Consider the following 72,089-nt stretch of genomic DNA (forward strand, 5'->3'; position numbering starts at 1 on the left):
AAAGCTAATTAATAATTGGTAGTATAGTTGGATTTAATTGCCGCATGTGAAAACAAAGAGAAATGCCTATACAAAGTCACATCTGTATATTAGTGACATATGGTCTTTGAAAATAACTATAATTATGTATCTTTTGCTTAAGCCAGTTTATCTCCAATTTATCTCCCTCCGCTTATAAAAATTCATCAGACTTGTATTACTGTTACTCTATCTTTCCTTATGTCAAGTAAATGTACTGCTGTTTTATTATATTTTAGCTCTCGTTGTCCAGCCACCCATTCATTTTTAAAACACTTTCCCTGTATTTTATTTCCATACCTATTTTTTTGTGATCCAACACATCGCTGTGGTTTTTCTCAGCAAACCGGTGTATTTTCGCCTCTTTTTTCTTTTCTGCCATTCATTTTCCACCTCTATGAGCTAGTATCAATGGCTAACTTCCATAGTGTTCTTGCTAGTTCATTTCACTGTAGTAAGCTGTATTTAACAGAATTTCCTTTTCTCTCAGTTGTTGTAGATGTTTCGACTCCTATCTAGGAATCTTATTTAAGCAGCATGGAAGTTCATTACAGGGCAGATGTTCTTTGTTCTTCTGGCTTTCTGTTGCACATGAACTGTTTTTGAACATTTTCATTCCTTGATGACAGAGGCAAGGGGCTAATAGATAAAAACAGAAATGCTCAGATCGTTTCTTACTGTGATGCTACAACAGGAGCAAACTAAGAAGCATTATAACTCCCATCCCCCCTCTCTCACACACAGAACCAGTAAGAGTCTCACTGAGGACCAATAGCTGCTCTAACCTTCCGAGAATGTAAACCAATCAGAGACAGGGTACAGCACAGACTATTTTACATACACCCTGTATATAATCACTGGTCTCCTCCTCCAGTTCATTCATTGCTGTTTCCAGGAACGCATCAGGATGCCTGAACCCGCCAAGTCTGCGCCCAAGAAGGGCTCCAAGAAAGCCGTGACCAAGACCGCCGGCAAAGGAGGCAAGAAGAAGAGAAAGACCAGGAAGGAGAGCTACGCCATCTATGTGTACAAGGTGCTGAAGCAGGTGCACCCCGACACCGGCATCTCCTCCAAGGCCATGAGCATCATGAACTCGTTCGTCAACGACATCTTCGAGCGCATCGCCTCCGAGGCTTCCCGCCTGGCTCACTACAACAAGCGCTCTACCATCACCTCCAGGGAGATCCAGACCGCTGTGCGCCTCCTGCTGCCCGGTGAGCTGGCCAAGCACGCAGTGTCTGAGGGAACCAAGGCTGTCACCAAGTACACCAGCTCCAAGTAAACTCACTGCCGCAAACTCAACAAAGGCCCTTTTAAAGGCCACACAAATGTCAACAAGAGCAATTGTTTCCTTTGACAAAGTGGGAATATTAAGGATCTGGTTATTGTTTGTATTAAACATTGTGCTAAACTGTTTTAATAACAGATTTTAATACAGGCAGCTGGAGGCTACCCAATGCACTTCAACTGGAGCCCAAATTATACTTAGCATTATAAAGTGTTTTTCAAAATATGTGTGTGTGTGGCGAGACCATTACTATAACCACAGTCAGGGCTAATTTTAGCCCGTCTGCAGTAGCTGAAGTACCGCTGGCTCGATGGTGATTCTTTTTGTTTTGTTTTAATTGGCAAAAAAGTTTATTTGATATGTGTTTAACTGACTTTATTATTCCCCCACTAAATTAATAGATAAAGAACTTATTATCTTGATACTAACAGGTGAAATGCAGCTCAAGTACGCTTCTGGGTTCTCCCAAAGTCCAGACTTTCCTGTGTTCTTCTCAAGAACCTACTTGGCGATTACTCACATTCTTGTGAATTGAGAAATAACTATCAATGTAGTCTCAACACAGGAAATGTGTTAAAATGTTTCATGACACCTCATCAACCCGTCACTAGTAGCATGCGCCATAAAATGTAACAGTCGTAAAGCTCTTTATGCAATAAAACGGAAAATGCTTGTTCCTTTATATCCAACTGGTGAAGCATTTATCGAATGGTGCCAATCTAAACACACCTGCACCTCCAGAACATAATGTTGGATAGCATTAACAGAATACCAACATAAACAACACTCTTTAATACAAAACTAGGATAAAATGGTGATGTTTCCCCATATTGACATTACCCAGCAGCCCTTGTGGCTATTCCAGCCGCACAGGACATTACAATGACTGCCTGAGTGACTGATGGAAAAAGAAGAAATAGAGCTTGGACTGACAGACACAAAGCTACTGATTGTAAACACTTCATCATGACCTATTATGTGCGCCTACTGTTCAGAATTCATGTTTATCTGAATAAACACGTTTTCATCACCAGTTATAGAACAGTTTTCTCAAGCAGTTTGTGATTCATTTTGGAAACAGGAGCCCCTGGTGTAACACTCTACCTGGATTGAGAAACCTGTTCAAAGACTTGCTTTTATTTAGGTAGCACACATACATCCTCCTCATCTTATAATATTCTTATCTTATTTTATACTTACCCTTATTGTGTTATATCTTATTTATACTGGAAATTTTATTGTTTTATCTTCTGTCAGCGGTTGCCATGGAAGAAAATAAAATTGCTGCAAGGATTAATAAAGTAATTGTAATTCATGATTGATCTTTAGCAGAATTCAAATGAGTCATTTCAATCTAGATTAATCTAAACTAATTCCAAGATTGATGAGTGAAAATGAGCACAAAGAAGACATTATAATATGTGCCCCTTTTTCCAAACACAAAACAAAATATAAAAGATGGTCTGATGAGCAATTTAGGATGTAAGTGCAAGCCACAGTCAGGTCATGTTTTTGCCCAAAAATGAAAAAAAAAAAAAGAAGAAATCAAGGTTACATTTATTTCTTATGTTACATATTCTATAGCTGCATATAAAATTTACTGGTAATCAATTTAAATTGTCTTTCAAATTATTGAACAGATTCAAATCAATTAAACTATTTAAGATCTGGTATAGACTCAGATTAGGAACAAACTTTTTGGGGGATTATTAAAGAGATAAATTTACTGATATGAGTATCAAAAAAGTCCCAGGACAATAAAAAGACAAAAGTTTTATGAGAAAAAACATATTATGAGAATAAAGGGGGAATATTTCCAGAATAGTCACAGTTTGCAGAAATATCAAAGGCCCTGGAGCAATAGGGCAGATTAGATTATTATAATTAATTCTTTAGGAGAATAAAGTCAGGAAAAGGACAAAAATAGACAATATTACAAAAATAAAAATGTTAAGAATATAAATTATATTCTGAGATTAAAGTCCCGCTGATACTGTTTAAGGGTCTGAGTCTATCAGCAGACACATTCAACATGGCGGACGCTCTGACTCATCCGCAGCAAAGGCAGACCCTGTCCAACTTCTACTTTTATAATATCTATGTTCTGGACGTTAACAGCAATTTATTAGTCAATGTGTGCATCAAGAGGGAACATTGGTATTTGGCTGTGAGACAAAACAATGTGATTTGAGAGATTTGAAAATAAAAAATGTGTAGAAAATTGGAAGATAAAAGTTGAAAATATAAGATTTGTAAAAACAAAACAAAAACATTGCTCTTTTTTTTGGGGGGAGGGGGGGGTTCCTGTATTCCTTTCTATTTCTGTTTACAAATGTTGTTCATTGTTTGCATCAGTAATCAAACCAAATTCCCTCCGTAGCTTTAGTTGAGTCCTTCTAGCAGAGGAAGATGTTTTATCTAAACATTTCTCTGTAGCTCTGGTTGTTTGGTTAGGTTGTCATCCTGTTGGAAGCTGAACCTCCCTTTTAGACTCAATCATTTTTCTCAGCTTCTGACACTTTTACCTTCAGGATTTTCTGGTTTTACTCTGTTAACCCTCATTGGTGGAATTCTCTAATGACAGAAAGACGAACACTTGAAAATGATTCCCACAATTTTTTCCTCTGGAGGCGGAAACATTTTTTGTTAATTCAAATTCCTACAGCTGTCTTAAACACTTTAGCTCTACATGATCAGACATCTCAGTTTCTCCCCCGAATATGGCGCAACATTCTCAGTATATTTGTACCTTCCTGTACCATGTGTGTCTGAGTGTTTGGGAAATATGTTTTCCTCAGTGTCCTTCCTTAAACAGGAAAGAGATGTTTCCTGTTTTTGGCAAAATCTCCTGGTCACCAGTTAAGATCTTGTTTTGGCCTAGATTCATACGTGACCTCTGCTCTCCATTGTTTCTGTGTGCTAGGGTTCAAACGTCTACGATATTCTCTGCGTGTAGCTAATTATGTATCAGGCCTTGAAATGTTCTTACACAGTGTAAAAAATTATATAGCACCAATAACTCCCTCTGACCAGCTTCTCTGTTCATGCTGAAGAGGAGCATTCCCACAGCATGATGCTGCCACCATCCTGTTTCATAGTGGAAATGGTTTAATCAGAGGGTTGTGTACTATTTGTTAACTCTAGAATTGTTAATAAAAGATGTTTAGCTTTGAATTAAATGTACAAGCACAAAAATTATACCATTTTATCTCTTAACAATGAAACTGTTAATGAGTAAAACAGCTTGTCTTTAGCCGCAGTAGAAACAGTAAGGATGTTTGTTTCCACTCCAGGAGCAGCAGAGGTACATTTATTTGGGCTCACATTTGCTTGTGTGCAGGTCACAGACTGAGCTGCTGGAGCCTTGTTCTGGCTCAGAGACTCTCTGTCTTCTCAGAGGACTCTGCTAGAACACCGGCCTCACTCTTCTTCACCCTACTGTGTGCCAACTCACCAAAAATCCACCAAATACTTTGTCAGGAAAAAAAAATCACACTTTTTCAATGAATCCACTGATCCCTGCAATATCTAAGATTTACTAGAAAAAAACTTGGCACCAAGGATTTAGGTTTTGCAATTTTAGGAGGAAAATAGGCAAAGTAATTTCATTTTTTACATTAAAGGTAACTACAAACCTTTCATTGTCAGTGCATTTCATGTTTTTTCCAGTAAATGCAGTTTAACCTGTTTTTTAGATTTTACAATTTAATGAAGGTTCATCAAATCACAGAAAGATCAAATTAACTGATAGTGTTTCCTAAACATATCTAATGTTAGTATATTAATATAAGATAACACTAGTGCAATGTGTGGTTCCCTAAATGTAACTCTGAATTTGCATTCCTGTTTCTTCACAATATAACTTGAACATCACCTTGTTTTCCAGGGAGCAGGTGGTCTTTCTGGGGATTTATACCAGGAACGCTCTGTACTCAGTAACAATGAAGCTGTTGCAGTGAAATCACTAAATTTTCTGTTTACAAAACCGTTGTCATGGCGACCAGCTGTTCCAACCTGAAAATGTTCACATTTGAAAATGTGTCGGTTATCACAGCTGAGATTCCAGGTAACAGCCAGATTCTCAGAGGCTTTATTATTGGACTCGAAGTGAAGAGAATGGGGTCTGTGACACGCGATTAGGAAAGACTCCAATTCATAACACTGTAGCTGAAAAGGAGACATTTGGACATTTCAAATCTGTAAACAAAAAAATAGTGTGAATGTATAAATTTGGAAAAAAAAACAAAATCATAAAGAAATCTGAAACATAAGGGGTACGGAGCCCCAGAACTGACGTGGAAGAAAATAGAGATACAGCGTGTGCAAGAAATACTCATTTTTTCCCAGAAAATGAACATTTATTCTCACAAAATGCTAGTTTGTCAGTTTTACGCAATTAGCTTACAGCCACCGATAACCATGGTCCTTTTAGAGACTTGCAGTTGGTCAACAATAAAATCTATCCCAGCATCCAAGGTGTGCGTGAAATGCCTATCACTAATGAGAATTCCTTGAAACATCAAACTTCTCAGAATGTCTTTGTAGCTCATCTCCAGCATAAAATGAAACCTGACCAGGTGATCTCTCTCCATCACCTTTTGTTCCTTTGAGAAGGTCTGCTCTGTGTGGGAAGATAATGTTTTAGTATTTCTTGCATACAATATATACATTTTGTGGCTAAAAATGAGTGTTTCTTGGGAATAAATTAGTTCTTTGTGGTAGTAAATAACTAGCATTTAGTGGGAACGAATAAATATTTTATGGGAACAAATTAATATTTAGTGGGAACAAATTCATATTCAGTGTGCATGCTGTATATCTTTTTTCCTCCCATGTCAGTTCTGGGACTTCGTAATTAAACTGTTCTTTGGAAAATGTTTACACTCTATAGCAGATCTATTTAGGAAGCACTAAAAGCAGACGCTGATTGAGTGAAATCTAAAATCCATTTTTTAGTTATAAAACAAAAGCCACCAAATACTTTGACAGGAAAAAAATGACACTTTTCCCTGAATTCACTGATCCCTGCATCACCAAAGATATGCTAGAAAAAAGCTTGGCACCAAGGAATTAGGTTTTGTATTTTTAGGAGGAAAATATACAAAATAATCCGATTTTATGCATATAAGTTGTTATTATCAACGCATTTCGTGTTTTTCCAGTAAATGCAGTTTAACCTGTTTCCATCCTGTTTCTTCTTCATATAACTTGATTTCACCTTGTTTTCCAGAGAGCAGGTGTCTCCATGTTGCTGACCGAGTTTAAAGGTCTCAGTTGTCAAAAACTAAAATCACTGTGAGACTTTCTGGGGATTTATACCAACGTCTGTCAATCTAGGAGTGATCTGAACTCAGGAACAATGAAGTTCATGTGGAGAAACCACAACATTTGTTTGTTTACAAAACTGTCGTCATGGCGACCAACTGTTCCACCCTGAAGATTGTTGATATTTGAAAAGTTATCACAGCTGAGATTCCAGGTAACAGCCAATCATTAACAAGAAGACTGATGTGAAAGAAAGGGATCTGGGATCAGGTGTGTTGGCCTACAGGTTAAATAGGCAAACACACCAATAGAATTGAATAAATCATTTTAATTCTTTTTATAGAACTTTTTATTTTTTATTTTGTTATTTATGTATAAATATATATACTTTAGACAGATTTTATTTGTCATTTGGTTCACACAAGTGTAAAACAAAAATATATTTTGTTTGGAAACAGCTCACTGGACAATATCATCTTTTTAAAAGTGCAGCCTTGAAAAATATATTTATATTTTATTTTATATATGGGAACGCATTTAATGCCAAAAATGCATCTTGGTAATATGGATGGAACGAAGAAATATTTGAACTTCTTTGACAAACGTCTGTTCCCAGTGTGGATATCAGTCAGACAGCCAATCGCCTCTATATGCTGACAAATTAAGAAGAAATGAACTAAAAGCTCAATCTCTGCATTTATCAAAAAGGTGTTCAACACTGACATCTTGTGGTCTAACACAGGATGGCGTTACTGAAAAGCAATGTTTCTTGGTTTTCTACTCTGTATTTTTATGGTAAATAGAAGGTTCTGTTTATCATATCTAAAGTGACTAAAAACTGGATAAATGTTAATAAAACATTTCATATATTTCAGAAGCTCCATTCAATGAAACAGTGTAACACATTGAACAGGTTAGTAAAGAAAGGCCTTTATATTTGATGATTAATAATAATAATAACTTTATTAATCTCACATTGGAGAAATTAATTCTCTGCATCTAACCCATCCCCTTAGGGAGCAGTGGGCTGCCAGTGTGCAGCGCCCAGGGAGCAGTGAGTGCACACTGTTACCCAACAGCAATAACAAAACTAAATGCAACCTAAAATAACCATTAATCATCATGGATGATGTGTGTGAGAATGTACTATTCTTATTAGTTGTTTTTATCAGTTATTATTTATTTCTTATATTATGTGTAAATGGTGGTGACAGGGATTTTTGTTTTTTTAAGCATATGCACTGATCGATCGATGGCACTTTTTAAAAAAATTCCGTTGTTCTTGTGACAATGACAATAAAGATAAATTGAATTGAATTTATTTGTAATAAATTTAGACTCACTGCACCCCCAGCCCTGTTATCCTATGAAAATGCATAAAAATGCACGCCCTGCAATCACACTTAAAAATAAAAGTATAGCAGGTGTTTAGATCAGCATCCATTAACCTCATCAATGATGAGATTTTAGAACATCAGAATTGTATTTTAGATAGCACTAATTACATTTCTACCGGTAGAAATTAAATTTTAAGTACTTTGGACTCAAATTGGTACTATTGGAACTACATTTCAGATATCTACAAATCTTTACTTATCTTTAAGTAAATCTAAGTGGCCGTTTTAACATATTTGTATTTCAGATATCTTTAATTATATTCCTTCTATCTAAAATCATTTCAGATATCTGAAATGTTATTCTTAATTAGGAGAAATTACGTTACTTTTTCCCCATTTATGTGTATTGGGTTGGTATTTTCAGATATCTGACATTACCAGGGTTCCTGCGGGTCCTTAAAAAGTCTTAAAAGGCCTTGAATTATTCAAAATAAAATTAAGGCCTTAATTGGTATTAAAATGTCTTAAATTAGTCTTTCGTAGGTCTTAATTTTTAAAACATCATAAATAGGATAATTTTTATTACGATTTGTGTTTCTTGTGAATTTGGTCTTAAATTTTTATTTCACATTAAAAATCATTAAAAAGTCTTGAATTTAACTTGCCATATGCTATAGGAACCCTGATTACTCCTATCTGAAATAAACATTCTGGAAGTCTAAAACTGCAATTCAGATCTAATGGTCATCTAATTGCTACTGGTCAGAATTTTTATTTCAGATATCAAGAATATATATAGCATATCTGACAGTTTAAAGTTTTCTGACCTAAATTCAAGATTTATGAGGCTAGCTTCCTCTCTGTGGATTTGAAAGCACCAGTGATAATCTAATAGACACAATGGGGGAAAAAATGAAATAAACTCAGCGGGATTAGTGGTTATAGGGCATCTTGAAGGAGGAACTTAAACAGAAATTCTGTTTAATTTAAAAAGGACTAAATTTAGATGTGGTTGTGTGTTAAACTTCATGTTTCATAATGACATTAGATTTGGCAGTATGTGCCAAGATAACCATCTTTATGGTATGACAGACTTTTTAACATAGTGTAATATCAGACTGATCATTATGTCTGGGGTTTTGTCTCAACTTTTAAAAAAAACATAACAAAATCTAAAGAATTAAGTTCTCTATCTAGTTAAGTCAGAGTTATCTTAAAGATGTGTGAAACCTCAAATGGAAACTTTAGTCCACGCCCAGCTGCTGTGTGGGCTCCACTCCGGTCCGTATAAATAACGGTGAGACCGGACAATAAGCTCCCATTTTTTCTTCAGCGATGTAATAGCACTTGAGAACGAATAAGAAGAAAAGATCTCCAGTGGTGGCAGCATCCTCCTGTGCCTCTCCTGCCAGAAGGGTTACATCTTGGGGTTTGACCTCCATGCCACCTGCAAGGGCTGCCTCGGTCCACGGCATGCCGCTGTCGCCTTCAAGCCCCAGTCAACCGGCCGCTTCTGTGAGCTCCTCCCACTTGGGGACAAGCAAACGGAGGGTATGTAGCTTCACGGCGGTCGCAAAGGAGGCTTTTCCCGCGTCAGACAGCTACTCACTGGACAAACAAAGTATTTCAAGATAATAATTTAATGTCTGTTCTTTGCTTTTGTACATAACAAACCACTAATTGTTTGAAATTACTTAATTCAGAATTTTTTGGGGTTATCCATAAGTACTGAACTTTGCTGAATCGAGCCACAAAACTACTGTAAATAGCAGTTTCAGCTGACGCTCTTATAAGTGGCGTAGTAGCAGGTTGCTAGGCGACGATCCAACTGCAATCCGAGAGAGAGCAAAAAAAATCCGCAAGCAGAGCCTACGGGTTTGCGAGCGTATCTGAGACTCGAGCAGAGCGCGGTTTGTGCGCGAAGAGAAGGAGGCAAGCGAGAGGAGAAAATATCTGTGCAAGAAGCATTAAATCTGAGAGAAGAAACAAAGATTTGAGAGAGAAGAGAAAGAGAGGGTACTGAGAGAGCGCATGTTTTGAGTGTGAGCATTATAAGTTTTGAGTGCAAGAAGATGGAATTCTTTTCTCAAATTGAAATTATGGCAGGGAGAACAGTCCATGGTGGTGGTGGTGGGGGGGGGTGTCATTGATGAGGTAAATGGATGCTGATCTAAACATATACTTTCATTTTTTATGTGTGATTGCAGGGCGTGCATTTTTATGGAGATAAACTAGAACAAGCAGCCTTTTTATAGGATAACAGGACTGGGGGATGCAGTGAGTGTAAATTTATTACAAATAAAAAGTGTGCACTAACTGCTCACTGGGCGCTGCACGCTGGCAGACCATTGCTCCCTAAGGGGATGGGTTCACTGCAGAGAGTTAATTTCTCCAATGTGAGATCAATAAAGTTATTATCATGAATAATCATTAAAAATAAAGGCCTTTCTTTACTAACCTTTTCAATGTGTTTCACTGTTTGATTGAAATAAGCAACTGAAATATATGAAATGTTTTATTAACATTTATCCAGTTCTTTAGTCGCTCTACACATAATAAACAGAACCTTTTATTTACCATGAAAATACAAAGTAGAAAACCAAGAAACATTGCTTTTCAGTAACACCATCCTGTGGTAAAACATCTGTTAGACCACAAGATGTCAGTGTTGAACACCTTTTTGATAAATGCAAAGACTGAGCTTTTTGTTTTTTATTTGACAGCATATAGAGGCGATTGGCTGTCTGACTGATATCCACACTGGGAACAGACGTTTGTCAAAGAAGTTCAAATATTTCTAAAGCTCCCTCTGAAACTTTAGGTCTCATTCCATCCATATTACCAAGATGCATTTTTGGCATGATTTTACAAACTGAACTCACGTTATGTCACACAGTTAACAGCAAAATGGATACAAAGTAGGAAGATCTGTATCAGCTAAACAAGTTAAGAAAGCCAAACGCATCCAGAAACATGTTAGACAAAAGAGAAACATTATACTGCCCTGTAATCAATAAATATCCCATTAATCACTGGAAAAAACTTTTATAGTTTAGAGCGAAAACCAGGTTTGCTAAAGAAAACTCCCCCCGCCCTATTACATTAAATGTGTTCCCACATATTAACAAAATAAAAAAAAATCCATGAAAAGAAATTAAATTATTTATTCAGGGGGGTGTGTGCTGTTAATATTCCTCCCCATATTTAACCTGTAGGCCAACACACCTGATCCCAGATCCATTTCTTTCACATCAGTCTTCTTGTTACTGATTGGCTGTTACCTGGAATCTCAGCTGTGATAACTGCTAAATTTTCACATATCAACATCTTCAGGGTGGAACACCTGGTTGCCACGACCACGGTTTTTGTAAACAAAATTATTTTTGTGGTTTCTCCACATGAACTTCATTGTTCCTGAGTTCAGATCGCTCCTAGATCGACAGACGTTGGTATAAATCCCCAGAAAGTCTCACAGTGATTTTAGTTTTTGACAACTGAGGCCTTTAAACTCGGTCAGCAACATGGAGACACCTGCTCTCTGGAAAACAAGGTGATGTTCAAGTTATATGAAGAAGAAACAGGATGGAAACAGGTTAAACTGCATTTACTGGAAAAACATGAAATGCGTTGATAATAACAGCTTATTATATGCATAAAATCTGATTATTTTGCATATGTTCCTCCTAAAATTATAAAACTTCATTCCTTGGTGCCAAGCTTTTTTTAGCAAATCTTTGGTGATGCAGGCATCAGTGAATTCAGGGAAAAGTGTCATTTTTTTCCTGTCAAAGTATTTGGTGGCTTTTCTTTTACAACTAAAAAGGGGTTTTAGATTTCACTCAATCAGCGTCTTCTTTTAGTGCTTCCTAATTAGATCTGCTATAGAGAGTAAACCAGGGGTGATCAGTCCAGTCCTCAGGTGCTACCATTCCATAACTTAGATGCATCTTTTCTCTAATGCACCTGAATCAAAAGGCTCAATCCCCTCATTTAGCTCAGCAGAGGCATAGTAACGAGCCACTCGTCTGATTCAGGTGTGTTAAAAATGGGGAGCATCAAAAAGTTGCAGGATAGTAGCTGTTGAGGACCAGACTTGAGCACCCATGGTGTAAACATTTGTCCAAAGATGACCAGATGCGTCTCCGTTGGACCCAGCAGCCATTTGGATAAATCACTCTGCAGGAAAATAAAGGCTATATGTTGTCACCAGGTTGGACAACAAAGAGTTGTGGAAAATTGCAACATCAGCAGCTTAACCGCTGGAGAAGATCAGTCTGTGTCTGTAGAGTTTGTCAGAGAGAACCCTGAGAGAAAGAGGAGCTCTACTAGAAGAGCACCAGAAGAGAGAGCAGGCAGCACCGACACCAATAGAGAGTTGGTCAGCATGATTGCTGTGACTAGCAGCACCAGTATCAGCCTCAGCAAGTCAGAGGAAGAGCTGAGACACAGTAGGGTGAAGAAGAATGAGGCCGGTGTTATAGCAGAGTCCTCTGAGAAGAGACAGAGAGTCTCTGAGCCAGAACAAGGCTCCAGCAGCTCAGTCTGTGACCTGCACACAAGCAAATGTGAGCCCAAACATCCTTACTGTTTCTACTGAGGCTAAAGACAAGCTGTTTTACTTGTTGACAGTTTTATTGTTAAGGGATAAAATGGTATAAGTTTTGCGCTTAATTCAAAGCTAAACAGCTTTGATTAGCAATGCTAGAGTTAACAAATAGCACACAACCCCCTGATTAAACCGTTTCCACTATGAAACAGGATGGTGGCAGCATCATGCTGTGGGAATGCTCCTCTTCAGCAGGAACAGGGAAGCAGGTCAGAGGGAGTTTTTGGTGCTATATTATTTTTTACACTGTGTAAACATATTTCAATAATACATATTGAAATAATACATAGAGAATATCGTGGACGTTTGAACCCTAGCACACAGAAACAATGGAAAGCAGAGGTCACGTATGAATCTATGCCAAAAAAAGATCTTAACTGGTGACCTGCACGTAGGATTTTGAGCCAAGAGATTTTGGCAAAAACAGTAAACATCTCTTTCCTGTTCACTGCATGAAAAGTGAGATTTTCATCCCCGTAAACTCCCGCAGATCTCCCTGATTTTCGTCAGTTTCCGACAATAGGGGGTTTTCATGTGACGTCGCGCTCACGTGACTACTCAGCGCGTCCGCCATATTGAGTGGCAGCCTTAGGCAGTATTGACAGTGAAAAATGGTGAAATCGTGTGTAATTGTTGGTTGCACGGCCCGTGGAGGTGGAGATCAACGCTCTTTCTATCGCATACCAGCCGTAATCGTGAATCAATGTGAAAAAACAAAACAGCTATCTGAACAACGCCGTCACCTATGGCTGACACGGATATCCAGGTCCGATTTGGACGCTGTTAAGCTGGAACACGCCAGAGTCTGCAGTGCTCACTTTGTCACAGGTAATTAACTGTCAAGCATTTAAAACATGTAAGAATATATTAATAATAGGGCTTAGGCGTCATGACGTATTACTTTCCATGGCCGCAATGTTGACTGCCTCCGCCGCCGCTACTCAGACTACTGCCTATGACTACCGCGTACTGGACTCCCTCTTTCAGCCGTGTTTTAATTTGATTAATTTCACCTTAACTTGATTTCAACCAGCGGGAAAAGGCTCAAATATGTGAGAAACCCGGAGGGTTTAGGGAGGTTTGGCAGTTAACGTTACTAACCAAACCTTTGAAACACATAGCAGCTAGTTAAAAGTACATTACATGCCTGAGTGGTTGTTAGCACTAACGGTTAGCACTGTTTGCTGGCTTTATGAGCTGCAGCTCCTGAACCCATCCATTCGTAAACTGCACATGAGACTCCAAGGACTTGTAGCTTTGGAACTGTTTGCGTACCGCCAGCTGTTAGCCACCTAGCATAGCGAGCGGATTGTTTACATTTTTACCATCTTATTAAAACTCACCCGTCCACGTATGATGGCGATTTCCTTCATGTACATCACTTCGACATCTCGTACCCAACCAGATTTGAACTGGTTGTGAGCCTCTAGACCCTTGTACGCTCTCATTTCCTCAAGAGTGTGCAGAGGGTTTTCACTGAACACCGGGTAATGAACTATGTCGCCGTGCTCTACATTTGGCCAATCATCTGGATTAGTTCTAAACAAGGCACCGTGGAGGGCATAGGGGTCCATATGGTCGATCACCGAACATTTCCTCAGATATGTTCCATGATCTGGTGGCTCTAGCGTGCTGGCGTACTTATCCATTCGCGACATGATATATTTAATATACGATAATATGCCACCCAAGATGGCAGACCGGGAGCTGGCCAGTGACGTCACTGAAAACCCCCTATTTGCAACCCGTGCTTGTCCGCGTTTGTCGTGCCACAAATTGTCGGAAACGGACTCTGACGTATGTGGAGAGCGATCAGCTGTACTAATGGCCCTAATTAGCATATGAATGCAGCAAACCAGCGCGGCTGGCCAGGTATGGCTTGAATAACCTACTCAGTATTGGCTGAAACCACTATTCTCAAACAAATGAAATCGCTAGTGATTGGCAGCAAAACCACACGTGGCCACGCCAGGCTTTAATTTTCTTACTGAGTATTGGACAGAACCACTTCTTTTTAAACAAGTAAAGTCACTTGTGATTGGTTGGCATATATATATATATTTATATATAGATTTATTTATTTATTTATTCGTATATTTATTTATTCATATGCTGTGTATTTATGTTATCCTTCACTACTACACAATTATTATGCTACCATCAAGGACATGAATGAATTTATACAGGAAATGAACATTTGCCAGGAAGCTGTTTATGCAAAGAAAGAGCTTTATTAAAACAAACAACTATATACAACGCGAGGATCTGTCCACACATGCGTATCTAAAAATTACAACTCCGTGAACGGTCCGTTTGCTTCCTCGGGGTTGGAGGTAACTGGCAGCATTCCCTTGAGGCAGGTCCGATGTGCAGACGCCTACTGTGCGTGGCCTTGTACTTCGGCATCGCTTCTAACCGGGACTGCAGCTTAACACAGAGTTCAGTGAGATCCGGCCTACGAAATGGCGGCGGCCATTCCAGAGTTCCACTTCCTCATGAGCTAGCACACTCTGCCTCGATTCCATATATATATATATATATATATACACACATACACACACACATTCTGAAAAACATTTGATAATACTATAAAATGGGATACAGTTTTTTGTATACTCTATCCTGGACAGCTGAAGTGCATTGGGTAGCCTCCAGAAGCCTTTATTAAATGTTGTCAATATTAAAACAGTTTAGATTAGCAATTCCGATTAACCATTAAAGTTTTGATAAATCTGATGAGCAGCAAGAAGCTGCCACACCAAAAACACATGCCATTACATGTACAGATGAGGAAACAAAAAAAAGTTATCATGGTGAGCATACATATAAGGGTTGCGGGGGGGGGGGGTGCTGAAAGCTGTGCTAAACTTAATGTCTTTACAAAATGACAACTAAAGTTGTAGTTGTCCAAGTCTAGATAGATGGGTTAGGGCTAGTTTTATTGGCTAACCACTGGCTAACCACTATCCTTCAGGAACTTAATTTTTTTAAAGAACCATTTTTAGATGTGGTTGTGCGTTATATTCTACAGCATATCAAAAATGACAGTAGATATGGCAGTATGTGTAGTTTTCTGCTAATCAGCAGACATTAGTAAATAAGGACTTTGCACAGAACAGAGGGTAATGTTCAATACTACTATTGAAAAAGGAAACAATTGCTCTTGTTGATATTTGCGCGGCCCTTAAAAGGGCCTTTGTTGAGTTTGCGGCAGTGAGAGTTTACTTGGAGCTGGTGTACTTGGTGACAGCCTTGGTTCCCTCAGACACTGCGTGCTTGGCCAGCTCACCGGGCAGCAGGAGGCGCACAGCGGTCTGGATCTCCCTGGAGGTGATGGTGGAGCGCTTGTTGTAGTGAGCCAGGCGGGAAGCCTCGGAGGCGATGCGCTCGAAGATGTCGTTGACGAACGAGTTCATGATGCTCATGGCCTTGGAGGAGATGCCGGTGTCGGGGTGCACCTGCTTCAGCACCTTGTACACATAGATGGCGTAGCTCTCCTTCCTGGTCTTTCTCTTCTTCTTGCCTCCTTTGCCGGCGGTCTTGGTCACGGCTTTCTTGGAGCCCTTCTTGGGCGCAGACTTGGCGGGTTCAGGCATCCTGATGTGTTCCTAGAAACAACAACGAATGAGATACAAGAGGAGGAGACCAGTGATTATATACAGGGTGTATGTAAAATAGTCTGTGCTGTACCCTGTCTCTGATTGGTTTACATTCTCGGAAGGTTAGAGCAGCTATTGGTCCTCAGTGAGACTCTTACTGGTTCTGTGTGTGAGAGAGGGGGGATGGGAGTTATAATGCTTCTTAGTTTGCTCCTGTTGTAGCATCACAGTAAGAAACGATCTGAGCATTTCTGTTTTTATCTATTAGCCCCCTGCCTCTGTCATCAAGGAATGAAAATGTTCAAAAACAGTTCATGTGCAACAGAAAGCCAGAAGAACAAAGAACATCTGCCCTGTAATGAACTTCCATGCTGCTTAAATAAGATTCCTAGATAGGAGTCGAAACATCTACAACAACTGAGAGAAAAGGAAATTCTGTTAAATACAGCTTACTACAGTGAAATGAACTAGCAAGAACACTATGGAAGTTAGCCATTGATACTAGCTCATAGAGGTGGAAAATGAATGGCAGAAAAGAAAAAAGAGGCGAAAATACACCGGTTTGCTGAGAAAAACCACAGCGATGTGTTGGATCACAAAAAAATAGGTATGGAAATAAAATACAGGGAAAGTGTTTTAACAATGAATGGGTGGCTGGACAACGAGAGCTAAAATATAATAAAACAGCAGTACATTTACTTGAAATAAGGAAAGATAGAGTAACAGTAATACAAGTCTGATGAATTTTTATAAGCGGAGGGAGATAAATTGGAGATAAACTGGCTTAAGCAAAAGATACATAATTATAGTTATTTTCAAAGACCATATGTCACTAACATACAGATGTGACTTTGTATAGGCATTTCTCTTTGTTTTCACATGCGGCAATTAAATCCAACTATACTACCAATTATTAATTAGCTTTATACCACATTTATACGATTTTCTGTTTATTTACCATGGTGCACATTGGTGTCTTTGCTATATTTCTGCTGCTGAAATAGAATTTCCCTATTATGGGACAATGAAGGGATTTTTATATTCTGAAATGTCAGTGAAAATTTTCTTTTTAAAGCTGTTTAATACCAGCGGTAAACCGAATTTCTAATCAAATTTCAAATAGCAGGAATCGTCTTAAGAAATGTGGGTGGCTCTTAAAAGAGCCATTGTTTTGTGGGATTGAGTTGGAATTTAACCTCCAATGCCATATAGTGCAGCTCTGCCTCTTCAGAGCAAAATAAAGTAATTGACAATATTCATTGTTTAAAACAAAAACAAATGGATATCCATCTATAAAAAAAGCAAAAAAGATTTATATATAAAAGTATTTTTATTCTTTTAAATGTAGTTAATGTTGTAATCAATTGCTCCCTAAAGGAAATTGTAGGTCAGCAATATATTGCAGTTATTTATATATTCATAACTATGGCAGGATTGGTCCTCCATACAACACCCTCCTTTCAAACAATTGGCTGTGTTTTTATGTGAGTAATGACTGAATTATACTTTATTCCTCCAAGACAAAAAAAAAAAAAAAAATGTCCTACTTCTAACCTCTGTACTATTTAATACTGAAAATATTAAAACTCAGAGCCTTTTATGAGCTGCAGTATACCTGGTATTTCCAGCTTACTGAAGTGTCTGACTATAACAGCAGGAATTATCTTAAGAAATGTGGGTGGCTCTTAAAAGAGCCGTTGTTTTGTGGGATTGAGCTAGAATTTAACCTCCAAAGCCGTAGAGAGTGCGGCCCTGCCTCTTGAGAGCATAGACCACATCCATGGCGGTCACAGTCTTCCTCTTGGCGTGCTCGGTGTAGGTGACGGCATCACGGATGACGTTCTCCAGGAAAACCTTCAGGACACCGCGGGTCTCCTCGTAGATGAGACCGGAGATGCGCTTGACTCCACCACGGCGGGCCAAACGGCGGATAGCGGGTTTGGTGATGCCCTGGATGTTATCACGGAGGACTTTGCGATGACGCTTAGCGCCTCCTTTTCCAAGTCCTTTTCCTCCTTTGCCTCGGCCGCTCATGTTGTCTATGTCTAACTGACAGAGAGAATTGTGCTAGATCGCTGAACAACTAAATATAAATACACCCTACGGACCTAAGTGAGGACAAGCATCCCTCTTTTCCCGCCTCTAACCACATTTCCGCTTTTAAGACAAAAGTTGAAATATTAAGAGACTCTTAATGAATAAAGAAAAAATCCACCTGATATAGGATCAAACCCAATGAAAATAACTGATTTATAAAGTAGATGCAATTCATAAAAAAAGGGTTTTTGCTCATATGGAGTTTCCAAAAACTTATTAGATAGTATTAGATATCAGTGATATTGTCAGTGTTGGTTAATATACTCAGGTTTGTGTAGGGAGTGCAGGTTCGTTCCAACTTTATACTTCACTTTTATTAGGTGTTTGGAATTTACGTCTGCGTGTACATTTAGAGTCTCCACATGTTATTAATTTAACAAACGCAATTACAATGAAACGACTTGAACCCTTGTAAAATATTCTATAAAAAAACATGTAAGAAAAAAAACAGCACTTCCTTAACTACAATTTGCATGAAGAAAATGCAACAGAAAACAGAAAAAAACCCTAAAATATTTATGAACAAAAACTAAGGAAATCAATATGACTTTATTGTTCTGCATCCTTCTCAAACGCCCCTTTGCAAATGACACTGGGGTTTAACAAACTTGGATTTATGAATGGAGTGCTTGATTTTTTTTTTCAATTCATTCAAATGTATTTATTTCAGTGGATATGAACATTATTAGGATTTGTATGCTTCCTCACGCTTCTTTTAATTTTCTTATATTGACATTTCTTTTCACATCTACTATCCATGTTATTGTTTCCTCCGTAAGTGTGTATATATTGTAACAGTAAATCCCGCTCATTAATCAGATGTGGGTGGCTCTTAAAAGAGCCGTTGGTTTGTTTTAGAGAGCCTGCAGTTTTACTTCTTTGCTGGTTTCTCGGTTTTCTTGGGCAGCAACACAGCCTGGATGTTAGGAAGAACACCGCCCTGAGCGATGGTAACTCCGCCAAGCAGTTTGTTGAGCTCCTCGTCGTTGCGGACAGCCAGCTGCAGATGGCGGGGGATGATCCTGGTCTTCTTGTTATCACGAGCAGCGTTTCCAGCCAACTCCAGGATCTCAGCAGTCAGGTATTCCAGCACTGCAGCCAGATAGACGGGAGCTCCAGCGCCCACGCGCTCAGCGTAGTTGCCCTTCCTCAACAGCCTGTGAACACGGCCGACTGGGAACTGCAGCCCAGCACGAGAGGAGCGGGTCTTGGCCTTAGCCCTGGCTTTGCCTCCGGTCTTTCCACGTCCAGACATGATTTCTCTAAAGGTTTACTTTAACAAGTGACTGTCAAGACGCGCATTGGGAGTATATAAGGCCTGTCGTGGATCATATGCTCTCTGATTGGTCACATATAACAACAAATCCAATCGTCCAATCAAAGCAGGCGGCTTTTTGCCGCCGTCTGCTTCTGCCAATTACCACTAAATGCAGCCGACAGATCGGGGCGTGGCTAAAGGTTGAGGCCGTGGTTTCAGGCCGCCAGCTGGTGGAAATTATTCAACCCATTCACACATAGCAATACGGTCATAGTTGTCTAAAGTAATGAGTCCTGATTGTATACGGTAGATGATTCTATATATAAAAAATTGCCATTATGTGAAGTTAATAGACGATAAAATATGATAAAAATGTAATATATATTAGATCCATTCCCTTTCTTACTGTCAATACTTTTATCCATTCTACCTATACATGCACATAAATAAAACTATGTAAAATTACGTTTTTATTGCTTTTCCCAGAACAGACAATAACACACCTCTTTATAGAAAACACATATGGTTGTACCAGAGAAATTCTGTATCTCAGGAGCTACACACTACATACAAGAATTGTTCAGAACTGTACCCAAATGTAAACACTGTAAAAGAGTTTAGTAAACAATTAGAAATTACTGTAAAACAAAGTGACAACCCACTTTTAAGATTTCGGTGGATGCTTGTAAAATATTTAAATAAATTATCTGAAGTTTAAATTTAGCAACATTTATGTAGCATTTTTGCTGCAATAATCATTAGTAGACGATCCAACATTTATAGGAAGTGGATTTGTTAAAACGACCATAACATCTATAGATGTTCTATACATTAAATTCTGTACATTTTGGATTTACTATACACTATAAGAATACTTGGTTGTTTCTAAATCGTTTGCTGCTGATGGAAGCTCCTCTTGACAACTTGAGCCTTCTGGCGTAAACAAACGCTTATAGCCTAATCTGGAAGGAGCGTTTTCTTTTCATTCCATTTCTAATGTATGCTGTACACCATTTAATACAGGATCAGAGCTCTGCAAAGATTTAAGTGGCTCTTAAAAGAGCCGTTGGGTTTTGTTGGATGAGATTGACTTATGCTCTCTCTCCACGGATGCGGCGGGCCAGCTGGATGTCTTTGGGCATGATGGTGACCCTCTTGGCGTGGATGGCGCACAGGTTGGTGTCCTCGAACAGACCAACCAGGTAAGCCTCGCTGGCCTCCTGCAGAGCCATGACGGCGGAGCTCTGGAAGCGCAGGTCGGTCTTGAAATCTTGAGCGATCTCTCTGACCAGACGCTGGAAGGGCAGCTTACGGATGAGAAGCTCAGTGGACTTCTGGTAGCGGCGGATCTCTCGGAGAGCCACGGTACCGGGCCTGTAACGGTGGGGCTTCTTCACTCCACCGGTAGCCGGGGCGCTCTTACGGGCAGCTTTGGTAGCCAGCTGCTTCCTGGGAGCCTTTCCTCCGGTTGATTTACGGGCGGTCTGCTTGGTTCTGGCCATGGCGGGCTAGGTGCTTATCTCTCACTCAACGAGGATAACATGATTCCACAGGCGAAACAGCAGCTTTATAAAGAGATGTGCGGCGTGAGGTGGCCTCTGATTGGACCAAATTAAACACGTGGTAATCCTCCATCCAATTCAGTCATTGGTTGAGTTTGAATTTTCAAAATAAAGCGCGAGATGTGTAACAAAGAAAAAAAATTCCGGAGTAAAATAAAGCCCAAGGTTAAAGCGGGTATACTAGTCTGATAAAGTCTGATATTTGCTTTAGCAAAGTTTTTGATAATTAATATTTTTATAGTTTCTTTAACCTGATTACTATCCAAAACTAGTTCAAATGTTACAAAATAAATACAGCTCAGTTTAAACTGTTCCTAAAGTTCCTAAAGAAATATATTTCTCATAAAGATGTTATTCTTTTAAGTTTTATTAAAATTAAATCTAAACCTTCCTTGTTTTATTTACATATATCTGTTACTGCTAATTATTCTGGTTATGAAATCTTCCTTGGGCTCTTTTCTTTTGGTCCTATAATAAATATTTAAAGTTATTACAAACTACTTAGATAAAACTTAAATATTGTCCATACTGAAATTGTTTAGTTTAAATATTAAATATCAAGTGCAATTACAAAAATATATAAATCAGTTGCACTCTTTCCAGTATCCGTTTAATAATACCACATATTTAATGAGCTGTACTGTAATAATCAATCATAATAATCAACACAAAAATATGAAGGAGCTTAGCTCTGATCTCAGCTACGTCTCCATGAAATCACTAGATGTGCTACACACACATCTAATTAAATATCCATGCTTCCATTCATAGAAACTTCCAAAATAGGTATTAGTGTTAATAATGTGGTCACATTTTTGCTCATATTTAGAGATGATCTCGTTATTTTAGGGTGAATCTGTGAATCATGGATGAGGCTGTCCCATGGGGGTCAGTTATGAGTGAAATTAACTGATTTTTATCATTCCATTGGTCTGCCACTCTAATCACTGCCTTTAAGTTTGAGATTATTATCTATTTAAGTAATTAATTTTCTGCTTATAAGGAATGAGCTCTTGAGATGAAGCTGTGGTGGCTCTGAAAAGAGCCTTTGTTGCACTGAGTGCTGGTTGAAGCAGCAGTCTACTTCTTGGCCTTCTTAGCTGGGGCCTTTTTAGCTGCAGGTTTCTTGGCTGCAGGTTTCTTAGCTGCAGGCTTCTTAGCAGCCTTTGGCTTCTTGGCAGCAGGGGCGGCCTTTTTGGGGCTCTTCTTCACCACCTTTTTCACGCTTTTCTTGGCCGCTGCTGCCTTCTTCGGAGACTTCTTGGCTGCTGTCGCTTTCTTAGCAGCGGTGGCTTTTTTCGGGGTGCTGACCTTCTTGGCGGCGGGCTTCTTGGCTTTTGCGGGAGCCTTCTTCTTCACCACCTTCTTGGCTGGTTTAGCGGATTTGGACTCCTTGGCGAGCTTGAAAGAACCGGAGGCCCCGGTACCCTTGGTGTGAGCCAGGGTGCCGTTGGTCACCAACTTAGTGATGGCCGTGTTGATCCGCTTGTTGGCTTTAGCTACATCCACCCCTTTAGCAGCCAGGACCTTCTTCACCGCCGACAGAGACACTCCTTTGCGCTCCTTGGACTCGGCCACGGCGTCCACGATCTGCTTGGACAGGCTGGGTCCATCCTTCTTGGCCTTAGGAGCGGACTTCTTCCTCGGGGCTTTTGCCGGGGCTTTAGCCGGTGCAGCTGCTGGAGCTTCTTCTGCCATGTTTCTCTCTTAATGTTCCTCTGAACGTCTCCAGCTCAGAGCAGGAGGCGGGATTTATAATATGGATGAGAACCCTGAAGAAACAACTCAGCCTGCTGCTCTGCTCCCGCCTCAAATCGCTCCGCAGTTGTGTTTTCTTCGCGGCATTTTAAGGCTTTAAATCTTCGCTAAAATAAAGTTTTTATCATATAACTTACTTTAATGGAAAGGTAATTGTCAGCGCCACACAATGAGGTAGCATTTGGTTTCCAGGACTTTCTCTTTTTAACCCAGGAACGCTCAAAAGTGTCTGAAGCTCGTTGTTTCTGAGCATCAAGAGGCGTATTTTCTCCACATTTCGTCCTTTAAAACATCCAAAGTAAATTTTCACACGGCATTAAGACGAGACCATCGCTAAAAAACAAAGCAATGAAAAGAAGACAGATGAAATGGTTTCGTTAGTGTCATTATTTCAGACGGAAATGAGGAAGGTTCTCCCAGCAGTAAACACACAGAATCTGTCAATGAATCGGTTGGTCAGGATTCTCTCTTGGACAAAAGGGTTGGAAATTAACACTTTGTCTATCAAATAGCCTATTTAACACACTCAGACACACAAAAAATACATATTGGTGTTATAGTTTTCTTAAGAATAGAAGAGGACGTGAGATTTATTAATTAAATAGATCCCTCCTGTCTCTGATATGACTGAATCAGGCACTAAATTCCTTTTCACTCCTTTAAATAAACTCAAGGCCATCATACATTTTACACAAATCCTATTTTCTGATGAGCTTAAAAAACATTTAGGATTATTAATTACAAATGAATTTGTTGCAAGCTTACATAATGAAATCCAGGAAGGAGAATTTATTAAGCTCCTTGTGCCTTCTGACCTCTGGACAATGAAAAAATTATTACAGATAAATCAATCAGCAACTTAATGTTTAATTACAGCCTTAGATCATAAGAGGAAATTTTGCCCACAATATATTAGATTAATACATTTGTAGAATATAACTTATTTATTAAAAAATATATAAATATGTCTTAAACAATGTCAAGGAAGGAGAGCAAGGCATTATGGAATATATCCTTTAAAAATACATTAAATATAATTCATAGGCCAGCTTCAAAATAAGTCTCATCAGCACTATTTTGATGAGTTATGTTTTTGATTTATTCCTAATTACTGGTGTTACAACAAAGCAATATGTTTTATGTCTACATAAAATAAAAAAAAAATCTGGACACATTTTCCTACAGTAAATATATGAAATATTTCCACATTATTTACAGTTTTGGGGGATTTATGTTGAAACCTCTGTGTAGGTTGTTAAAACAACTTTTCTTAAAATCTGCATAAAATTTAAACAGAAAAATGTCTCTTTAAGTCTTGAATGGTCAAACAGAAAACCTTAAAACTAAAAAGCAAAACATTTTTAATGTCCTCTTAGTTTTGTTTAGTTTTGTCCATGTAATCTGTTTATTTTTTACTACCACATGTTAATTTTTATCAGGTTTCAAAGACTAAATTCAGATTTCTCCTCTGTGCTGAAACATTTCCCTTCATGGTTCAGTTTGTCTACAGAGGGTTTAAAAATTCAAACTGTTATCTCTCCACTGTACAGATCACTCATAGAATTTGCTGATGTTGGAAGGCGGCTTTCATTTATTAACTTCTTGTCTGTGCTGAAAAAAATATACCAAAGGAATCTATCCTATTTTTGCTTTGTGTAGATTGTTAATTCATTTTTTGTGGTTTGTTAGAAATTGAAAATTGTTTCACCATACATTTTTTGCAGCAGCTTTGCTGTTTATTAATTGAGCAGGTGTTAAATGTACTGATGAACAGATTACTTTGCAACCTAAACATTGTATTCTCAACAAGTTGATTTTTTGCAGAGGTACTAAATTAAAACCTCTTCATCTGCCTCTATTTACAATAAAAATCAAAACGTGTTTGGATTTATCGTTTGATGTTTTCTCGACTAGAAAGTTCATTCTTGTCTATCAGCTAATTTCAGAAAAAAAGAACTGTTGGAAATCAAATCATTATTGAGACAAAAACATGAGCAGCTTTTCCTTGCCTTTTGTAACTCACACTATTATCCACCCAACTTGCATGTTTGTTGCTGGTCATGGGATTAAATTCTGTTAACTAAGCAGAATCCTTATTGGCGGAATGTTAGTGTAAGCAGATGTCATTTTACCAAACAGACACTTGGGGGGACAAAGAGCTGAGGAAAGGAGAAAAGGTTTCTCTGCATCCTTCTATGTACAATAAAAATAAAACCAGTTTTAAAATTCGAATTATTCTGTTTATTTGTAATAATAAATAAAAAAAGAACTTTTAGACATAGTGGAAGAAAAATTATAGCCAGAGAAAATTAAGTTGTATATTAAAAATCTTTGTATTACAAATATTTAAACAGGGGGAGTCAAAAATACATTTATCTTTTTAATATCCAATCATAACTAAAAGCAATCTAGGATTAACCTTTAACCTCCATGGTTCATCCTCTGCATGTTTAGAAGATGTATTGATTACAGCTTCAAGCTTGGCATAATGTTTAGATAATCGTGATCAGGGCAACTGGAAGTATTTTTTAACAGGGGGTGCAGTGATATTTTTTTTTTTGACAAAGCCTAAGGGCCTATTTAAAATCCAATAGAAATACATAAGTAAATAGATTGAGATTCATTACCTTATTTTCATATAAACTTTAGTGCATGGAAACAGGGTCTGTATTTTGCATCTCTGTTCATGATCCAACTGTGCAAGAGATGCAAAAAAAACAAGTTAAGACACAAAGGTTTACATGCAGAAACCAGCAAAAAAAAATCCCCCTCAATTTTGTGTTAGCTACCAAATGACATTTACCACATAATAAGTATAGAGTACTGATGTTTTCTGATGATTTGAAATCTTTGATGTCACGGTGCTTAAAAACATCTGCACTCTGGGAAGAAGGTGCATCAAAAGCAACTGAAGACGAAAAATTGTTTAATGCTAATTGTTGGCCTGACTATACTGTTAAATGTTTCTATGTTCTTGAACTAAGAAGGTTAGAAATGGATCTTTGGGGAGCTTGGAAGGCAGATTTAGTGGTTTGGTTAAATGGGTGGGTAAGGATAGTGCGACAGGTTTTAGTCTCTGCTAATAGTGAGTTTTGCCCTCTGGAAGGGTCAGTTGCAATGAGGTGTATGTATTCCAAACCACAGTGGAGCAGTATCACCAGAAAAAAAGCAAAGATTAAGTTTAAGATTAAGGTATTAAGTTTATGGTAGTGGCAGCCTGGTGTTTAGGGCATAGGGTCTGCAGTCCTGAGGTTGTGAGTTCAAAACCAGCTCCCACAGACTGCCACTCTGGCTCTCTAAGTAAGACTCTTAACCCCCCGATTGCTCCCCCGGCGCCCCATGATGGCAGCCCACTGCTCCCCACAAGGATGGGTTAAATGCAAAGGTACATTTCTGCAATGTGAGATCAATAAAGTTAAATTATTGTTATCAACAGCAGACATTCTGTGACTCTATTACATGCAGATAGACCCATTCTGCCTTCCTTTCTACATGAACATAAAATCATTGGTATGTCCAACAAATACTGTTGGACTGTTCTCCCTGCTGCCCTCTGGGAAGAGACTTCCAAGCATCCATTGCAGGTCCAGCAGATTCCAGAACAGTTTCTTCCCCACTGCCATTAATGCTAAATGTTGTGTAAAATGGGTTATTTTATTTGTAAAAAAAAAAAAAAAAAAAAAAAAAAAAAAAAAAAAAATATATATATATATATATATATATATATATATATATATATATATATATATATATATATATATATATATATATATTATGCCATTTATGCTACATTTTTGTAATTTCTTATTTCTACCAATTTAGTTTTTGTCTTTTGGTATGTAAATATAACCAAAATTTCTTATTTATTTTTTATATTTGGAATTGTTAATTGTTAGACCCTCCCATTAATTTGAGTGATTAAAAGCACCCAAGGTGTTGGAGGATAGTGTGGTAAATGTCTGATGTGGACGGGAGGTTTTAAAAAATGATTTTTTTGACCACTTTTTTGGGAGAGCTTAAAACATTAAATTTCGTTTCTGCTAAGTTCCAAGACATTTTTAGTAATTGTTTTTTTTTCTTTGCTTTTAAAATAAGTCAAGCCGGAAGTGCGTGCAAAAACAAAAAACACCTGTTACCACCCACAGCCTTTGTTTGGAAATGTTTTTATTTCCTTTTTTTTTTGGAACAAAAGGCTGCAACATACAGTCATATGTTTATATTACTATTTTTCTATGTATTTACTACTGTTTTCAAGGCTGCACTTTAAAATATGAAATTGTCTAGAGCTGTTTTAAACGAAATTTAAAAGACATTTCTTTCTTTTTGCTTACACTCGTGTATATAAAATGACAAAATAAAGTCTAAGTCTAAATAAGCTGCTTGTTTAGTGAAATATATTACGAGATTAGTTTTATGAGTTTTAAAAGAAAAGTAACATCACAATGTTGTAAGTTTAATACTTTATATGTTCAAGTTGTTTTCACAATTCTCCTACATCTGAACCTAAAACCAAGAGTAAAAAAAAATAAAATGATCAGAAACAGCAAGTGTAACTGGAACATGTACCCACACACCAACTGTGGCTGCTTAAACCAGGTCATGGTGTACTTAAAGAAACCCTAAAACCAACATGTATTTGCCAAACTACATTAGTTCCCTCTTACAATTATAACAGTTCTGTACAATAAACTCTAGCCCATAAAGGAACACTTGAAGCACATTCAATCAATTGAAAACTAAAAAGTAAATTAAATGATGCATCTTGATACCAAGATTTCATAAATAATTTCAGTGTAAGCAGTCAAACCTTCGAAGCAATACAAGCTTTAAAATGGGGGCATCTGTGTTTACCCAGAGTAATTGTATGTTTGCAACAGTAATTTATGTGTAAAATAACCAGATATGGTAAATTTAAAATGCTTTAAAGCATCTAGTGTGTAAGAACAACATGTATGAAAGCAATATAGTTCAGCATGAGTAACTCAAAAACAAAAAACAGTGGAGGTTTGGCACTGTACTTCTTAAAATCCTATTTTATCCTGCCCAAAATCACATTCCTAGTCACAAATATAATAACAGATTTTCTAAATTACATTTTTAAGCAGAAACTGAATTTGAGAAAGTTAAAAAAAAAAAAAAACATAATTGTACTGGTAAACGGCAGGGTACACCTTGGACAAGTCGCCAGTCCATTACAGGGCAACAGAGAGGCATACAACCATGCACACACTCACGCCTAAGGATAAATTAGAGATGCCAATCAAACTAACAGTCAGTTTTTGGACAATGGAAGGAAGCTGGAGTACCCAGAGAGAACCCATGCATGCACGGGGAGAACATGCAAACAATGCAAATGAAATTGAACCCAGAACCTTCTTGCTGCAAGACAGTGTTACAAACTGGATCACCTTACAACCCTCACCAAAGAACATATAGAAAACAATTCTACTTCAAAAGAGAAATTAGGTGACAAGATGAGACCAAATGTATTGGGGAGACAAACCTAATACATATAAAACATATGAATATTAAAAGAATTTGCAGGAAACCAACACTGGGATTGTGACAGAAAGAGCATGTCATCCTGAACGGAACCTAATGCAAACTAACATTGGTCAAGATGACAAGACTCTTTAATTGCAGAAAAATGTAGCCATATGTCGCCCTGAATCCAATTATTATCTGAGGTTTTGCAATGATAAGCCTTTGACCTCACTCTTCATCGACTTCTGTCGCAACTTTGTTCCAGCAGCAGATAAAAGTCATAGTAGGAAGCAAGATGCACAGTAGATGTAACAGAACCACCCATTTAATCGACATGAACAAAACCTCTAAGAATAGATTAGAAAGCTTGAATAGGAGCAGTTTGCAGAGCCAGAGCTTTGGCTCTACAAACTTCTGCAACATTTTTGTACATCCATCCATCCATTTTCAATCACGCTTATCCCAAGTGGGGTTTCGCGGGGTGCTGGTGCCTATCTCCAGCTGTCTACGGGCGAAAGGCGGGGTACACCCTGGACAGGTCGGCAGTCTATCACAGTTCAACACACAGACAAACAACCGTTCACACTCACACACCTAAGGAGAATTTAGAGAAGCCACTTAACCGAACAGCCATGTTTTTGAACTGTGGGAGGAAGCCGGAATACCCAGAGAGAACCTATTCATGCAGGTGGAGAACATGCAAACTCTATGCAGAAAGACCCCGGGCCGGAAATCAATCCCCGAACCTTGTTGCTGCAAAGAAGCAATGCTACCCACTGCACCACTTAGCAGCCCATTTTTGTACAATCTTGCAAAATACAGTACTTTGCAATGCCGCAGAAGTTACTCAGTGTGTGGTTACCTGACCCCTTTCTGTGATACATAGTGATACATATCACCATGGTGTGCTGCCATGGCTATCATGTGGGAAGCCACTAACATACATACTTCAAAGCCTTTCAGGGCCTTAAAAAATACAAACTTTATTTTTGTTCGTTTTTATTCACACTTTTTACTTCAAGCATTTGTACAGAACATAAACCGCTTTGTTTGTTTGTTAGCTGTAAATGTTTATTTGGGGCAAGGAGGTTAGTTTGGTGTAACAAATACTTTTCAACTGATGCCGAATATCAGAAACAGTTTAAAAAATAAATTAAGCGACAGAAAAAGGCAAAACAGTTTTCTAATAACCTCCATTGAAACAAAATCTAGCAGTAAGACCTTCTGTGGGAACGTAGCCTTAATGTTTATTGTTGCAACAAAGCAACTCTATGTTACTAGAGCTGGACACCACTAATTGATATTGCTCTAAATAATAATGAAATATATTCATATCTAAAGCTGCAAAATATGGAAAGTCACAGTAGAAGTATGCAAGACATTTTGTTATAGCAAAAGTTTTACAATCAAAAGAGCTTTTAAAAATAAAACATAAACTGTAAAGCAGAAAAAAAATGAATCGTGCCCGTCGTTCTCCCTGGGACAGAGGTTAGGTTCATATAGCTGTCATTGGAATAGCTGTTCCTCTGGTGTTCTCATGATGACTGATCTGTTTAATCATGTTGACAGCAATGATCAAACCCATCATCTGGAAGAAAAAGTGACAGACAGACAGGTGGTCAGAAAAGACAGAAGAAAGGAGGTCAGAACTGAGCTTTCCATCATTTCATCGACTGGGTGGGACACTCAGATGTTTTTCTAATGTTGCTTGTTGCTTAAAGTTCTTCAATAATTGAACCATTAGAGTCCAGGTGTTGACTTCTCTGGTTGCTTTCTCTCCTGGTAGGCTTTGGCCTTACATGCGCTCAATCAAGAATATAAAGGTCTTCCTAAAGTTATTTATTTTCCTATGCCCGTTGTCTTTCAAATACCATTTGGAACAAAATAAATTAACATAACTAAGCACATTAGAAAACATTTTGCCTCTACTCATTTAGCAACACCTTCACAGAATGACACTTGACCTTCCAACATCCTGTGGTGGAGATAAATACACAATCTTTTTTTTTGTGACTAAGAACACTGTTTTGTACTTGTAATCAACAGTGTGAATAGGGGCACCTTTTTCTTTTTTAAATATGACAGTAAAAAAAAATTACAATCACAAAACCCCTACTTTATTTCTCTTTGCGACTTCAAATTCACAGTTACAGAGGACAATAGTTAAGATTTAAAATGACCTTCATAACTCAGACCTGAACCTTCAAAGGCACATATAGGGGAGGCATATGTAAGGGGAGTGGCGCCCTAATGTTTGGGGCATAGAGTTTGGAATCCTGAGGTACTGAGTTCAAACCCCACTCCCACAGACTGCCACTGTGGGTCTCTGAGCAAGACCCTTAACCTCTGATTGTGCTCCGTGATGGCAGTCAATGGGTTAAATGTAGAATTAAATTTCTTTAATGTGAGAGCAATAAAGTTTTTATTTATTTTATTATATAGACAGAAACTATTTTTTCCTTCTCTGACCTACAGAAGTTCTCCAGGATTACATGATGAATGTCTCAGCAGAAAAACAAAGTGGTTTGTTCATCTTTAGTAGAATTTCTCACAGCATTGGTGTTTTAACAGGTCTGCTTAAAAAAACTGATCAAAAGGCGTCAGTTGTTTCTGAATGCTGCTGCCTCATGTCCTCAAGAAAGTGGGGAACATCACCTCAGTTCTAATGTCCTTCTACTGGTTTCCTATATCTCAGAGAATACACTATAAAATACTTATGTTAGTCTATAAATCACTGAATGGTTTAGCTCCAAGATATATTGCAGATCTCTATTCATCTATCAACCTCCCAGAACTCTCAGTCCCTCTGGTTCAAACTCTGTGGATCCAGAACCAAGCATTTTTTTTTTTTTTTCGCTTTTTTTGCATTTATTTTCATTACACTGTCAGTCACTGTACAGAGCAACAAAATTAACTCTCCACATTTAATCCATCCCATTGGGGAGCAGTGGGCTGCCATGCTACAGGGAGAATCAGCAGTTAGGGTTCTTGCTCAGAGAGCCAGAGTGGCAGGCTGTGGGAGTGGGGCTCGAACTGAGAACGTCAAGATTCCAAGCTCTATGCCCTAACCACTGGGCCACCACTCCCCTAATGCATGTAGAAGCAACTTATATTTCTTATGGTCCACTAATGTGAAATAAATGCCAAAAAAACTGTAAAGGTTCTAAGAAACCTGCTTAAAAACAAATTAAAAAAACTATTCCTTCTATCTCATTATTTATGAATCTTTTATATCCATCTATTTTCTCCTACTTAGTCCTTATGGGGACTGTGCTTATCTCCAGTAGTCTATGGGAGAGAGGCAGGGTATACCCTGGACAGGTTGCCAAGGTAACACAGAGACAGACAACCATGTACACACTAACACCTACAGAGAAGTCATTTAATATTGCAGTCATGTTTTTGGACTGGGAGAGGAAGCCAGAAAACCCATGCACACAGGTGAAGAACATGCAAACTTCATGCAGAAAGACCCCAGATCAGGAATCGAACCAAGAACCTTCTTGCTGCAAGGCAGCAGTACTACCCACTGCGACACCTTTAATTTCTGATTTCATCTTATGTTAATTCTTCACTTTTACTGTCTTCAAAATCTTGTCATTAATTATTTAATTTTCTTTATGCCTCTACAATGTACTTTTTCTACAATGTTTCGTTTTTATGTATAGCCAACATTATCGTTAACTAAACTTAACAAAAATAAAAATGAAAATTTGAAATATAAAAAACATTTTCATTCACTGAAATAAAAAAAAAAAACATCCACTGTGAGATCTATAAAGTTAAATTAATTTAAATCATTAAAGTCGTTGATGCCAACATTGGCATTATTTTTGCCTTGTCCTTCAGTGTATGCATATCAAACAGAATCTAAAAATGATTTGTTTTAGATTTCAACATAGACACCACATATTTTGCATAGCATTGATGTAGTCAATAAAAAAGAGAATATGAAAAAAAACTTACAGCAATGAAAAAAAGTCCAAAACTTATGCCCAAACTCATCTTAATGACAAGTTCCAACATACGCTTTGTGTTGTCATCTACATCCATTTGCTGCATCTAAAAGGTGAAAAAAAAAATAAATGAAATTAATAGTAATAATTAGGGATGCACGATACTGTATTGGGATTTTGGCTGATATCCGATATGCCGATATTTTAAAACTCATGTAGCCGATAACCGATACCGATGTTAAAGCTGGACAAAAATAAGTAGTCATTGAAAATAGCAGTTTTGTTATCCATTTCTGACAATTTGAAAAATAATATACTCAAATATATTTTCATATGCAGATATCAAATTGATTTTTTAAAACGCGGTATCGATCTATTTTACTTTCAAAATCTCATGAAATTTCATCGTTCTGTTACAAACTCTGGTGACATTTTGCAAATTCTTGTGAGATTTTGTTAGTAAAATAGATTGTCAATATATTAAAATATAATAGGGTGACCATATACATATAATAGGGTGACCATATTTTCATTTGGGAAAACCAGGACACCTTGGGGTGTTGGGGGTTGATTGAAAGAACAAATGTCTCATCATCGGGATTTGCTCCGTGATCAGAGGAAATGTTACTTGGCGCCGAACAGTGGTGAAAATTGGAAGTTCAGTTTAATATAATACAACTCTGTGAATAGTTCCGTCTGAAATTAATGAAAATAGTTGTTTTAATGGTTACTGAGTCAGATATGTGGCGGTAATGTTTGGTTTATCTAAAGGTTTTTATCTGTTACTGTGTAAATGAGTTTGGCTGTAATTTAAGGACAGATTCTAATAGATCTGCAGAGTGTGAGCTATAAATCTGATAGGAGTTACACTTTTTATTTTTGTTTTGCACAATATGCTTAACTAAGTATTTTTGGTTGTTGAATATTAGAGATTTTGCAGATATATTTTTATACATATATTGTTTAGATTTATTTATGTATTTCTAAACCTTTTATAGAATAGAAAATCCCTTTATTGTCCCACAATGGGGAAATTTACAGCAGCAGAAAGATTATTGAAAATGGTCTCACAAATGTGGACCTTAGAAAAATGTATAAGAATAACATAATAGGGAAGAGTTAAAATATAAACAATAAAATACTGTAAAGTGTTTTAACAATATAAAACTGGAGAATTAATAACCAATATGCAGCTATAGACATTTTTACAGTAATGGATATTTGAAAATAGCAGCAACATCAGAGATGTGCAGAATGACAGCAGCAGGTTATTTAACTGACTAAGGTTTCTATCATTACATTTGATTTTATTTGTTCCTGCTCCCGGTGGTTGGAACCTTTATTCCACTCTGGATTCTTGTGAGTGTAGTCTTTGTTGGCTTTAACTTTTTTTTAAATAAATAAATAAACAAACAGTTTTGAAAACCTCGGTTTTCATTCTTTTCCTGCTTTGTGTGTCAACTTTCACGGTTGCTAAGCAACAGAGCATACGTCGGTAAAACCCGCTGAAGGGTGGACCTGTTCGAATTTACAGACAAAACTCTTCCGGCCTCCTTATTTTCAAGGACTTCGAAGGATCCAGTCTAGGTAGACCGCGTCCTTGGAGGATGCAGCCCAGGTTTTCGAACAGAGCCTCTGATTAAGAACAGGGCTGCCCGCACTGACGCGGCTCAGGGATTACGTCACACGGAGCGTTGTGCGCAGTGAAATCAGGACATTTCCTCACTTTCTAAACAAAACCCGGGACGCCCGGGACAGGACGTGAAATACGGATATGTCCCGGGAAATACGGACGTTTGGTCACCCTACATATAAAAATATGGCAAAATTTTGTGAATTTCCGGGGATTTCGTAGCATAACGATGACATATAGCAATATTTCATTAGTAAAAGAGATTGATATGGTGCTTTTAAATGGCAATATATCAGCATATGAAGATATTGTGATATTTTAATGTATCAATATTTTTTTCCCTCATCTTTAGAAGTTTTTAAGTCTGTAAAAAAGAAGTTTTTGAGGAAGAAGAAGAAGTAGTATTTTGTTTTTTTTAGACTTTAGAAACTCAGAAGCTGATCAAATATCGGGTTAGATATCAGTGGGGTCGCCGATGTCCGATATTCAGTTTTAAGGCCGATACAGGCCGATACCGATAGGGGGGCGATTATATTGTGGATCCCTAGTAATAATCCAGGTGAAAAAAAAGCAAGATAAAAGCAAACAGATGGTTTGAAATCCAATTTGCCTTTTTTGCAGATGCCCCGTAGCAGGGATGTCAAAGTCAAATACACAGAGTGCCAAAAAAACACATTTGCTACAAGCCGAGGGCCGGACTGGTTCAACATTTATGAAAACATATTGAAATGAACATAGCCTATTGAACCAACACCTTACTCATTGTTTTTAAAAAAATAAAATATTCATATCAATGTTATTAATAAACTCTTATTGTATTGATAAACTTATTAAGATAAATACATAAATGAAAGTGCATGCATTATAAACGGAAAATGCATTAATGTGATGCTCTATAATCCTACCGATCACTGCTTTCAAATAGTAAAATTACTATTTTACTATCTTTTTACTGTTTAAGAAGATTGTTCTTATTGAGGACAATGTGTTGACTTCCATTGATTTTCAGTCATTTTCAACCCTTTCTATGTCCTAACCCTAAAACTAACCCTAAACCTGACCATTACCAATACATACCACATGCTAACCCTAACCCAATTGACACCTTAGCCATAAACCTACCCTTTAGCAAAATAGCATGTGTGGACCGGCAAAATGTCCTGACTTTGCCACAACTGGTCCTCAATTGGTGAAAATAAAAAAAATGGTCCTCACTCTGATGGCTAGACATTTTCTTTCTACAAACTTCTGTAAATTATTAATTCAGTTTTCTAATTAGAAAATCTACACGGTCCAACAATATCTGTCTCTAAACTCCTCGTCTGCATTTTCTTTTTTAATGCCTCCCAGCTCTCAGTCTTTCTCCAGTTCTAAGCTCAATAGCATTTCCAATATCTCTGACTCGATCTGTAGATACAAGTCCTGCACTTGCCTGCCTGATTAATCCCAACCACCCACATAGTCCACTGTTTTAAACTGATCAATGTATTATTAAATCTTGCAATCAATAATCTATTTTATTCATATTGCAACTATACACTAATTATATGAGAAACATTTACAGTAAGAGGTATTGATGGCCATGACATTTAATGATGCAGAAATCCCTTTGGTGAGATGCTTAGGAAACATGATCAAAAATACTGTGACCCTAAATCTGGGCATGCACTGTGTGATATTTTCAATGGTTGTATGCAGCTACAGCTCAAATTGTGCGACGAAACCACAGGGTTTAAAAGTTCACAGCTCATGATGCATGTTCTGATGCAACCTGACAATGGCAGACTGAATTTCCAACATGTTTGATTTTCTCCCGATCTTTCGATTCCTGATTGGGAGGTAGTCGTGAGAGGCTGATCGCTCTACATTACCCCCTGTATACTACACAATGCACGATGAGGTTAAAAGTTGGCCCAAACAAAACATCCTCGCACGACTGGAGAATTGGCCCAAAAAATGCCTGGCTTAAGGGGTCATGAAGGAGAGGCTGAGGGAAGGGAGGCCAGCCGACATAGTTATACTAACACAAGGCTGTTTTATAACCAAAGCCAACTCCAAAGGGGCACATTTTGCATGTAACAGCTGCTTGGTCAGGGCCCTTCCACTAAAATGTATTGGTGTGCACGCTGTATTTTATCTGGGGCTACCACAATTACACAATTACACAAACGGTGCCAGGAAAGTGTCTATAGTTCAGTGATCTGTGTAAAGTATGTAGAAATTACCTGGTATTTTGAACTAAGAACCAAGATTCCACAGCCTAGCATGATGATCATTCCAATCCCCATAAAACCTGCAAACTGCACAGAAAAAAAGTAAAACAGACAAAAGCCAATATTGGAATTTAAATCAACATATTTTGGATTGTTGTTTTTCTTATTTTTGTGTATTATGTAAGGTCCTGTACATACAATTTTGAGGCCGGTTTTGCTCTCATTACATGAAGCACAGCTTCCCAGCAAGGAGATCCCAAAGACTGCAATGGCAGTCACCCACATCCAGATCATGTACGAGCTGTCCAATGTTACATACTGGAAGATAAAAAGCAAAAACACAGGATCTTTGTTGGTAGCATGATCATCCATCTGCTTGTGAAATAAATCTGCTTTTGTCTTATGTCACAGGCCTTCTGGACTCTGGAGCTGACAGGACCTAGTGGCTTATTACGAGTCAGTCTCTCCATTTGCCTCTTGTCTTGACTTCTAGAGACAGACAGCTGAACGGAGAAGGGAACAGCATAATTTCTGATTTTGTGATTCGACGCCACAACGCAAGAGGGACAATCACTGGCTGGGGGGCTAGATCGGCAGAGGCACTGAAGAAGGGGAAAAAAGAAAAGGGGCAAGTTTGTGTAACAACGGAAGGACATGAGGGCGAAAAAGAGTAGGGATCCAGGTAGAAGAAGGGTCCCAACGTTCTCGCACACCTAGCTCTTCTAGCTGGTCCATCTTCAGAAGTCGTTTTCCACAATGGCGGTCATACAAACAAAACAAGCCAGTAAGGTACTAAACAGGAAATACGCATAGTGTAGAGCAGATGTAGATTTGACCAATCAGAGGCCTCCTGTCTGCGGCACTGTCTGCAGTCACCTACAATTTTGGAGAGGTGCAGCAGAGTGTCTGCAGAAGGGGCAGGGGCACATTTGCGTTCACTGCGACAAACACGCAGAAGACCTGGTTTCTGAATATAAATCAGCATTTACCCGTGAATATGTATGAGTCCTTGACATTTGCATAAAACAATTCCAACGTTTTGTTTAATGCAAACGGTTACTGACTGAACACTGGTTAACTCTAACCCTATGGTGCGGTGCGCCCTATCTGCGGACCTTGTTGAGACCACCATGAGAACATGAGAACGTTAAAGGGGGAAGTGTGGGCGTGGCTTTTGTATAAGAGAACATGAGAACGTTAAAGGGGGGAGTGTGGGTGTGGCTTGTGTTTAAAAGAACAGGTATGTGCTTTATGCAGAACATTGTTGCGTTAACAACCCTAAAAATGGCAAAGAGACACGTCTATGAAGCACAGTTTAAACTGAAGGCTATCAGCTATGCAGCGGAACATGGAAATTGAGCAGCCGCGAGAGAATTCAAGATAAATGAATCGATGGTTCGCAAGTGGAGGAAGATGGAAAATGAACTCCGACAGGTGAAGAAGATGCATCTGAGTTTCCGTGACATAAGGCGAGGTGGCCCGAGTTGGAGGAAAGACTCGAGCGGTGGATCATCGACCAAAGAACGAGTGGGGCCAGAGTTTCGATGGTCACTGTTCGACTAAAAGCAGAAACGCTAGCGGAAGAAATGAAAATTGAACATTTTCAAGGAGGTCCGTCGTGGTGCTTTCGTTTTATGAAACGGTGCAATTCTTCCATCCGGACCAGGACTACAGTTGCTCAGCGACGTCCGGCGGATTATAATGAAAAGCTGGCGAGCTTCCACTCCTTCTGCAGCAAACACATCGCTGACAAACGCATCCAGCCAAGCCACATTACCAACAAGGACGAGGTGCCGCTCACTTTCGACATCCCAGTGAATCACACGGTGGAGAAGAAGGGGATCAGCACTGTAGCGATACACACAACAGGGTATGAAAAGGACTCGTTTACTGTTGTGCTTGGCAGCCACGCAAATGGACAGAAACTGACGCCTATGGGGATTTTTAAAAGAAAGACTTTGCCTAAAGATACTTTTCCAGCTGGAGTTGTTGTTAAGGCAAATGAAAAGGGCTGGATGGATGAGGAGATGATGAAAGAGTGGCTGAGAGAGGTGTATGTGAGGAGACCAGGTGGTTTTTTCAACTCATCACCATTGCTGTTAATCTGTGACTCCATGCGTGCCCATCTCACAGCCGATGTGAAAAAAAGGTGAAACAAATGAACGCTGTGCTTGCTGTTATTCCGGGAGGTCTGACAAAGGAACTTCAACCGCTCGACATCGGTGTGAACCGGCCGTTCAAAGTAAGGCTGCGAGTGGCGTGGGAGCGATGGATGACAGACGGAGACCACAGTTTCACGAAAAGTGGAAGGCAGCGCCGAGCAAGTTACGCCACCGTTTGCGGATGGATTGTTGATGCCTTGGCTAACGTGTCTGGTGGCACTGTTGTTCGAGCTTTCGCAAAAGCCGGCATCATTTCCGAGGAGCCGCCCGGCACGGAAAGTGACTCTGACAGCGAAGAAGGGAAAATTGGCGTGTTTTATTTAGCGCAGCTGTTTAATGCAGAAACAAAGGATGATGACTTTGATGGGTTTGATTAATACATTGTAATAAATACATAAATAAAGTTTAAAAATAAAACAGTTTTGGTCCCGCTCTATTTTTCCACCTGAAAACTTAATTGAACAGCAGCCTTTGGCCGGGTCGCCTCCTCGCAGTTCACCGCGGCGGCTGGTAGGTGTTTTTCATCTAAATAATCCAAACTACAGGCACCAGGATAATAAAAGCGAACATATTCTGTCGGCAGATTTCTGCATTTTAAGTTAATTTATGCGTTAATAAACTGTTTCAGAGGAGTGATCACAGCGCTCTGTGTCATCAGCGATGTGTCTGTCTCACGGCCAGCTCCCAGGTTTGATTAATACTTTGTAATAAATACATGAATAAAGCACAATCATTCTCAGTTTTGCTCCCGCTCTATTTTTAAATACGCAGTAGAGGTAGTTAAACATAGTAGAGGATATGTACCGGTATATTAAACCCGCGCCCTATAGTCCGGTGTGCCTTATGTGTGTGTTAAATACAGAAATGACACACATAACTGAGACTGCGCATTTTAGTACGGTGCGCCTTATGGTCGTGAAAATACGGTATGGTTATTGGTTGGAGTTTTGGATAACCTGATAAATCTAAATCTATCCTGTTAATTTGTTCTTCTATTTTGGTATTTCAGCTCCCATTCCATACTGCTCGTCCAATGTATTCCAAGTGTCCTGAGTGGGTAGCATCCAGAATTTACTTGAAAAGAAGTAATTTAGAATGTTTTTAGAGCATAAACAGTAGTGTATAGGATTTCCTGAAAGCCTGCGCGTTCACGACGCTACGGAAGCCGGCAGACCAAACCACATGAAAGTGCGCATTCAGCGTCTGCTCTGCCGATAATGCAAGCGTAGAAGAAGAAATGTGCTGTTTACCTGTGCAAAGAAAGAAACAACGAAAGAAAAATGTCTGAGGACTTCAGTGTTGAGGAAGAGCATGAGTTCTTTGCCGAGCTGAATGCGCTGGTTTGGTCTGCCGGCTTCCGTAGCGTTGTGATCGCGCATGTGCGCGCTTTCAGGAAATCCTATACACTACTGTTTATGCTCTAAAAACATTCTAAATGACTTCGTTTCGAGTAAATTCTGGATGCTACCCACTCAGGACACTTGGAATACATTGGACGAGCAGTATGGAGGAATATTGACACGTTTTTTGTGGACTTTTATGGACCTTTCTGTCTCGGTCACCATAGACCTCCATTATTTGAATGTCAGCAGACAGCAAGAAGCCTCCCAGATCTCCAGATGCATTTGAGATATCAAAAAAGTACTCCAGAGTGTTGTTCAGCATGGGGGTGAGTAGAAAATGAAGGCTAATCATGTTTTGGGTGTACTATTCCTTTAATGAACTATTATTTATGGTAAAAATACATATATGTTTTGGTGTCCTTTGGTATTACTTAACCATACAAGCCTGGTGGAAGTAACACTGTGACATAATGATACAGTATGGGAGAGAGAAGTGAGGCCCAAAGACTTCCTGAAAACAAGTTTACAGAAATAACATCACGTGCTTTTAATTTAATACCTTTTTTCACATTAGGCAAGGTAAATACTAATAAAAACTAGCTTATTTATTATCTTATGCACTGTTACATTTACTTATTTCGCAGTTTATTAATGTCACTTTTAAACTTTATGACTTGAAATAAGATATTGGGAAATGAAAATGTTCAATTTCTTGGAACTTTTAATGGTTCTGTCGGAAAAACTTCTGTTTTTCCTGTCCAGTTTTTTTTTTTTTTTTGATTCCACAACTTTCTACGTTTCACATAATCAGATGGGTCTACCACTAAAACAGGAAATGTTTTAAAAAGCTCTTTATATAAAATGGTTTGTTGAATTTACTTTACCTACTATTAAATATTATCAGTGTTTAATTAAGGAGTGTGAACTTCAGATTAGAAATTTTATCACTGTCAGAAAAACAGCTTATTTCTAAATGAATAAAGTCCAAAAACATTTTCACTTTTGTTTCAGGTTTATAGTAGCACTTGCATTTAAAGAAGTTATATTTTTTTTAAATAAGATAGCTTTTAACATGGTGGGTTACAAACTGTCAGAACAGGAAAAAAAAAATAAATCAGACTGTATCATTTTTTGTATTTTACCTTGTCAAACATGCCATGGGTCTGCAATAAATTGTAGATCATTGAGGCCCCCGAAACCTAAAGAAAAAAGGATGCATTGCTTTTGTTCACAAAAAAAGAAACATAAAAAACAACAAATAAACACATTGTTACTCTGCTAATTTTGATCTTAGTTAGTGTTACCGATAACTGGCTGTGCAGTATTGGCAGATACCGATACCATACCAATACCATCTGTTTGAAATTGATGTGTGTGTATATATGAAGAACTGTATACTACTAGGATGTAAAATAATTGCCATCAAGGCTTTGTCAAGCTGCTGCCTACCTTTATGAATCAGAAAAAAGACTAATACAAAGTGAATCCAGCAGAACTTTTTATTGCCTACCTGGAATTGTTGACGATAGTTAAATAAACTTTTGGCTCTAAAAATGGTATCGGTGCCCTATTTGTTGGTCCTCTCCCATACCGACCGATACTCGTCCAATACTGGTATCCATATCGGTGCAACACTAATCTTAAACACTGTGCACAAAATCATTACCCTTGGAAAGAAAATCTTTAAACATGACTGGTTCTTGTGTTTTCACTTATACCCCATTTACACTACCCTTGAAAAACCGATCCATTCCGAGACCGGTCCGAGATCGGATCAGTTAACCAGGCCGAGCTTGGTTCTGACGACCGTTTACACATATCGCTATCTCGGTTCTTCGCTTCCTCGCCTCCTAGTGATGATCTGCGGTATTACTGCCAGTATTAAAGGAGGAAATCAAGCAGTTGGTGGCGGTAATGCACCAAAAGTTGTTTGCAAACCGCCATAAAACAGAAGAAGGAGAAGACGAAGAAGGAGGGAATCAAGCAAATCAAAATGGCAGCGCCCGTCACATTCAGAAAGTTATGCTTGATTATTATTGCTGTACTTCGGTGTTCGTGGATTTACTTTAAAAAGTTGGCTTTCGATTGTTGTTTATAGTTGTTCTTCTTCTTCTGTTTTGTGTTGGTTGGCAGGCAACTTCCGGAGGGGCATTACCGCCAACTACTGGAATGGAGTGTGAATCGGGATGTGCAGCCAGACTGAGATGACGCATTCTGCTCATGCGCTCTTGTTATCAGAGAACCGAGCCAGGGAAAAACCGAGCTGAGCCCATCTCTGGAACTGGTCTGCAGTTATCTCGGTTCGGTTTTGTTTAGCTCGGTTCAGTTCAGTTTGCTTTCCATTTACACATGATAAGTTATCTAAGTTACTGAGCTCAGACCGGTCTCGACACGGTTTCAAGGGTAGTGTAAATGGGGTATTACTTTATTTAACATTTTAGCATTAAAACACTGGAGCATGACACAGAACTAAAGAAAATATAACAATATATAATATAACAATGTGCCTCTTGCTTTTCCTTCTAAGTGATAAAATAGATAAAGGTAAGAGTTAGCTGTACAAAATGGTAAAAAAAAAGATTATTCATGTGCAAAGATTATGATTTTTTTAAAGGTTAATAATTAAGTCCTACAAATTAGGCTCAGTTTTAAATCTGTCTTTATTTAAAAAACAGTCCTGTATTTTCACTGCTATGGAAATATATCCCCAATTTATCAGAATGGGCTTTTCAAGCATCAGAAAAAGGCATAGTATTACTGATAGAAAATTTTTATCTATAAAGCACACACAAGTGTTTAAAAAGACTTTAAGTACTAAAATAGAGGATTGTTTTTCTATTCTGTTTATTTTCCCTCGCTGTTCTTTTTTTCAGTTAAGGGTAGATATCATAAGTCAAATTATTTCTACTTCTGGCAATGCTCAGAGGTGTTAAAAGTAGTCACATTCTTTACTAAAGTAAAAATACAGATGACTGTGTAATAAAGACAATTGCACTGCCCTGCTAAAGTAAAAGTGTAAAAGCTACAAGGTCCAAATTGTCTTAAGTACTGAAAGAAAATGATTGTTTACCTTAAATGATACTAAATTATATTAACTTTTTTTTTAACTCTAAACTTTCTGCAAAACTCTGGTATCAAATGCATAAATCCTTACCGTAAACAAAGAATTGAAAAAGACGAAAACAGTCTTCACACAGCAATCAATTTTTCCCATACTTTCTTTTATTTCTTGCCTATTCACATGAGACACAGAGATCTATTGAGTAGAGAGATGTGATTTGGGTGTGCTGCCCATTCTGCAGGCACTCTGAACAACTAAGGGAACAGTTTAACCACAAACAGGAAATCTGCTGCCAGTAAACGAAACCTGTCATTTTTTAGCATACAGGCAAACATGCACTGCAAGACATTTTAAATATTAGAACTCAGCTATAGCTCAGACATATTACAGAACTGAAGGGTTTAAAAAATTCACAGTTCACTATGTATGTTTTTACCTGTACGGCCTTATGCTCTTATGCGATCTAACTGCTCTAACTGCATGGTTGTCTGTCCTGTAAAGGACTGGTGATCTATCCATTTGTACCACAGAAGATAGGCATATGGAAGCAAAAACTGAGTCGCTGGGATTTGAATAAAAAATGCCACTGAAATTTAAATGTTGTATGTTTGTACTTACTGTTTCAGTGTTTAAATTTATTCAGAACACATATTTGACCTAAAAAAAAAATCATTTTCGTTATTTCTACACAGTTTAAATTTCATGTTATTTTCTCTTCAAGCTAAAATTCACATTACTATTTCAAAGTGATGAAAATGGATGAACAGATAAACTTATGTAAAAACAAAATAAATAAAACATTAAATGTCGAAACAAGGATGAGAAATTGAAAGCATAGCAAAGGAAAATGCATCTTGTGGGAAGTGTGGCTGGTGAAAGCAGATCATGACTGGGATGAATAACATTTATTTTTATCTCAGTCTGCAGGTGAATAAGCTATGCCGCTTGTAATGTAAATCTTTGACAGTTTGCAGCGGCCCCCCTGCAAGCATTTTACTATGGTCCCTGTGAAGCGACTGTTACATTTATTTTAAAAAATTTTCTTGACTAATTTAAGTCATTTAAAGGACAGACAAACTTCCAGTCTGGCCCTGCATCTGCTTGTTGTAGCGCATTTGCGGTAGCCTGACGTAGTCCTACTCAATTCTAGTCAGAATATGAGTCTGATACTGCTCCATAGAGCTGTGATTATGGGGCGTGTTCTGAACGAACCAGGAAAAAAATGCCTCTGCACTCAATTGGATAGACCTACAACCAATAAGAGCAACAGGGTGCGTGACGTATGTTAAAGGAATAGTACACCCAAAACATGATTAGTCTTCATTTTCTACTCACCCCCATGCTGAACAACACTCTGGAGTACTTTTTTGATATCTCAAATGCATCTGGAGATCTGGGAGGCTTCTTGCTGTCTGCTGACATTCAAATAATGGAGGTCTATGGCGCCTGAGGCAGAAAGGTCCATAAAAGTCCACAAAAAACGTGTCAATATTCCTCCATACTGCTCGTCCAATGTATTCCAAGTGTCCTGAGTGGGTAGCATCCAGAATTTACTCGAAACAAAGTCATTTAGAATGTTTTTATAGCATAAACAGTAGTGTATAGGATTTCCTGGCCAGTGTAAATTGTAGTAGCATCGGTTAAGCGTTTCACTCCATTATGCACCCAGCAAAGCAGCCGCTCTACCTGTCCTTCTCCCACACTGTAGTCCTCCTGCTCTCCCCCTCCTCTACCCGATATTGCTTGCGCAAATGAGCTACTACTACAGATGACTCTTCAGCCCGTGGCCGCTTTAATGGTGAGAAAGCGTATAAAAACAATAAGTAAACAAGTCAAATAATTTGTTTGTGAAAGGGGATATGTGAACTGTAACGTTATGCTGTTAAAGCAGCTTTTAGTGTGTTTTTGACAGAGTTATGTAGCTAACTGGATGAGTTGGTGATTGTGGATGGATGGTCAACTTACAGACATGAAGAGAAAGTTCACAGAAATCTGTTCTAATTTTAAGAAGAGAATTACAGCAGAAGCAGAGATGACAGGGGAGCAACAGATAAAGAGGAGAAGCAGGAGGAGGAGGAGAAGGAGGAGGATAAGGAGAAGAGAGAGGAAGAGAAGGAGAAGGAGAAGAGAGAGGAAAAGGAGGAGAAGGAGGAGGAGAGTGAGGAGGAGGAGAAGGGAGAGGAGGAGTAGGAGGAGGAGGAGGAGAGAAACAGATCCAGCAGCATGATGAGGACACAGAGGCAGCATTAGTAAAGAACAGTGATGAGGAAAAGCATCAAACAGCAGCAGACCAGGGACAGTCAGCAGCTTTAATGACAGAAGCAGAACTCAGTGAAAGCAGGTGTTCCACCTGTTCCTGGACCCACAGTCATTTTTTGTTTTCAAAAAATGAATAACTGTACAACTTATTTCAAATATAAATAAAACACAACTATTGTTCAACACAAAGTGTTAACTGGTCTATGTCTGTGAACATTAGATCAGTAGTAACATTAATAATCACACAATAAGCCAAAAGATATGAGTAGGTGTTTACTTAGATCTTTCTGATAGTTTTCCACAGGCAGTTTTACCACAGCAGTGGAATAAAATCCTGAAATGATGTTTTTTTGTGCCATACCCAGAATTTAAGAGGCCCCATCTGGCCACCCCTATGAAACATTTCTAGAGGTACCCCTGCCAGGAGCATGAACAAAAAAAGCACATGTAATTATAGAAACCTTAGTCAGTTAAGAAACATGCTGTCATTTTGCACATCTCTGATGTTGCTGCTATTTTCAAATATCCATTGCTGTAAAAATGGTCATAACTGCATATTGGTTATTTATGCTCCAGGTGCACAATTTCATATTGTTAAAAAACTTTACGGTACAGTATTTTATTGTTTATATTTGAACTCTTCCCTATGTTATTGTTATACATTTTTCTAAGGTCCACATTTGTGTTACCTTTTTGCTGCTGTAAATTTCCCCATTGTGTGATAACAAAAGAGATTTTCTATTCTATTCTATAAAAGGGGCAGAATGATATAAATAAAGCTAAAAAATGTATGTGTATCGTATCTTATATTCAACAACAAAAAATACTTAGTTAGGCAAATTGTGAAAAATAGCTATTAAAAAATAATGTCATGATGGGTTCTCAAATGGAGACCCAATTATGCAGAACACCACTAGACGGACACAAGGATGAAAGTTTAACACGTTTATTATGCACAACACACAGAATGTACTGATGACTGGTTCGGGCCTGGGTTCTGGTTTCACCGGAGTCTGCGTGAGAGACAGAGCGGTAAAGGACTGCTGACAGGATTTGATTTCCAAGTGAGCTCTGATTGTACCTTGAGGGTTCTTGAGGTTCTCTTTGGGAGAGTCACTGTTGGTTCTGGAGAGGTGTTTATCAGCAGAGTCCGTTAGCTGCTTCAGCGTCTCACGTCTAGCTTGAACAGACCTTAGCTTAGGTTTCCCAGCTCTGGTCCAGAGCTGCTTGGAGGTTCTCAGAGAATCTTCAGGGTTTGGCTCAGAGGGTCGGCTCGGCAGGTTAGCTCTTCCTGAGCTTTCTCGGAGGAGACACGGGTTTCCTGGAAACACAGAGATAGTGGTTAGAATCCAACCTGGATTCAAAGTCATGGAGATACTCAAAGATCTAGGCTTTAGCGCTGACCAACTGGAACAACACTGCGGCGTTGAGGCAAGGTCTGAAGACAGCTTAAGTAGTGGATCCTCTGATGATCTTGACGAGCTGCAGCTGTGCAGGAGGCTCCCTCAGAGGATCCACGGCGGACTCTGCTGAAGAAAGATGGGATTTCTCCAGCTCCCAACAGTACCCCCCCCTCAACGACCGCCCCTTGGCGGTCCGGAAGAGGTTGATGGGCAGGAACGCTCGTACTCCTCGATGAGTGCCGGATCGAGGATGTACGAGCCTGGGACCCACTGGCGATCCTCCGGTCCGTAGCCCTCCCAGTCGACGAGGTACTGCCATCCGCGACCTCGTCGACGGGAGTCCACGATGCGGCGCACTGTGAAGGCCGGATGGCCATCGACCTCCAGGGCGGGTGGTGGGGAGTCAGACGGAGGGCTCGAAGAGACAGGCTTGATCTGGGACACGTGGAAAGAGGGGTGGATCCGGAGGGACTGAGGTAACTGGAGACGAACAGCTGAGGGGTTGATGACTCGAGAAATCCTAAAGGGTCCGATGAATCTCGGGGAGAGTTTTCGAGACATCCCCTTGAGGGGATCTCGAGTGGAGAGCCACACCTCCTGGCCCTCTGAGTACTCGGGGGCGGGACGTCTCTTGGCGTCGGCGAAACGTTTTGCAGATGCTGATGACTGATTGAGTGTGGAGATGGTTTCCCTCCAAATCCTCTGGCAACGGCGAATGTGATGATTGACGGACAGCACCGATATCTCTCTCTCATCTGCGGGGAAAAGAGGTGGTTGATATCCGAGACTGACCTGAAATGGGGACTGTCCAGTGGATGCAGAACGGAGAGAGTTGTGGGCGTATTCTATCCACGGGAGGTATTGACTCCAATCCACGGGGTTATTGGAGATGAGACAGCGGAGGGTGGATTCCAGCTGCTGGTTCATACGTTCTGTCTGGCCGTTGGATTGAGGGTGGTAACCTGAAGTGAGGGAAGGTTTGCAACCGAGAGCAGAACAGAAAGCCTTCCATACCTGTGAGATGAATTGTGGACCTCTGTCCGAGAGGATTTCCTGGGGAATGCCATGAAGTCGGAAAACATGTTTAATAAGTAGCTGGGCTGTCTGGAAGGCCGTGGGAAGTTTCCTGAGGGGTACTAGATGGCAAGACTTCGAGAAACGATCAACAATGGTTAGAATGGTGGACATACCTCGGGAGACAGGGAGACCGGTGACAAAATCAATGGCAATGTGGGACCAAGGACGCGAGGGAACAGGTAGTGGTTGAAGCAGGCCTGAAGGAGGTTGGTGTGAGGCTTTGTTGCGGGCACATGTGGGGCAAGCCAACACATACTCCTTTACGTCTTTGTGGAGTGTGGGCCACCAGAAGCGCCTGGAGATGAGAGCAACTGTTCTACTCACTCCTGGATGAGCGGTGAATTTGGCGGCATGCATCCACTGGATCAGACGGGACCTGACAGAAGATGGGACATAAGAACAATTAGGCGGACCGGTACCTGGATCTGGTTCTGTGGCTAGGGCAGAGTTGATAAGATCCGTTATCTCCCAATTGACCACTCCAATGGTACATGAAGCTGGAAGGACAGGTTCAGGTGTCTCTGGATGATCGACGGAGTAGAGACGAGAGAGAGAATCGGGCTTCACGTTCTTGGATCCGGGTCTGTAGGAAATGATAATGTTGAAACGTGAGAAGAAGATTGACCACCTGGATTGGCGAGGATTTGCCTGCTTGGTTGACTGGATGTAAGCCAGGTTCTTGTGGTCTGTCCATACAAGAACCGGATGCTCAGCTCCCTCCAGCCAATGTCTCCATTCTTCCAACACCAACTTAATAGCCAGGAGCTCTCGGTCACCCACGTCATAGTTCTGTTCTGCGGAAGAGAGTCTACGAGAGAAGAAGGCACATGGGTGTATCTTCTGATCAGAGTCGAGCCTCTGGGAGAGAACTGCTCCAACCCCAGAATCAGAAGCATCCACCTCTAGGATGAACTGTTTTGTTGGGTCAGGTTGTATCAGAACGGGAGCTCTAGAAAACAAGGATTTGAGTTTCTCAAAGGCGGCTTGAGCCTCGGGAGTCCACTGAAAAGTTCGTTTAATGGAAGTCAGAGAGGTTAATGGAAGGGCGGTTTGACTGTAGTTTCTGATGAATCGACGATAGAAGTTAGCGAACCCTAAAAACCTCTGTAGCTGTTTTCGGTTTTCAGGAACTGGCCAGTCTAAAACTGCTTTGATCTTGTCTTCTGAAGGTTTTACCTGGCCGCCCTCGAGCACAAACCCCAAAAAGGTGACTGAAGGTTGATGGAATTCGCACTTCTCGGCTTTCACGAACAGTTTATTTTCCAGTAGTCTCTGTAAGACAAAACGGACATGTCTCTTGTGTTCCTGGAGGTCCTTGGAATAGATGAGAATGTCATCAATGTACACAAAAACAAACACGTTGAGGAAATCTCTGAGAACATCATTAACCAAAGCCTGAAAGCAGGCAGGAGCGTTTGTTAAACCGAAGGGCATCACCAGGTATTCGAATTGACCCAAGGGTGTCTTAAAGGCAGTTTTCCATTCATCACCCTCTCGTATCCTAAGGAGATGATAGGCGTTTCTTAAGTCCAGCTTGGAAAACACTGTTGCACCCTGTACAGGTTCAAAAGCAGAGGCGAGAAGAGGCAGTGGGTATTTATTTTTAATTGTGATCTGATTCAAACCTCGATAATCAATACAGGGTCTCAGGGAACCATCCTTCTTGCCCACGAAGAAGAAACCGGCGCCCAATGGAGAGGATGAAGGGCGAATTATTCCAGCAGCTAATGATTCGTTGATGTATTTTTCCATTGTTTCTCTTTCGGGCTTGGAAATGTTATACAATCTGCTGCTAGGAAGGGGTGCACCAGGTAAAAGTTCAATGGCGCAATCGTATGGTCTGTGTGGAGATAGGGACGTCGCACTGACCTTACTGAAGACAGGGGCTAAGTCATGGTACTCAGAGGGAACTGAAGAAAGGTCAGGAGAGTCCATCTCCCCCCCACCACTAGGAGGCCCCACCACAGGGGCAGCAGAACGAAGGCAGGTTTCGTGGCACGTAGTGGACCATGATTCCAGAAGACGTTTAGTCCAATTAATGTGAGGGTTATGCTTCTCCAACCACTCGAACCCGAGGACCAGCGGGGAACATGCAGAGGGAAAAACAAAGAAAGTTATTGTCTCTCGGTGGTTACCTGACAGAAGTAGCTCGAGGGGCTGGGTTTGGTGGGTAACACGGTGGAGTCTTTTTCCGTCTATGGCGGACACACTGAGAGGCTGAGAGAGAGGAACGGTTTTAATCTGGAGTTGCTGGACGAGGTTAGAGTCGATTAGGTTACGCTCACAGCCTGAGTCGATGAAAGCGGAGAAAGAGAAACTTTGGTTATCACAGAAGAGCGTGGCTGGCAGCAACAAACGAGGAGATTTTAATGTATTAATTTGGCCCGCCAGACTCCTCAGATCTTCTGGCGGGCCCCGGCTTTTGATTTTGCCGGACAGGAGGCGATGAAGTGTCCACTCTCGCCACAGTAGATACATAGCTTACTTAGGAAACGCCTCTGTCTCTCCTCTGGAGTGAGCCTAGTGTGTCCCACCTGCATAGGTTCAAAATCCCTTTCCCCTGAATGAGAGGCTTGAACGGGCAATGGTAGAGATTGGGACTTAGACCTCTGAGTGGGCATCTGCTCTGTAGAGGGAGAACAAACAGTCACATTAAGAGAGGCAGGAGAGAAATTGCTCAGCTTCTTAGAACTGTTTCTGGCACGAATCCTATTATCAAGCCTAATGGAAAGGCGAATTAAATCCTCGAGGGAAGCTGGTTCGTCGAGGGTTGCTAGTTCATCTTTAATCTGTTCGTTTAGTGCCATGAAGAAAGCTCCCTTCAAGGCGCTTTGGTTCCATCCGGAAGCTGCCGCCTTAACCCGGAAGTTTATTGAAAAATCTGCCACCGATGAATTTCCTTGTTTAAGGCTGAAAAGAGCTCTGGAATCAATAGTTTGATCAGTTTCCTGGTTGAATACCTGGGTAAATTCAGCAATGAAGTCAGAAAAACGGCAATTTAAACTGTCGTCAGTGGCAAATCTTGCCTGAGCCCAGTCCAAGGCTCTTCCTGTTAACTGAGAAAGAATGAACGTTATCTTCTTGTGATCTGTGGAAAAGCTACCAGGAGAGTTCTGAAAAATCAACCGACACTGGAATAAAAATCCTTTGCAATCTTTCATGTTACCGGAGAATTTCTCTGGAAGACTAGGGCGGAACTCTGATGACGTCACAGGTTGTGACCTCGGGGGAGGGACTGGACCCGGAAATGGTTGCTGAACAGATGCAGCATTAGCGCTTTTCAGGAAGTTAGCACAACTCTGTAGCATTTGGTTATGAGTTCCAACTAGATGGTATAACTCACGGAGCGTTTGGGATTGTCCTTGTAGTTGAGCATCCTGTTCCTCCAAACGACGGGTGAGGTGATCTGCTGGGCCTTGAGTTTGGCCGCAGTGTTCTGTCATGATGGGTTCTCAAATGGAGACCCAATTATGCAGAACACCACTAGACGGACACAAGGATGAAAGTTTAACACGTTTATTATGCACAACACACAGAATGTACTGATGACTGGTTCGGGCCTGGGTTCTGGTTTCACCGGAGTCTGCGTGAGAGACAGAGCGGTTAAGGACTGCTGACAGGATTTGATTTCCATGTGAGCTCTGATTGTACCTTGAGGGTTCTTGAGGTTCTCTTTGGGAGAGTCACTGTTGGTTCTGGAGAGGTGTTTATCAGCAGAGTCCGTTAGCTGCTTCAGCGTCTCACGACTAGCTTGAACAGACCTTAGCTTAGGTTTCCCAGCTCTGGTCCAGAGCTTCTTGGAGGTTCTCAGAGAATCTTCAGGGTTTGGCTCAGAGGGTCGGCTCGGCAGGTTAGCTCTTCCTGAGCTTTCTCGGAGGAGACACGGGTTTCCTGGAAACACAGAGATAGTGGTTAGAATCCAACCTGGATTCAAAGTCATGGAGATACTCAAAGATCTAGGCTTTAGGGCTGACCAACTGGAACAACACTGCGGCGTTGAGGCAAGGTCTGAAGACAGCTTAAGTAGTGGATCCTCTGATGATCTTGACGAGCTGCAGCTGTGGAGGAGGCTCCCTCAGAGGATCCACGGCAGACTCTGCTGGAGAAAGATGGGATTTCTCCAGCTCCCAACAAATAAAAATCCCATCAGATTTATAGTTGTCAGGAATCAGGGACAGATGGACCCAGTATTCAGGAGAGACAGTCAGTAGGAAAATTCAAAAGGTTTATTAAAATAAAAACAAAACAAAGCGGAGCTGTGGCTCGCGGACACTGCAGGCGGGGGGGGGCGGGGCACCGCCCAATCTCAGACACACTAGGGGAGGAAACATAGGTAAGTGACCACGATAAACTGATATATGATTATCTGGGTTGGTCACTTACCTGGTTTAACAGTCCAGACCACGAGTGTCCCCAGTGCTGCAGTCCCAGAGGTTATGCTGGAAGCTGATCCTGGTGAGGGATCCAGAACAGACAGGAACAGGCAGGATCCAGATCAGACAGGAACAGAGACAGGTGGCAGGATCCAGACTTCCAGGCATGCACAGGCTTCCAGGGTTCAGAGTCAGACTGGGACCAGAAGCATGACCAGGTGGTCACGCACAGGATCAGACAGGATCAGGTGCAGACAGGCAGGCTCAGTGGAAGAGGGTAGCCGAGACAGGACTTAGGAACCGGAACTTGAAGCTGGACTTTAAACTGGTCTCCTCCCTGGAGCCAGGCTTACTTTGATAAAAACTGAACCTCACCCCTTAATGAGCCAAAAACCCAGAGGACTCCGCGGGGGAGGAACAGTGGACGACCAGGTGATGAGACAAACACTAAAACCCTCTTTCCACTGGCAGCTAGGATCAAGGACATGAACCAAATAAAAACTGAACAGGAAGACTGACAGAGAGACAAGCAATGATCTGGCACTGAATGCTCAGGCTGAACTGAATATAAACCAGAGGAAACAGGTGAGAGGAATAAATTATAATTGAGGCTGGGAAGGAAGAGGGCAGGTGAGAGGAATTACTAATTAAGGGAGAGCAAACAGGCCAGATCATGACAATAGTCCCCACACTACAGGTATTAGAATCTGTCCCTAAATTACAGCCAAACCCATTTACACGGTAACAGATGAAAACCTTTAGATAAACCAAACATTACCCGTTACATATCTAACTCAACCATTAAAACAACTATTTTGTTTAATTTCAGACGGAACTATTCACATATTTGGATTATATTAAACTGAACTTCAAATATTCACCACTGATAGATAGGATACACCGGACCTGTCCTTCATATCGGCAAAAAGAAGGACGTATTTGTAGGCCACATATAGAGGAGTCTTGGAATCCGACCAGACTTCGGCGCCTAGCTATGACATAATCGGCCTTCGAATCTGACCTTCGGAGGATGCAGCCCAAAAATTCAAACAGAGCCAACTTGTCTACTTTTAAGGCAAGGCTTTAAACTGTCCTTTTTATTAAGGATTATACTTAGAGTGGCTCAGGTTATCTTGAGCTGTCTCTATAGTTATGGTGCTATAGGCTTAGACTGCTGGAGGACATAGGGACCCCTTTTGATCATTCTGCTTCATTCCACCTCTGTTCTTACATTCTGCAGAATTTGTTAGTTCAATCTCTAATGTAATTCTCTCTCTGCGGTTCTCATCATAGTAGTTTAATATTGCCTGTTCCTGTGTGGCTGTGACTCCATCCTGGAGAAAAATGTCAGCTGCGCTGCTGCCATCATTGCAACTACACTGGCCAAAAAAAAACTAAGCAAACAGGTATGAGCCTCCTATTGGATAATTACTGCATGAGCGATTATCTTTCAGCTGGTAACAAGTTATTTAACCCCAACTGGTGCAATGATATGCTTCTCATTTGCTAAACAACCATGTCAGAAGACACATAGTTGTGGAAAAGATGTTAGTCTGTTTGAGAAGGGTCAAATCATTGGCATGCATCAAGCAGAGAAAACATCTAAAGAGATGCAGAAACTACTAAAATTGGGTTAAGAACTGTCCAACGCATTATTAAAAACTGGAAGGATAGTGGGGACCCATCATCTTCAAGGAAGAAATGTTGACGGAAAAAAATCCTGAATGATCGTGATCGGCGGTCACTTAAACGTGTGGTGAGATCAGATCGAAGAAAAACAACAGTAGAACTCAGGGCTATGTTTAATACTGAAAGTAAGAGCATTTCCACACGCACTATTGCAAAGGGAACTCAAGGGATTGGGACTGAACAGCTGTGTAGCCGTAAGAAAACCACTTATCAGTGAGGCTTACCAGAAAAAGAGGCTTTAATTTGCTAGGGAGCATAAAGATTGGACTGTGGAGCAATGGAAGAAGGTCATGTGGTCTGATGAGTCCAGATTTACCCTGTTCCAGAGTGATGGGCGAATTAATGTAAGAAGAGAGGCAGGTGAAGTGATGCACCCACCATGCCTAGTGCCTACTGTACAAGTCTGTGGGGGCTGTGTTATGATCTAGGGTTGCTGCAGTTGGTCAGGTCTAGGTTAAGCAACAGTATGTGCTCAAAGAATGAGGTCAACTGACTACCTGAATATACTGAATGACCAGGTTATTCCATCGATGGACTTTTTCTTTCCTGATGGCACAGGCATATTCCAAGATGACAATGCCAGGATTCATCGGGCTCAAATTGTGAAAGACTGGTTCAGGAAGCATGACACATCATTTTCACACATGGATTGGCCACCACAGAGTCCAGACCTCAACCCCATTGAGAATCTTTGAGATGTGCTAGAGAGGGCTTTGCGCAGCGGTCAGACTCTACCATCATTAATGCAAGATCTTGGTGAAAAATTAATGCAACACTGGATGGAAATAAATCTTTTGACATTGCAGAAGCTTATCGAAACAATGCCACAGCGAATGTGTGCCATAATCAAAATTAAAGGAGGTCCAACAAAGTATTAGAGTAAGTGACCTTTTTTTTTTTTGTTGCCAACTTTTTTTTTGGCCCAGCATTGTAGTTTTTAGTTGTTTGAGCTTGGCCTGTTTTTCACTGTAGTCCTGTTTCTCTTACTGTGACTAACCATGTGCTCTCTTTCATCAAATTTCACATTTGATCTTTTCACCTCCAAAAAGACTGGTGCATCATCCATAGGTGGTACTAAATTGGACACGCATATTAGGTATCACGATGCGTTAAATTCCACTTTTCTGTTATTTTTATGGCATCCACATATACTTAAAATTTTAATAATCCATATATACGATTAAAATTGGCAGTCATCTACTTTTTCTTATTTTTCTTCATCTTGATAATACTGTTATCTATAATTGCTGAAAAACTTAACAATCATACGGACACAGACATAGAGCACATATTATTAATTCTGTAAACAGTGTGCTCCTGTCTGACATCTACATTCTCACTCAGTGCCAAAAGCTTTCTTTGGTGTCGTCAGCTATTCAGACTGATATCTGTTAGCGGCTTCATAAAAATATTAGTATGAAGGACCACAGAAAAACAATGAGTATAGAACACCAAGAACTGTTGTGTAAATGTAACCTTGGTTTAACTGAAGTCAATTCATCAAATTACCAATTGGCTTGTCAAGAGATTAGCATAACAGGTGTCTTAGATAGTCCTTGATAATGTCAGCTTAAACCATGTATTTGTGCAAAGATATATGAGATTAAACTCTGTACACCTTAAATGTGATAGTGACTACCTGATCCACTGTTACTACCCTATTTGGAAACTTTGCAATGTAGTTCAGTCATCTTAAGCTTTATAGACATCTTAAAGAAACCAGTTAGAGCATTGTTTCCTGTTACATGTAGGAAACACTGATGTATACAGGAAAACCCCGGACAAGGTGCGGTTAAAAAGAGAAGGAAACATGACATTTAGAATTACTACATCTGATCTCATAGTATTATAGCATTGTGGTAAAAAAAAGAGAAAATTCTGTACTGAATATTATAAAAAAACTTTGTTAAACTTAATTAAAATGAATTCTGTTAATGATTAAAGATGTTTTGTTACTTTTGCATTATTTTAAGTACACTTCCACTCGAATTAAGAGTTAAGGTTCTACCCAATATAACAAAAAGCATGATTAGTAGAACTTTCTTCTACTGTGCTCACTCTGTCTTGCCAGACTGGGAGTTTTTTGTTTCGATGAGTAAATATCTGAGCAAAGAAATATTGTTCATAACCTCAGGAATCGCTTCTAAGACCCCTTTTATCAAGCTTTGATTCTTTGTTTACTTTAAATTATTGAGTATTGTGTCATATCATAATACAGTATATCTATACTAATAACAAACAGCTTTACATGTCTCAGTCGTTTCCTGCAGTACAGTTGGTAAATAGATTTATTCAGCCCTAAATTTTAATAGCCACTTTACATTTCATACAAATCAGAACTCAGAAAACTGATGCAGGTCTTTATTTTCAATATCATTAGAAAATAACACTATACTGGATTTGTATTTGATAACTTTTGTTGGTCAATAAGCCATTGAATTGGGTAGGTTCTTAGTTCACCTCAGAGATACCAGCTCACAGAACTAGCCATATGGTGCCTGAAACTCATCTAGTACCTTTTTCACAAAGCAAGTTTACTGAAAACTACATTTTCTAAATCTGAAATCAGGGTACCTCAGTCTCCAATTTCACAATTACGGTAACAGAAACCAGGATTGAGTTTCTGTTACTTTTTTTTTTTTTTTTAACAGTGTCCTGTCTGGCAATGTGGCAATAAGAATAATTGCCTTGATGCCAAAAAACAGCCCAACAGATTTTATTTTCACAAGTGGAGCAGTATGGCTATCATGATTTATGCAAAATGAACAAGAGAGATGACAATGCTTTTAATAAATGTAAAAAAAAATATACCTGCCATTAGGGTTGGGAATTGAAAAGATTTTCACGATTCCGATTCCCTTTTCGATTCTATGAAATGATTCGATTCTTTATCGATTCTTTTTTCGATTCCAATTTGGGGGAAAAAGGAGAACAAACAGTTTGATTATCAGCATCAACTTTGTTTACTTAACTATTGCACAATCTTACAAACTCAACAAGATCAAGATGTCCACAGGAAATGTGAAACTGGAGTAACATCTGTGTTTAAATGAAAAATAAATATACAAGAACAAACTTAATAACCAACAATGTCTAATAACAAATGATGGGATAATAACCTATTTTAAATAACAAAAAATACTAATTATAAAAGAGTAGTAGGGAAAATTAACAGTTATTTTGCAGAAAGATGAGCATATCTGCTTTTTCTGGAAGGATACAGGATCTTTCAGGGCTTATGGTGTCTCCAGCCGTGGAGAACACCCTCTCAGATGGGGTGGAGGAAGCCTGCACACAGAGGTAGTTTTCAGCCAGTCAGATAGCAAGGGCAGCGTATCTTGCTTGTTCCACCACCACAGTGTGGCGCTATCCCTGCAGGGGATGGAGGGCAAGCTTTTATAGAGCTGGATTTCCTGATCTACCCTCTGGGCTAAGGAAAGACGGGGCTTTGATTCACAAAGTGACCGCAGCTCGTTGTCTTCCTCCTCGAATAGTTCTTCCAACTTGCGTAACTTGCGTAACTTGCGTAACTTACGTAACTTACGTAAAAAACGTGACGTAAGTCGTGCTCCCCCAGAGCCGGCGCTCTAGGCTCTGGTGCTGCGGGAATCGAAAAAAGAATCGTTCAGTGAGCTGCCAAACGATGCCATGGAATCGGAAAATACGGAACCGGTTCTTAACAGGAACCGGTTTTCGATTCCCATCCCTACCTGCCATAGAGGACTTCATATAAACTTATGCATTAACTCCAGTATTAATCGTCTCCAACATCTTCCTCTACTTTGCAGCTGTAGCACTATTGCTCTGTCTTTTAAACACATTCTCCAGTTTCTTTTATTTCTGCATTAAAAGTATGTAGATTTATTGATAGGAAATTAACCTGGCATTAATCTGATAGATATGTGTAATTCATTTTAAATTACATGGTATGGATTTGGAAAGATTATGAATCTTTAAAACATTTTTAAAGGTTATAAAATAAGTCCTACAAACGAGGCTCAGTTTTTCCTTATTTGAATAACAGTCCTGCATTTTCACTCTTACGCAAATAAAATACTAAATCTTGATTTATTCTTTTGTTATGGACTCCTCCAGTCATGTTACATTTTTCTCCTTTAAATTCTTTGTGTTCTGAAAAGTATTTGAACTCAAAACCTTTAGCAAAACTCTGGGAATAAAATAAATTAATGCTTTACCATAAACATACAATTGAAAAATATGAAAACAGTCTTCAGACAGCAATCAATCTTTCCTATTCTCCGTTGCCTATTCAGATAAGAAACAGAGATCTATACTGTAGAGAGATGTGATTTGGATGTGCCATTAACCACTCTACAGACAATCCGAACAACAGGGGGAATAGTTTTATCAGAGAGAGGAAATCTGCTGTCAGTCGGGAAAACTTGTCAATTATTATTATAAAGTAAAATGGAAAGAAATGCATTGCTGGAACAAAAATCAACAAAACTAGCTAATGACTTAAACAAATGATGTCACTGTGGGCTTTTTGAGGACCCAAATGCAGAGATCAGGAACTGAGACAAAATCCAAAACTACAAAGAAACAAATGACCAGAAAATATAAAGGGAAACTCGCGTGGGGAGCCAGAGATGAGGAAGCAACAAACAACAACAAGGAACCAGCACTGAGTGACTGCAGAGGTGGAGTATTTAGGGGAACAGAAAAAAGGATGGACTAATGAGCTGATTATGGAGCAGATGTGAGTGGAACTAACTAGAAGGAAGCCAAGAGGAAAGAAACAAGCACAAGGGAGCAACCAAAAACTGATTGAATAAAATTTAAAATAAACCAAACAACAACAAAACAGAATAACTGATAACTGAAAATTAAAAAGTCAGAGTCTCAAATGGGGGGAACTATAACAAATAAATGTCTTACCTTACCTTACCGTTTTGAGGATTTCTGTTTATCACTTCCATAATCTAAAGAGCCTTTTTTTGTAATTTCAAGACCTAAACATTTTTAAATTAATAGTTTAAACAGAATTTACGATAGATTTTCACAAAGCTACACATGATCGATTTAAAAATTAGGCACCCCCAATATAAAAAAAAGATGAGGAAATCATAAAATTGGGGAAATAACTTTAAGCTATTCCAGGAGAAAGTTACCATAACCTTTCAACTTAAACTTTACCACATACCAGACCCAAAGAGGTCAAATCACAAGAATAAGTAAAAAACACAAAGGGTTTAACAAATATGGTCAGAACTAAACAATAATTATTAACTCTGATAAGATCTGGATATGACTGGAACCTACTGGCAATAATGTTTATTTCCTTTCAGATGCTCTTTATCCATTTTACTATAGGAGCAACTCCAATTTACTGCCAATCATAAAAGCTTGAAATACTAGGAAACAAACAAAAGGAAAATCAAACCACAAACACAAATAAATCAACCAAAGACCTATCCACACATAGGCCTGCTAATGATCTATGATGGATAAACTCTTAGGGATCCCTTAATAATTAGTTTCAGGTTTGATTGTCTGCATGCATGAATATCTGTTCTGGAAAGGACCAGTGACCTATCCAATTATAACACAGAAGACAGGCACCAGTTTCCCTCCTTGGAAGAACAAGCTGTTATAGAAAACTGATGAATGGATAAACTAATATAAACAGTGCATTCACTTAATAAGTTACATACATATTCATGTGGTGCAGGAGAAAAATAAATGAAGACAGTAAATTAGTTGGTGAAGCCCTTTCTTAAAGATGTTACAATTTTTGACAAGCGGTGGTTATTATTTAAAGCTTGGATCTTTGTTAGTTTTACAAACAAAAAAAACTATTTTGTTTCATGCAGTCCATCTCACTTCTGCATAGACAAAAACTTAATGTCTGAGAAAGGATGAGAAACTGAAAGTATAACAAGGAAAATGTACTTTGTATAAATTGTGGCTGGTGAAAGCAGATCCTGACTGAGATAAACAACCTTTGTGGCTTCCACAGCTTAGCTCACCTTGGACTTTAGTGTCAACTTATGACAGTTTGCAGAAGTGGAAAGCAGTGCTGCCCTGACGAAGTTGGTGCCCTACTTAAAATGTTATTTTCTATTTTTATTATTATTTCTGGTGCTGTTACTATTATTATTATACACAAACTACACTCCCAAGGAAACGTAATTCAGGATTAAATAGACTGATCTCAAAATTTGCATTGAAGTTTAGTTCCCTCTTTCAACAAATGCATCAGTTACACTCATTTCGATCAGTTTCTCTGTTGTCTCCTAAAAACATGACTGTTGTGAATGCAGTTACCGACAGATATAGGCATTTATCTGCTTAAAAAGTTGAAAAAAAGTGTGTTTACATTTAAAGTTGCAAAATTTGGAAAAGTTCATGGGTTTAAAGAAAAAGATTAGCAAAGCATATTTCTGTAACTTTTTAATTAAGTTAATTAATAAAGTTAAACAGCAAGAATTCTTTGCATCATGCCATACAATATTCCTTCCGAAAAAAACAGCGGTAATGCCAGTAAGCCTTCTTTCTAATAACTGTTTCTATTTCCTGATCGTGAACAATGATCTGAATATTTGCATTGAAGTTTAGTTCCCTCTGTCAACAAATGCATCATTTTAATCAGTTCCTCTGTTGTCTCCTAAAAACACGATTGTTCTGAATGCAGTTAACAACAGATAGTGACATTTATCTGCTTAAAAAGTTGAAAAAAAGTGTGTTTACATTTAAAGTTGCAAAATTTGGTAAAGTTCATGGGTTAAAAGAAAAAGATTAGCAAAGCATATTTCTGTAACTGTTTAAGTTAATTAATAAAGTTAAACAGCAAGAATTCTTTGCATCATGCCATAAAATATTCCTTCCGGAAAAAACTGCGGTAATGTCAGTAAGCCTTAATTTTAATAACTGTTTCTATTTCCTGATCGTGAACAATTATCTGGAAATTTGCATTGAAGTTTAGTTCCCTCTTTCAACAAATGCATTAGTTACGCTCATTTTGATCAGTTCCTCTGTTGTCTCCTAAAAACATGATTATTCTGAATGAAGTTACCAACAGATAGTGACATTTATCTGCTTAAAAAGTCAAAAAAATGTATGCTCTTAACAGCATAAATTGAGATACAGCTACAGCCATTGGATTACATTACATTACATTACACATATTCGCGAAAATGTAGAGGTGAGGGAATTAACAAGGCTTTTAATAAATGATAATCAGGGCTACTGCAAAAAAAAAAAAAAACTCTCCAGTCTACATTAAGACTGGAAAGAGAGATTGAGTGGTAATTTTCGTGCCCCAAACTTTAATTTCAACAACATATCCACCTTAAAGTAAAACATGAGTTTCCTCGTGTTTTGAGCACAAATTTTGAGATCCTTTGGATCATGGTGACAATTAATTATATGAGTGATACAGCTTTTCAGGTGCCGGACTGGATCTGGCATTAATGCCAGATCCCAGAACCCTGTGTTGGCAGTGCGACATGCAGTTCAATCTGAAAATCTCACACAAAGAGAAAAGACAATTAGGAGAAATCTATTGATACAATTACTTTCTCTTCGGCGCTCAGACCTCGGCAGGAAACATAGCACTTAATTTTGATAGATATGTATGAACAGGAGCAAAGAATAGGGCTGAAACTGGTGGTGGAGTGGAGATAGATGAAGTTGGTCAGACTATAGACTGCTGGTTGGCGAGACGGTCTGCTGAGCTTTATCGGGAGATCCAGTGGACTGCGTGAGCTGATACTAGAGCTTCACTCAGGGACCTGGAAGATGGGAGTCCAGTTGGATAACACAGTTTGAGAGAACCTGTCCATGATGAGCAAGCATGAAGCTACAGTGGAGAGGAAAAAAGTCCCCGTTTGGAAGAAATCTCTGGCAGAACCAGGCTCAACATGGCGGTCTTCTGCCAGACCGGATGAAATGAGACAGGGAACGCAGTAAGAGTCCGGAGGAATGACGTTCTGATGAAGCTTTAGCTACGATGGTGAAGGAGGGGCTGAAGATGGGCTGAGACGGGGTCATCTGAATAAAGTCAAAGCGCACCTCCGCCCACGCACAGGAGCAGACAGGTGCATATTGGAGGCCTTTTAAGATGAACTTCCGATGCCGACTGGCTTTCGTTGGGTGTGGTTCAAAGCTGATGGGCTGTGTCACAGGTAGATGTATGAAAAGCAATTGAGTTTCTTCAGTTGAACTTCCGCCTAGTCCCCATTAGTGCAACCCTCATTGTATATATGGTGTGCAATCATATTTTCCTTGGCCTGTTTGTGAGATAAATAGTTTAAAGTGTTCCTTTTTATGCTGAGATGTAGGAAAAGGAAGGAGGTTTGAAAAGAAAAAGTTTGCTCCCTAGTTTAAATAAGGGGGAAACATAGATAAACATGTCTTTATTGTGGTCAAGGTTTCACATCCTGTTTCTGGTGTGAATGGAAAACAGTTGTCTGAAATGTTTATCTGTCTAAATTTATGTCTGATGAAGTGAAGTGTCTCTCTCGGGAAGACTCAATGTATGTGTGTGAGAATTTTCTTTACAGTTCAACTGTTTGTGTTGTTTTCCTCCGCAGAGTAAAATAAAACCTTTTCTTCCTGTCATATCAACTCTCAGTGCTCATATTAATTCACAATGGCCATGTGAAATTACACAAGCTACTTAATGTACGCCTTCATGCTAAGCTGCTCGGTCAAAAATACAGTCCGTGGAACCGTCCTTGAAGTCTCCAGAGCTCTGATGAAGTTGATGAATGAATTCATCTTCTTCCATGTAAACTGTATAAAAGAAGGATTTTATGCTACCTCGATTCTGGCCTTTATTCATGCATTCATGATCAGTTAAATTTGGATTGAGTTTTTAGGTACCACTGATCCTGATTGCCATTGTTGTGGATTGGTTAAACTGGATAGATGGGAAGTAATCTCTCTACATTGAGCTCAATTGGTGGTACCTTACCTAATCTGGGCTGTTTCTGAGCACTTTATAATAGGTAAAACTCCTAATAGATAATCATAAATTGATGACAAAAGCTCTCTTTAGATCTTGCTTAAGTTTTAGTCTGTATAGGTTTTACAGTCATTAAAAAGGTTCAGGCATCAAATGGCTTTTGTCTCATAAATGGGTTTCTTCAACCTAAGCAGACTTAACTTTGTTTGAACTTTATAGTCAGTTTAGCTTGATGTCTGTCCATGTCTTGGTAAGTCTGAAGTTGGTCCATCCTCCCTTCATGTTAAGATGATGGCTTGAACAGAGCTCTGAGAGATGTTCAAAGCGTTGAATATTGTTTAGAAATGTTGTCTTTATTTAAACATGTTTTAAATGTTCTTCCTGAACTGAAGGCTTTGTTCATTGCTCTTCATGATGCTTGTTCTCTCACATTATTTGACAACCCTCTGATACATTCACATAACAGAAGCTTTTATAGTGAGATTACAGTTTATACAGTTAATCTTATCTATAATGTTGAAAACCCTGCATCCTTATCATTCTACTTCTCAACTGTACAACACTTTGTCTTTACATACAACAGTTCAAGTTATTTTCAAGTTCTTCACAGATACTGACTGACCTCTAACTGTAATATGCATTTCTTTTGCAACACACCTGAATTTCCGTGTCAACAGTTAGTCATTCAGCTGTACAGATGACGGTATCAAACAATTTATTTAACTCAGTTATAGTGCAAAAAATTATGCATCTAGTATTGCAGGAGTTCAGCTCTAGCCAAGTGGACTAGGGCTCCATTGAATTCCACTACATTAAATAGAAATAAAATATGTTTACATTTAAAGTTTCAAAATTAGGAAAAGTTCATGGGTTTAAATGAAAATATTAGCAAAGCATATTTCTGTAACTGTTTAATTAAGCTGATCATAATAAAGTTAAACAGCAAGAATTCTTTGCATCATGCCATAAAATATTCCTTCCAAAAAAGACAGCAGTAATGTCACTAAGCCTTCATTTCAATAACTGTTTCTACTTCCTGATCATGAACAGTGATCTGATGAATCATGTTGATGGCGCAGATCAAACCCATTATCTGAAAAAATAAGTGAAAAAACAGTTGTTAAGAAGATTAAAAATAAATTATACCAAAGCAACAAGGTTATTTTTTTCCCCAACATTAAAAGACAGGGTAAAATGTGCATATTGGAGTGCCCAGGTTAATCTGACTTATTAAAAACTGTCAGAATCCAAGGAAAACTGACCATGTCTAACCTCAAAGGCTGAAGGATCCTTTAAACAAACCTTTATGCAGACCTGGAACCTGAAAACTAAGTTCTTTAAAAGTGAAATCCAGGAAACTCTAAAGTTTTCCATTTCACAAAGATAAATTACTAAACCTCTGTTTCTGTTGCCATAGTAACATTCTGCCCCAAGCTAATCTGGTTGGAGCAGGCCTTCTTCAGTAAACTCTGAGTGTCTTCTGTCTACACCTTCCTGAATTGATCAACTACCATTTAACCAGTGAACTCGTTTTCCCCATAATGTTATCTTGGTTATAACATCCTATGGCAGACCGTTTTAATATGCATTAGTTTGACTGAACATGTATTTTATGTCAAATTAACATTTCAAACAAAATTACATTTTTCATTTCTAAAATGAACAGTCTAGTTGTCTAAAAATGAATTTTAGATTTCCATATTATTGTTAATGGTCTTAATTTATGCTACCCTATCTAGGAAAAAATGTATTTCAGATATCATAAATAAATATCAAGTCATGCTGATAAATGGCCATTTAAAGTGTACAATTTTGTTTTTTTACTTTCTGAAATTCAGTTTCTGCTGGAAATAATGGAATTTAAAAAAATCTATTTTTATAGTTCCAAATACGAATGTGATTAAGACCAGTAAAGGGATTTTCACTCAGAATAATTTGAACAATTAAGTGATCTAGAAATAAAAGAACAAAGAGGAGAGTGCTTTTGATAAATATTGCATCGGCCTGCTATAACAAACTACTTATAACCTTAACTCAAGCAGCATCATTTCCTACACCATCTCCCTTTCCTTTGCAGCTATAGCGCTGTTGGTCTATATTTTTAAACATTTTCTCCATGTTTTTTTTTTTTTTATTCTGCATTAAAATCTCTAGTTCCAGTGGTGTGAAAAAGACACCTCTGATAATGGCTCCTCATACTTGTTATTAGGGGTGTAAATAATAATTGTTTTGTATCGATGCATCGATCCAACAGCCGACGATCCGATGCATCGACACGTCCGCAAGAGAATCGATTCATGTTTTTTTTTTCCTCCGGTCTATTTTAATCCATTTGCTCCTGGGCGTAATTCTCCCTCCCGTGCCGCGGTGGCGTTAAACCTATTTTGCCCTCCTACCTCGCTTCCTGGTTATACTCTTACAGCAGTGTGTTACGGTGAGCTTGACACAGACATTTTTGATTTATGCTCAATATTGAAGCGTGGTCTGCGCTACACTGTGGGTCTAGATACGGCCGAGGGGTGAGGAAGTGGGGGCGATTTTAGTCAAACGACGGAGGGACATGAGGGCCAAAAAGAGCGGAGATTCAGGTGGAAAAAGGGTCCCAGCGTTCTCGTGCAGCTCGCTCTGCTAGCGGGTCAAAATTCACGAATTGTTTTCCGCAATTTCGGTCATACAACAAACAACAACAAAACAAGCCAGCCTTCTGTCTGCGGCACTGTCTGCGGTCAGCTACAATTTGGGAGAGGTGCAGTGGAGCGTCTGTGGAGGGGGCGGAGACGTCGAAACTCTGGAGCCGAGGTATTGAATTGCACTCATTGCACTGATTTTGTTCAGTATTTTTTGATGCAACTTTTCTACTTCTGTTATTTGCTGTTGTTTCTAAAAAATAAAAAATAAATAAAATGCATAACGATATTATAGCTTTCATTGATTTATTTCAAATTTGAAACATCGTCTAGCCTGTAAGGTGTAAAAAAAAAAAAATGAACCAATTAATCGAATCGTATCGTGGTGTATTCTTGAGTATCGAACATAATCAAATCGATAGGTCAGGAAATCGATACTGAATTGAATCGCCATGATGGGTGTGATTTACACCCCTACTTGTTATGCACATGTCCAACTCTGAGTGGACTACTCAAGAGTTGATTAAACTAACTCAGAGCAGCCTTTATGAAACCAAAGGCTGCTCAGAGTTTCAAACTTTCAGCTAAATCAATTTCAAGGATTTGAGTCTGAGTTTGTGAAATCTACTTTGTGAAACGTGCCTCTGCTTAATGAAATCACAGCCATATGAATAAGCCAATTAATAATCATTAGCAAGTATAACAGCCTCCTAAACCATCCATGGATGGAAAAATGCCCTGGCAATGAGACTTTAAATAGCTCTAAAATAATCAATTCTCAGATAACTTAAAAAGCTCACAGGCTTTAAGGATAGCAGGCTTATCTGTTTTATAGAATCTGCAATCAGCAGCATGTGAAGCAAAAAATCTGGATCCACTGTAACAGCAACAAAGGTGAAAGATCTGACCATCCATAAGTGTGTACTAAGTGCACAAACAAAGAGAAAAAAATCTCTGGGTCTTCCTCATTAAACATGCTCATCTAAATCCATTTGACATGGTTATTCCTGGCTTGTTTCCTCTTACATGCATGAGCACTTCTAGTAATTATGTATCCAGTGACCTTGGGTGTTAGCCATTTGGTGTAACTTCACTATTCTCATCTAATACATTGAAAACTATAGTGATGCAGATGAACTGTAAACAGAGCTGTGCACAAGGTCAATAGGGTTAGCACATTGGGTAGCTGTTTCCTCTGAAGGGGCAGCTGACAGTTACCTCAGATGCTAACATGGTCACAGCTATTGAAATAAGGGAGAACATGAAAGAAAATATCATCAAAACTTACAGCAATGAAAACCAGTCCAAAACAGATGCCCATGACAGACTTGATGAGAAGTTCTGGATTATTCCTGAATTTTGGACTACTTTTAGTGAAGCTTTCTATGACCTGAACGGTAAAAAGATAATAATTGGCACCATATTAGCCAAAACATCTACAAAATTGAAGCAGAAAAACATTGGAAATATGTTTGTTTTTTTCAATGCAGATAATCTAATGTAGGTGTTTCCAGCCCAAGTCCCAGAGAGCAATCGTCCAAGAACTATAACATGCATCTCTGCTCCAACAGAGCTTAATTTGCATCTACAGGTTTAATAACACATATTTTCTTGTGAAAGTGGTTGTTCCAAAAATCTTCCACAAATTTGAGGCACAGAACTGTTCCAAAGAAGCAGATATTTCAAAACGATGTCTTAAAGAAGCAAAATAAACCTAGATCCACAAATGCACTGCCACCTCTTTGTCCAACCTCATTGCCGAGTTTGCCAAAGACAGTGAAGAGCTCGGACTTATCAACAATGACAATGAGAATTGCAACAGGACTGAGGTGAAACATGCGGAGTCTTGGTTTCATAAAACCACTTCACTCTAAATAACCTTGTGCAATTCTAAAAGAAAGGATGCAATGACCACCAACCTCTCTACATTGGGACAGACATGGTGGAGAGAAGGGCAGGTTTAGGCACTTAGGGGTGATAGATGTTGGGATCTGGAGGTTTTGTCAACTTTCTCCACCAGAGGGCGCACAAGATCTCCTGGGGGCATGAGCTGACTGCAACCAATGTCTTAAATCTGCTCATCAGGAGGCTCCTTCTTAAGGAGGCGGAGACGGACACTCCAGTGCCAGAGTGTTTGCCAGTAATGGTTAGCAAGCCTGAGCCAGCCTGCTTTTCTGAACCCAAGAGTTTGTGAACCTGTCTGATACAGTCTTTTTCTGTCTCACAGATATTCCTGCCTGACAATCTAAAAAACCTGGAGAGAAGACTCTTTCTGGAGTCCGCCTGTCTGCTCTCAGTGAAACCCTGGAGGGTTGTTTCTGCCTGGAACCTGCCTGCCTGCTCTCAGAGAAAACTGAGAGGGAACTCAGTCTGGAATCCGTCTGCCTGCACTCAGTAAGCCTCCGCCCTCAGCCCTCTGCCTGCCGACTAGCCTCTGGACCCGCATGGTTCCCCCCCTCTGCAGCTCGGCTCAACTTCAGAACAGGTATAACCTCGTACATCAGAAAACCTGCAGTAACTTGGATCAACACTAACCACTCTGTCCCCCCTCAGTGGAGAACCCCTCCGTGACCAGTCAACCTGCCAAGGACCAGTTCATTATATATTGTACTTCATTGTAAATAAATCTTTGAACTTTTTCTCTGCCTCTTGAGTGATCTCTGCATGTGGGTTAGGCACCTTAAACCCATCATGACAATAGAGACTAAATTAATGTCCTTGGGGCTCTCACACTGCCTCAGCCCAATAACGCCTCGATTATCTGAGGAAGCTGATTAGCGTTTGTGTACCCAGATACTTGATGGTGAACTTTTACAACTGTGCTATCAATTGTGAGTTGATGGCTTTCTGTTGTGGTTCATCAGCATCTAAGGCTGATCAGCACACATTTCAATGGGTGGTGAAAACAGCGGGGAGAATCATTGGGATGACTTTCCCAGAGATTAGCACATTGACAACACTCACTGCTTGAAAAAAAAACACAACATCCTGCATGACCAGCATCCCCCTTCGCATTACTTTCTCTAGGGAGAGGGTACAGGGCTGTGAAGGCCAGAACATTTAAAATTGCCAATAGTCTGTATCCTCAAGCTGTGAAATTAATGACTACAAACAGCATTAAACTAGCATGTCAGCTAACTTTATTTAGGCCATTTCGCAATATATGTAGTTGTGCGTTCTCATGTGCTTGTGAAACATCACCAGTCCGAGCACTGTTCCACTTGACAAGAAGCCCCATTTACACTACCATCAAACTATAGTCTAATCAGGGCTTAAAGATGCAGGAAACGACAGACGTTGAGTTTCATCACACTGCTAAGCAGAATCATCACTGGATGTCTTGTAGCACGGTAAGAAAGCTAGTATTTTTATGAATGACTAAAATTTCATGATCACGGAGGCTGACTGTAAGGAGATGACACGGTTTGCTCATGCACTCTTTGTTATCTGAGAACTGAGCCAGACCCAATGAGCTCGCCTTACTGATGAACTAGTACAAGTTTACCATAGTTTGGTTTTGTCTGGCACAGTCCAGTTCAGTTTTGATGGCCATTTACACTCAACAGTTATTTTGGTTGCCATGCTCAGACCATGGTTATAAAATATTACGGTAAATGTGGCTTAAATGTCTATTAAAAGCCTATTTAAAACATTGGAGTTTAACTGCTACACCTTTTTTTCTCAACACTGTTGTCGTTATCGGATGAGCTTGCCTTCTAGCTTTACAAAAGCAAAAGTAATGTCTAAAAGAAAAGTCTAGTTGGGTGTTGTTTTTTCTCTCAACACACATCTGTCAGTGAGCTGGAGATAGCAGATGAGATGCCGCAGGTTGTTGCTACTGCCTACCCTGAGCAGCATAACCGTCAGCCATATCTTGGGGAAAACTGTCACCTCAGTGTCCAAATTTAAAGCTGTTCTGTATCAATACTCGTTCCCACCTAGATGTTTTTTACACTAAGTAGTTTAATGAGACACCACATAAGCGGCTATAAATGTTTAGCTTATCAGGCATCTGCATGCGAGGGATCCGCCTTGAGTCCATGTGGACTCTGCACACATGTTTGCAGATACATGTCAGCACAAATATTTGGGGCAGTTCAATTTAACCTTTTGATGCACCCTATTTTAACACACCTGAATCAAATGAATGGCTCATTAGTAAGCCTTTGTTGGAAAATGAGGGGAGTGAACCCTTAGACTCAGGTGTGTTAGAGAATAGAAGCATCTGAAATGTTAAAGGACAGTAGCTCTTGAGGACTGGACTTTAGCTACCCTGATACAAAGCATGTAACAAATTACCTCGTTTCTTGAAAAAACGACATAAATTCCAATGATAAGGGTGAGAATAATTCCAATTCCCATGACACCTGCAAACTATACAGAAAACAGCATGAGTAACAACCAAATTGATTTCAATTTGATATGGATTAAGAAGTATTTTTGTCAAGTGATTTATTGTAACTCCTGTACATACAATTTTGAGGCAGCTTTTATTCTCTTTGCATGCAGCATGGCTCCCCAGCAAGGAGACCCCAAAAATGCCAAAGGCATAGACCCAACTCCAGACCATTTTCCAGCCATCCCATTTTTTCATCTGGATTTGTGAAGAAAAGAAGACATATTTTACTGTTTGTATTTATACATTATTTCTTGTCATATAATTCAATTTTGGCTTATATTTATTTATTTGGAATATTTTGTATCCATTAAATTGTATGCCTATTAATTTATTTTGTATTTATTTATCTATTCATTTTTAATTATGCCAGAGTTGGTCCTCCATAATCAAGTTTTTGCTATCACTGTTAAAAATAACCAAGCTTTTGTCTTAATAACTGTAACAGAAAATGTGACTATAGTATCAACGTTTGCATTGTAGTATTTGCATTAAGAGATGTAGGCAGAAAAGGCTTAAGCCCCATTTACACTACCGCTTTGAAAGCGCGCCAAGATCGGTCAGAGCACGATAACCGAAAATTGAACAGGACCATGCCAGACATTACCGAAACATGCTAAACTGGTACTAGTTCATCAGTAGGGCTTAGCGCAGTTTAGTTCTGGTACGGTTCTCATATGACAAAGAGCCCATGAGCAGACCACATCATCTCCTTATAGTCAGCCTCCGTAATGATGAAATTTCAGACATTCATAAGAACACTAGCTTCCCTACTGTGCCACATGATTACCAGTGAGGATTCTGCTTAGTAGTGTGATGAACCTCAACGTCTGTCGTTGTTTCCTGCGTCTGTAAGCCCTGATTAGACTATCGCTTGTAGTATCCACTTTCCAAAAACTGACTGTCTCAACTAAATTTACTAAAGGCTTCCCTTTTTGCCTGACTCTCCTCAAACAACAAAATGTCGCAATTGTGACCAAACTTCTTGAATGTTACCGGCCCCGCATTGTTGATTTGCTTCCCTCTAGAGTGCAGTATTACTGTAGATCATCTCAGAGCAACCTTCTCAGAGCAGAAGCGTACTGTTTTAACCCACAAAGTCAACACTCCCTATGTCTTGTTCTCAATTTACTTTGTAAGTAAATAAAGTGCCGACTGAGTAAATCCACGGATCTCCGTTTATTTAACTGGACTGTATAGTTGAATATTTTTTCAGCGATAGGTGCTAAATTATTATGGCCCCAGCGACAGAGCTAGGCAAACCCTTAAGGCAACCCACACCAAGTAATTTGTTACTCCCATGTGGATGTAATTCACCTCCTCTATTCAACAAGCAATTCCCTCTAAACCAGAGGGCAGCAGCAGGGTTACTCTCAATTGGAATGTCTTACATAAATTGATATTTTAATTATTAGTATATTGATTATAAAGTGACCCAAAAAAAACAAAGATGCAATATTGACATACTAATATTAAAGATAAAAAACTCAGAATTGACGCTCTTTTTAGCACTAGATTTGGTGTATTGTGAAGGAGAAGGTAAAGGAAAAAATAGTAGACTAGATCTGATTACATTTTTTGCCACCTAAAACCACCTCACTAGATCCCAATGTAAAATATTTAAACTATTTCATGTTAAACATAAAGCACATTCAACTTTAATACATTACCTTGACAACTAAGCCAGCAGATATCAAATCATAGATCATCAAAGCTCCGACAACCTAAGGAAAGAAGGTAAGATTAGCTACATTTAAAAAAAAACACAGAAAAGGGAACTGTACATTTATTCAGTTCAGGTTTGCGAAGAAAATAAAGTGAAGTATAAAAGGATATATTCATTTATTATGCACTAATATTAAGCATTGGTAAATAAAGAAAAGCAAGTATCACTGATGAAATATTAACAAGCTAAAATACTTTTAAATTGATTCTTTTTTGGTTCTCGCACAGTAAAAAGCGAACATCCATTCGTCTATACCTATGCTTGCTGGTCATGTTATATGTTTCTCTTATTAAAGCAATATATAAAACTCTTTGTCTTTACGAGAAATTATATATTTTCATGCTTTCTGCTAAAACAATCAGTCCCCTTTTAGTTGGAAATAGAAAACAGCGGTGATAGGGAATTGTTTGAGCAGGGACAGATTGCAATTTATCAATTTCTTAGAGTGATGACATTATACAGCACACGCAAAAATGTTTTCCCCTTCTTGCAGCGATAAAGCAAGGAATTTCCAGAGCTGCTCTGGGTTTACTGGGGAAAAAAATTATTTTATTGGAAATCATTTTTATTTTCTCAAGCCTTGTTTTTGTTCTACTTTTGTCAATATTTTTGTAATTTAGCTCAAACTTATTTGGCTAAAACGGTTGATTAATTTACTTTAGTTAATGTGGTTGGCCTGTATGAAGATCACCTAGTTTAGCCAGCACATGAGGTTTTATCATGGCTGATAGAAACGTGGAAGGAAGCAACAGGTGTTACATTTGTCCCCATTACAAAAAAATAAATAAAAAAGAAACTGGTTCAAAGATTGTTTTATGCTCCCTATGTTACTGAAAACCCATGTATTTTAAATCTTTGACATGCAAATAAGACCTTCCCATTTGGGCAATCAGACTTTTCATCTGATCAAAGCTGATAAATGTTTTAACAATGTAAATATTTTTCTTAACAGTGAATATATATTTTATTG

At 39.2% G+C, this 72,089-nt stretch overlaps 6 protein-coding genes across 6 annotated transcripts; 1 reads left to right on the top strand and 5 right to left on the bottom strand.

Annotated features, from left to right (window-relative positions):
• Nucleotides 1-887: 887 nt before the first annotated feature.
• Nucleotides 888-1,303, top strand: LOC119790603 (histone H2B 1/2). The gene has a single exon (XM_038296206.1). It carries the CDS (start codon nucleotides 926-928, stop codon nucleotides 1,298-1,300), a length of 375 nt encoding a protein of 124 aa, XP_038152134.1. The 5' UTR covers nucleotides 888-925; the 3' UTR covers nucleotides 1,301-1,303.
• Nucleotides 1,304-15,690: 14,387 nt separating this feature from the next.
• Nucleotides 15,691-16,134, bottom strand: LOC119790597 (histone H2B 1/2). The gene has a single exon (XM_038296199.1). It carries the CDS (start codon nucleotides 16,108-16,110, stop codon nucleotides 15,736-15,738), a length of 375 nt encoding a protein of 124 aa, XP_038152127.1. The 5' UTR covers nucleotides 16,111-16,134; the 3' UTR covers nucleotides 15,691-15,735.
• A 1,650-nt stretch (nucleotides 16,135-17,784) lies between these two features.
• LOC119790599 (histone H4) lies at nucleotides 17,785-18,157 on the bottom strand. Its single transcript, XM_038296202.1, has one exon. It carries the CDS (start codon nucleotides 18,145-18,147, stop codon nucleotides 17,836-17,838), a length of 312 nt encoding a protein of 103 aa, XP_038152130.1. The 5' UTR covers nucleotides 18,148-18,157; the 3' UTR covers nucleotides 17,785-17,835.
• Nucleotides 18,158-19,067: 910 nt separating this feature from the next.
• On the bottom strand, nucleotides 19,068-19,499 carry LOC119790593 (histone H2A-like). Its single transcript, XM_038296196.1, has one exon. It carries the CDS (start codon nucleotides 19,463-19,465, stop codon nucleotides 19,082-19,084), a length of 384 nt encoding a protein of 127 aa, XP_038152124.1. The 5' UTR covers nucleotides 19,466-19,499; the 3' UTR covers nucleotides 19,068-19,081.
• A 1,051-nt stretch (nucleotides 19,500-20,550) lies between these two features.
• On the bottom strand, nucleotides 20,551-20,985 carry LOC119790592 (histone H3). Its single transcript, XM_038296195.1, has one exon. It carries the CDS (start codon nucleotides 20,968-20,970, stop codon nucleotides 20,560-20,562), a length of 411 nt encoding a protein of 136 aa, XP_038152123.1. The 5' UTR covers nucleotides 20,971-20,985; the 3' UTR covers nucleotides 20,551-20,559.
• A 629-nt stretch (nucleotides 20,986-21,614) lies between these two features.
• Nucleotides 21,615-22,753, bottom strand: LOC119790602 (histone H1-like). The gene has a single exon (XM_038296205.1). It carries the CDS (start codon nucleotides 22,726-22,728, stop codon nucleotides 22,111-22,113), a length of 618 nt encoding a protein of 205 aa, XP_038152133.1. The 5' UTR covers nucleotides 22,729-22,753; the 3' UTR covers nucleotides 21,615-22,110.
• Between the last annotated feature and the right edge of the window lie 49,336 nt (nucleotides 22,754-72,089).

This window comes from Cyprinodon tularosa, unplaced genomic scaffold, assembly GCF_016077235.1.
Source record: "Cyprinodon tularosa strain WSP-4 unplaced genomic scaffold, ASM1607723v1 ctg369, whole genome shotgun sequence".
Classification (NCBI taxonomy): Eukaryota; Metazoa; Chordata; class Actinopteri; order Cyprinodontiformes; family Cyprinodontidae; genus Cyprinodon; species Cyprinodon tularosa.

Excerpts from the sequence above, each read along its gene's own strand:
- LOC119790603 (XM_038296206.1), top strand. The coding sequence starts at position 926 with ATGCCTGAACCCGCCAAGTCTGCGCCCAAGAAGGGCTCCAAGAAAGCC.
- LOC119790597 (XM_038296199.1), bottom strand. The coding sequence starts at position 16,110 with ATGCCTGAACCCGCCAAGTCTGCGCCCAAGAAGGGCTCCAAGAAAGCC.
- LOC119790599 (XM_038296202.1), bottom strand. The coding sequence starts at position 18,147 with ATGAGCGGCCGAGGCAAAGGAGGAAAAGGACTTGGAAAAGGAGGCGCT.
- LOC119790593 (XM_038296196.1), bottom strand. The coding sequence starts at position 19,465 with ATGTCTGGACGTGGAAAGACCGGAGGCAAAGCCAGGGCTAAGGCCAAG.
- LOC119790592 (XM_038296195.1), bottom strand. The coding sequence starts at position 20,970 with ATGGCCAGAACCAAGCAGACCGCCCGTAAATCAACCGGAGGAAAGGCT.
- LOC119790602 (XM_038296205.1), bottom strand. The coding sequence starts at position 22,728 with ATGGCAGAAGAAGCTCCAGCAGCTGCACCGGCTAAAGCCCCGGCAAAA.